Consider the following 70,976-nt stretch of genomic DNA (forward strand, 5'->3'; position numbering starts at 1 on the left):
GTCTGGGAGTGGCTGCCCAACGGACCGCCGGGGTTTGGGGGTGGGGGGAGGAGGCGGGGGGATGGGGGAGTGGAGGCAGGTGGAGCTTGAGCAGTGAAAGCTTCCCCGCAGGCAGAGAGCCTCTCGCAGGGACCTGAAGAATTTTACAGAGAAAAATAGAAATATTGAAACCCACATGTGACTCAGTCTTTCCCCGTTTTAATTACTATCGGAAACCTCAGCCCGCCCGTGGATGGGGTTTCCTAAAAAGGGCAAAGGCCGCCTGGCCGATTCACTCGCCCGCCAACCGCGAGGTTGGATGGGCAGCGGAAAATACAACCTCACCGCTAGCTTAAGGGTCTTGGTGAGCCTCATAACCACTGGTGGGCAGGCTGCCAACTCTCGCGCCAGTGCGCCACGGCACCGGGACGCTTACCCGACGTCACCGGGCACTTTATTTTCCTCCCGGTCGGGCTGGGCGCCCGCCCGCCCGCCCATGGGATGTAAAATTCCGCGCACGGGTGCGGTTTAAACATGGCGGCCGGAAATAGGACCTGATGAGGTCATGGCAGGGCGGAGATACCCCAGCGCCACCCCCTCCCCCCCACACCCACCCCCCTCCCCACCCCCCCCAACCCCTCCGCCGCGATCTATGACCTGCAACACGCTCCTGCGCCCATAACGAGCCGGAAAGCGGATGATCCCGCGCCGAAACCCACCACCGCGCCGGCCGGTGGGAATTGCGTCGTCTTTCCCACCCGCCCCATCTCACTTAATGTTCAGAGCCGGAAATCCCACCCTGGGCTTTGACGTGGTGGGGGGGGTGGGGGGGGGGGGGGGGGGGTGGGTGGGATGGGAGGGGGGGGGTGGTGTGGGGGGGCGTGGGGAAGGTTTGCCACAATGGGCAGTGGGGACATGGAAGGGCAGTGCACATTTCTATAGAGATTCATTCCCCTCACCCGTTGTTTCATGTTGTCTTTCCCGGGATTTCAGCAGCTTCTGCACCGGAGTTACGATGAAGGGCCTGTGCGGAGGTTCACCACCCCTGCCTTTCAGCCAACCCAGCGTCCAAATTGCTCGCAGCAGACAAATAGCCATGACCTACCATCTTGGTGATGTTTCAGAGATGAATATGGGCCATGACACTGGGCAAATCCCCTGCCCTTACTGAAATAAACGAACCATGAGGCCTTCGAAATCCGCTGAAGAGGGCGTACTTGGTTCCGACTCCCAGGTCAACTCTCAAACCTCGGTTTGAAATGGCGTCTGAAAGACGGCACCAACGACAGTGCAGCATTCCCTCAGCGCAGCTCTGAACTGTCAGGTCTGGATTATGTGCTTAAGTATTGGCGTAGGTGAGTGGCTGAAAGGTGAGAACGTTATCACCGAGCTAAACTGGTTCTGCACCGTACAGTAACCACTGTATTGTAACATTGCTCTCTTTGTGAAGCTTTGGCACATCCCTGAATTGTGAAAACATTTCTCCCTGCACTGCCCAGATTGATGAATTTAAAGTTAAATCTGAACAATGAATTCAACTGAGGGTCATGTGTTTTCAGTGGATACCTGCCCAACCTGTGTTTAATTCTGACAGTAGGCCATTTTCCTCTCTGTCCCCATGTACGTCAGCTTTTTGACCTCTGAGGAAGTAAAGGTGGATGTTCAGGAATGCCCTGTTTGTGTTTCAAAGGCTTTTCCTGGAGAATTCCCAACACAAGCAGCAAATTTCTATTTGAATGAAACTGGATAATTAAGATAAAAGATTAAAGAAATGCTTGGTTCAAATAGCAGATTTTAGACCATAAGACCATAAGATAGAGGAGCAGAAATTAGGCCATTCGGCCCATCGAGTCTGCTCCACCATTCAATCATGGCTGATAAGTTTCTCAACCCCATTCTCCCGCCTGTTCCCCGTAACCTTTGATCCCCTTACCAATCAAGAACCCATCTATCTCGGTCTTAAATACACTCAATGACCTGGCCTCCACAGCCTTCTGTGCAAATGAATTCCATAGATTCACTACTCTCTGGCTAAAGAAGTTTCTCCTCATCTCTGTTCTAAAAGGTCTTCCCTTTACTCTGAGGCTGTGACCTCGGGTCCTAGTCTCTCCTACTAATGGAAACATCTTCCCCACGTCCACTCTATCCAGGCCTTTCAGTATCCTGTAAGTTTCAATCAGATCCCCCCCTCATCCTTCTAAACTCCATCGAGTATAGACCCAGAGTCCTCAAACGTTTCTCATATGTTTTCATGATGTTAAGATGATTGAGAGCATTTTACAGCCAATGAAGTATTTTTTGAAGTGAGGTCACTGTTGAAATGTGGGAAACGCGGTGGGTAGTTTGCGCACAGCAAGATCCCACAAACAGCAAGGTGATAACGAGCAGATAATCTGTCCTTAGGCGCTGATTGAGGGAAACGTATTGAACCAGGACATTTAAGTAATCGACAAATATCAGAAGGACTGTGCAAAAACATTTTCGGTTCCATTTCTCAGGGACTCTGCAAGATAGCTGTCGGGGAAGATGATTATCTTTGGGAATTGGAGTTTTAAATTGTGGGGGGTGGGTTACCCTTTCAGATTGGGGAATTTAGGCAGTTGGGAGCCAGGAGCCTCCACCCACTTCAGGCACTAATTTCATTCCCTGGCAGGAGATGTCGCTTCCAACAGCACCCAGTGAGTCAAGAAGTGCCTGGGACTTCCGGAAGACTTTGTGGTGTTACCTCAACTCGCGTCTACCCGCTGCCCCTTCCAGGTTAGGGATTAAGACAATGGTTCCACCCCGCTCGCCAAACATTTTTCAAACTGCTGGACGCCAGAAGTGTTGGCAAGTTCAGCCTTGGTCAATTCCAGCTCGTGCTAAGCAGCGCTTTGATCAATTTATGCTGGGGCCAAAGGGAGAGGAAGGAAGATCGTGACCCACATCCTACTTGCTGCAGAGGAAGACAGTGGAGGTGCACGGTTTGCTGGCCTCTCTTTTCTCTGGGCCCTCTTCTCGGCCAGCTGAGCTTCTCGTTTCTGCTTGCCTCTTTCAATGCCCTTTGCATGGTACTGGCATTCCAGCTTGCCGAGAGAAGAGTTGGCACCTTTTTCCTTCTTGTTTGTTTGCTTGGTGCGATGGATTCCATCCACTTGCTGAGCAGAGACTCTATAAGCTCCAAGCACCGTTGACGTGGTGCGCCAATCTAGTCGGGGGCCGCCCAACTCGAGGTGGGGGGGAGGTGGGGGGGTGGGGGGGGGGGGGGGTGGTGGGGCACCATGGTCTCTCCCAATGTCGGAAACAGTCTGTAGCGCCTGTTCTCTATGCTAACCGCGTTGGGCTTATTGCTCATACCTGCTGTCTCCCATGTTGTGTTAACACTCTGCAGTGAAACTGGACTGAGCTCTCCAGAGCGTCAGCCTGGTGAAAATTAATGGAGACCTGGGCAATCCAAACATCTGATTCCCCTTCCTGACTTCCCCAGTTGAGTCCAAAGGAATGCAAAACACCACGTTTGGCGCCGACTAGGATGAAGGAATTGCCAGAAAGTAGACATACTGAGACATCAGTCTGCTCTTGAGATCCACTCCGGGTTTTTTGTCAGGCTTTACTCTGAGCGGTTGGGGGTGGGGGGTCAATAGCAGCCGTGAGTGGGCACGAAAATTCACGCTGAGAGCCAGCTTGCGGCTCTACTGGCTTCATCCTGCCCCCCCATGGCCACTTTCCAGGAGGCAGAATCGGACACAACAGAGCTCCCCACACACAAGCAGCAGGTCGTCGCTTAACAACGGTTGAAGGCCTATTAAGGCCGATTGTCAGACATCGACTGGAATTTTCCAGTTGGCCTCAAGAGTGCCTGAGGTGTCAGGAAACAGGCCAACTGCCTGGAGGTGGTTTCTCTGTGGCTGAACAGAGGACCAGCGCTCCAGGAAGGTCCTGAGGCCTTCCCCACCTGACTGGTCTCAGCCGTGCCCGCAGGCTGCCCTTCCCCCTCCGTGATGGATGGCACAGCTGCTGAGGGGATCTTTTTTAAAAAGTTGGAGAGAGGATGTCTCCATCTTGAGACAACTGCTTCCTCTCTCTCTCTCTCTCTCTCCCTTACCTTTAAAGGCAAGCTTTCGTTTCTTCAGCGCTAGAGGGTCCCCTATTGACCCTCCAGCTTCCAGGACCCACCCGCCATCCTTAATTGGACAGGGAGCTCTGTCCACTAATTGGCCAATTCAAGGAAAATCACTGTCAGGGTGACTGTTTCTTGCACGGTGCAGGCTTATGGCCCATTTGACGCTGACATTGGGGTCCTGAAGCCCGTAGAGATAATTCTGTCCCTGGTACCACTGTCTAATTCAGGCTTGAACAACCTTCAGTGAAGGACTGAGGGTGTGCTGTATTGTCTTTTGGATGAGACGTCAAACAAATGCCCGGTCTGTCCTCTCAAGTGGGCATAAAAGATCAGAGGGTTTTTTCAGTCATATGCAGACCCAGGGCAGAAACCTGCGCCCCTGAGGAGACCCCATCCTGCCTTTGTGTTTCTGTGGGTTCTCTATCACTCCCTTGTTCCTGTTTTAAATCAATTTCACAGGTGATTAGAAGGGGATGATTTGCAGTCGGAAAAGTCAGACCAAACATCACAACAGGATCTGATAGAGTCGCCCAATTTATCGAGATCTGAATATCATCGGTTTATGGACATGGAAGGAAAAAGCACCGTTCACAGTGGGGAGAAACCGTACACATGTTCTGTGTGTGGACAAGGCTTCAGCCAATCATCAGACCCATCAAAATATAAATGCAGTCAAAATGGGGAGAAGCGGTGGAAATGTGCAGATTGTAGGAAGGGATTCACTGATACAGTTCAGCTGGAAACTCAACGGGACAGTCACACCGGGAAGAGGCTGTTCACCTGCCCTGAGTGTGGGAAGGGATTCGTTAAAAAAAATGGGGATCAAAAGTTATGGGGAGAAGGCGGGAGAATGGGGTTGAGAAACTTATCAGCCATGATTGAATGGCGGAGCAGACTCGATGGGCCGAATGGCCTAATTTCTGCTCCTCTCTCTTATGGTCTTATGGTCTTATCCCATGGAAATATTTCCAAGAGGAGAAGGGGAACCTTCCCCGGTGTCCTGGCCAATATTTACCCGTCAGCCAGGTCATTATCTCGGAGCTGTGGGATCTTGCTGAGCACAAATTGGCTGCCGCGGTTTCCTCCATTTACAACATTGACAGCACTTCAAAAGTACTTCACCGGTTGTAAAGTGCTTTAGGACATCCTGAGGTTGCAAAAGGTGCTGTATAAAGGTCAGCCCTATCTTTATGGATTAGCTGTCAGCAGAGTCTTTCCGTAACCATGCATTTTCATCTGGCCCTGCGAACACATGAGATGTTTTTTCCCTCTGGCGGATGGTGGGGGTTGGGGTTGGGGTGGGGGAACAAGAGTGCGGATGGAGGTGGTGCATAGGGGAGGGGTCTGTCATTAAAATTAAATTTTAAGAAACGTAGAAACTGTACAGGAAGCAGTCCAGCTAAGGAAGCTATAACTGTCAGCAGCTCTTTGGTAAAGTAAGCAAGTCTTGAATATAAATAACACAGTTTGCTGACACACCGCAGAAGAAACCACCGTCAGTGCAGCAGAGAGTAAGACTCCACTCAGAAGGTAATGCACAAGAGAGTTGTGGTGCTGTCACACTAAGTGATATTAATGGTGCGCTTATAGTATTTTTGCTTCATACTTTATAATTAGAACATTGCGCACCATCAGCGACGTGTTAAAGCATTGTGCTCTGAAGCAAAATCTCATTCTGTGCTGGTCCAGTGCAAGAGATGCGTGCATCTAGGAACTGAAGCAATGTGACGCTCAGTTAAGTGTGTGTTCTACTGTTACGAGCTGTTGTGATGACAGTGATTGATTGCTGTTGATTGTGACTTTACTTGAAGTTAATGATCTGCGAAAGGATTTAATCTCGTGAGGCTCCACTGTTTGGCTGACGGTGAGCAGGGTTTGGAGAATGGGACTCCAGCCTTTGCTCTAATTCAGCACTGCTTCATATTGGCAGCAGCCCCTTCCAAATCTGCTTCCATTCATTTCCACGGGGGGTTGGTAATGCAGATGCTGGGATAGTAATGCACTGGGCTGTGTGTGTGGTGGTAAAATGACCCATGGTCCTGTATAGGAACATGGAATCATAGGGTGGGGTGTTCCAGTCCCGTGGTAGAAATTCCCGCCCCAAGTCAACGGACCTTTCGCTGGTCCGTCAAATATCCATCCTGCCCGCGATTTTGCAATGGCGGGACTGGAAAATTTAGGCCATAGAGGCATTGCAGCGCAGGAGGAGGCCTTTAGCCCATCAGGTCCATGCCAGCTCTGTGTAGAGCAGTCCAGTCAGTCTCATTCCTCCTCTCCATCCCTGTAGCATAAGCAGATTTTTTTTGTGACCAAGCCACATCACAGATGAGCAAAAGCTTTGCCAGACAGACAGTCTGAAAGGCGAACAGAGAGGTAAAGAGGTTGGGAGGTGGAGGGTATAGACAGTTGAGGGTATAGACAGTGGAGGGTATAGACCGTTGAGGGTATAGACAGTTGAGGGTATAGACAGTGGAGGGTATACACAGTGGAGGGTATAGATAGCTGCAAATGAACGGTGGAGTGATTAAAATTGGGGACACCCAGAATTGGAGGAGTGCAGAGGTCTCAGAGGGTTGTAGGGCTGGAGGAGATTACAGAGACAGGGAGAGGTGAGGCCACAGAGGGATCTGAAAACAAGGGTGGGAATTTTAATATCGAAGTGTTGCTTAACCGGGAGCGAATTGCAGTCAGAAAGCACAAGAGCGATGGAAGGCTCTGAAGCCCCTAGATGAAGAGTGCCCTAAAGTAGCCTCCTCTCCCTCATCATTTCTCTCTGAGGTCTCGACTGCTGAAGGCCTTGGTTCTAGCTTTGGTCTTCGATAAAACAGTTGGACATAGTCTTCAGGACAATTCTGCCCTTTAAGTGGCCTCTTACCTCTCTCTCTAATGCACAGAGTGGCTGGCAAGACTTTTGACCCTTGCACTTTCAACCTCCTGCTTAATAATAAGGACCCTGCTAGGAGGGAATAGTAGCATCGTGATAATATTACTGGACTGGTAGTCCAGAGATGTAAGTTCAAATCTCACCATGGTAACCAGAGGAATTTAAATTTCATTGATAAATCTGGAATAAAAAGCTAGTCCCAATAACTACCGGATTATGTAGATTGTATTTAAGGAGAAGCTTGACAAGCGTACGAGGGAGAAGCAAGTAGAATAGGAGTGATAGATTTAGATGAGGGAACATGAGAGGGGCCTTGAGTGGAGCATCGGTACCAGTATGGGCTGAATGGCCTGTATCTGTGCCCCATTTACTGTGTTATTGTTTTGCTTCCATGTAGCAGCCCGACATTATAACATTCTCCGGTTATAGGTCAGAACCTTCATACAACAGCCCTTCACGAGAAGACTCATTCTATTTTTTTTGGTTCCTGTTTTTGGAGGTCCCTTCTGCTGTTGGTGCCTGACTAAATGAGCAAAAATTATTGGTGCCACTTCTGAAAATTCGTTGTTCTACAGATTAGAATTGATTTCCTAGAAGCTGAACTGCTAAACAAAGTGAATGCCTTGTGGAAAATGACGATTCTGAGCCTGGGTGTGGAGCCTCTCTGAATGAAGAAAGCCTGGTGGCTGAGTGCTGGAGGAAATAAGATTCAGGCCAGCTGTGTCCTGCCTCGCTCGGTTCCCATGGCTCTCCACCCCCCCACCCGCCCCCACAAGTTGCACAGTGTGCATGGCAACTGCTAATCTTCAGTCCTTTCTGCTGTGCTCATTGCTCATCCCCAAGTGGCTGCTCACCTTGTCAGGCCTGATCTCTTCCCGTCCAAACTACAAGTCGCAGTAACTAGCCCAAGCTTGTAACGGAGCCCCATTCCTCGTCCGTGCCTTTTGTTGTTCTTTGCAAAGAAGGGATTGTGAACAATCATCTTCTTTGGGGTAGGGTGAGATGGGGGGAGGGGTGCTGTGGCAGCTTCAAACGCTCTGTGTCTCAGGACGGAGGGTGTGATGGGGGAATACGGCAACTGAGGAGGTAGGTGTATGGGAAGGAGTTCGGAGGGGGGAAGGAGTTCAGGTGGAGGAAGGAGTTCGGAGGGGGTCAGGACTTTGGGAGCAGGAAGGAGCTTGAAGAAGGGAAGGAGTCCAGGGGAAGGAGGGAGTAAGGGGGGGGGGGGGGGGGGGGGGGGGGAGAGAAAGGTGTAAGGGGGGAGGAAAGAGTAAGGGGGGTAATTCCAGGAGAACGTGCAAGGGAGAAGTCTGTGGAGCTGATGACTGGCTCCTGGGGAACAAAATGATGTTGGGCGTGGTAGGCGGGAATGGTAAGAATGAGAGACGGCAGAGTGAGCTGGTAGGTAGCAGTAGAAGGGACAGTGAGGGTGGTTGGTGGGGACTCGGAGGCTGACACGGACCCTAGAGGTGGGAAGGAGGAAGTTGAGGAGGACAATGTGGATGGGGGTGGGATTCTCGGGAAGATAGGGAATGTGCATGTTCACCTGGACATCCCCTCCCCCTTACTCCTTCCTCCACCCTTACTCCCATGCTAACAGCCCTTTGAGAGAAAAAAAGTCTCCTCATCCCCCTCTTAAACGGTAGACTTCTTATTCTTAAACTGTGTCCCCTAGTTCTAGTCCTCCTGGTATCTACCTTATCCAGTCCCCTCAGGATCTTACATGTTTCAATAAGATCACCTTTCATTCTTCCAAGCTCCCATGGATATAGGCCCAACCTGCTCAACTATTCCTCATAAGATAGGTCCCTCATCCCAGGAATGAGCCAAGTATATAAGGTACAGTCTGATTAGAGCACTGAATTGTTTTATCATGGTGTTCTTTATCTTGTAAATTACTGTTCTGACCATATGGTTCAATATTGTGTTGGCTTCATTGATCGCTGGACTATATTAATTGGGCAATCTAGTAAGTCTAGTAAGTCTAGTGGTCTAGTAAGACTGCTAGGCCCTTTTAACCTTGCTCGACATTCATTGAGTACACATTTTGAACATTTTCCCTTCCCATGTCCAGTACTTATGGCTGCATTAATGTCTTTGGCATCTTGGGCAGCACTCATGTTTCTGTGTTAGACAGTTGTGGGTTCAAGTCCCACTCCAGAGCTGAAAAACCAAACTAATACTCCAGTGTAGCCTGAGGGAGTGCTGCACTATTGGAGATGTGTTTTTTTTTGGATAAGACGTTAAACTGAGGCTCTGTCCACCCTTTCAGGTGTATGTAAAAGATCCCATCGTAGAGACTAAAGAGTGTGAGTTACATCATGTCCTGTGATTTACCACAATGTAATCTGATTTGCAGCTCGCATTGCGAATTGCACCATGTCCTGTTATTTACCACATGTAATCCCCTTGCGCCCTGCCCAGTTTTCGCCTGTCATCCAGCAACCCTTAATTGGATAATCTGGTCATTATCATATTGCTGTAAGGAGATGGGCTGCTGCATTTGTTACATTCAAGAAGGAAAGGTTTGCATTTATTTAGCGTCTTTGATGAGCTCAGGGCGTCCCAAAGCACTTTACAACCAATGAGGTAATCTGGAAGTGTAGTTGCTATTGGAATGTTACTGTTGAACCTGCTGTGTATCATTAGCATCTTCCTGATTACTTGTTTCTAACCACTCCATAAAATTGGTTGACGCTGAACTGGAGTTATACTCCACAAAGTGTTAAAGCTCCATCAGAATCAAACTCCCAGATTTAATCTGCCACCTCGAGTTGCTACAGAGTGGAAGACATGAGATAAAAGCATCATTATAACTGTGCTCTTCACCATAGCATCAAGAGAGAGCAAATGCTGTTGTGAGTTCAATTTACTTAAATATTACTTTGCATGTGTCTTTTTCTCTCTCTCTGTTTCCATGGAGACAGAGAGAGAGAGAGAGACACACACACAAACATACACACATTGGAAAATTTAAGTCTCATCTTAACATTTGTGAATTTGTTTATGCTTTTAATAATAAAGCCTTTTGAACTAGTTGCCATGTTAAACATATACTGGAACTTTCCACAAGACTCCAACTTTCCATTCTGAAAAAAAAAATCAGGATTTCAAAACAACACAACTGGAATTTGCTGCATAAAGTAAAGATTGTTGATCCGAAGGCATTGCCCAAACCACCAAGTTACATAACCAACTTTGCTTTTAGTTACATAACCAAAAGAAGTTTCCTTTTCAAACTTGAATTCAGGAGAAAAAGACAATTCCAAAGATCGGCAAACTGAGTGTGTGTTGAAAAGAGATTAGGACAGGGGGCATTTCAACTTTGTTAAGGTAGGGAATCATTCATTCTGACTAGGCGAGATTTTTTTTTTGTGGGGAGCAGGTCAGATCAGGGAACCTCAAAAAAAAAACCAACTGGGAAGTTCCAAGTGTCTGGGAACGCGTACTTCATAATCCAGTACATTCCTAGTTCTCATGCTACAGAAATACACATGTGGTGAAAATATGGTAGTACAAAAAAAATCCCCAAGGTACTTGATTGAAAGCATAGAGGACGAAGGGTGGCTCAGGGCAGAGGCTGAGGGGGTTAATGAGTGAGGACGTCTCAGCAAATATGTCAGGCGGGAGCAGTGAAGAGCGAAGGCTTTGAAGGGTAGACGGGAGATGCGGAACCAAGTGTGGCAAACAAAGGGGGAGGAGCCAGAGGGGCGGAGGTGGAGACTGAGTTGCAATTTGGTGAAAGGCACCACACACTGCCAGGTGATGGTTTGGGTGGGATCGTGGAAATTTTAGCCAACGATGAGCCTACGGTAAAAGGTAACAGTAATGGCCAGCCAGCGTGAAACGCGTACTGAAATGCTCAGCGCTGCTGGGGTGGGGGCGATTATGTTACCATGGGCGCTGCGAGAGAGCTTCCTGAAGGCAGACCGCTGCCTCAGGGAGCTGCAGACTTCAAATGACAAAAATAAAGGTTTAACAAGCTGCCAAAAAATGTCCAAGCACCATGATCAAGCAGCTGAAAATATACCCCGTAAAAATGCTGTCCACAGATATTTATTGTAATTTTATTTCATAATGGAGATTTCATCCTGCCCTTGGGTGAGGGTTGATGAAAAGTGGAAAAGTGCAAAAGTCTGCCAATCATAAGGTTGGACGGGCCACGAAAAATCGGAGACAGTTTCACCGTTAATGGGCCTAATTGCTGGCGGGCTTCCAACTTTTGTGCGTGCCCACTGATCAAAATATTGTGCAAGTGCCCATGACGTTGGGATGCTCGGCCAACGTCATCTCGTGTGATTTTACGTCTGATCAGGTCGGGCGCGTGCCCACCTGTGGGATGTAAACTTCTGCCCAAAGTGTCCACAGAAGAAATTGCTCCCCATCTCAGTCCTAAAAGACCTCTCTCGTACTCTGAGACTGTGACCCCTGGTTCTAGATCGCCCTGCCACCCCACCCCCACCCCCCATCCAGCCAGAGGAAACATCCTTCCTGCATCTACCATGTTGAGTCCTGTGAGAGTTTTGTATGCTTCAATGAGATCACCGCTCATTCTTCTAAACTCTAAAGAATACAGGCCCAGTCTCCTCAATCTCTCCTCAAAGGACAATCCCAACATCCCAGGAAGGCGAACCTTCAGTGCGCTCCCTCTTTGGTAAGTATATCCTTCCTTAGGTAAGGAGACCAAAACTTCAATACTCCAGATCCGGACTCACCAAGGCTTTGTAAAATTGCAGCAAGACATCTTTACTCTTGTACTCAAATCCCCCTGCAATATAGGGCAACATGCCATTTGCCTTCCTAATTGCTTGCTACACCTGCATGCTAGGTGACTCATGAACAAGGACACCCAGGTCCCTTTGGACAGCAACATTTCCCAACCTCTCGCTGTTTGAAAAATACTCAGCATTTCAGTTTTTCCTACCAGACTAGATAACACCACAAGTTTTCACATTATATCCCGTCTGCCATGTCCTTGCCCATTCATTTAACTTGTCTAAATTTCCTTGAAACCATTTTGCATCCTTCTCACAACTCACATTTCCATCTAGTTTTGCAACATCAGCAAACTTGGAAATATTACATTTGGTCCCCACATCCAAATCATTGATATAGATTGTGAATAGCTTGGGGCCCAAGCACTAATCCTTATGGTATCCACTAGTCACAACCTGCCAACCTGAGAATGACCCGTTTATTCCTGCTCTCTGTTTACTGTCTGTAAAGGAGAATCGTCTTTACCCAGGGAGTGGGGAGAATATGAAATGCATGTGAGGCCAATAGACCAATTGGGCAGAATTGTTTCTGTGCTGTGGACTGAATGTAACTCAATCAGTTGTTTCCCTTGCTGAGCAGGAGATGTATATATGTTCCAGGGAGAACGTTTGGTGCTGTGATGGTTTAAAAAAATCAAATTGGGGATTGAAGATGTTGAGGATAGGCGCTGATAGAAATGATTGAATGCTACACAGAATAAGATGGTTCCTTGGCAGGCAAATCAATATGTAAGAGAAGCAACTAGCTCAGGGATGTACAATTTTAAAAATCGGTTTTCATTTAAAAAGCATATTTCATGACAACAGGATGTCACAAAACGTAGCAGCTAATTTGTGTACAGCAAGGTACCAAAAACATCAACACAATGGCCAGATCATGTGTTTTTGCAGTGTTGATTTAGAAACAAATAATGACCAGGCCACCTTGCTCTTCATTGAAATAATGCCCGAGAATCTTTTACATCAACCAAAAAGAAAGGGCATTGGTTTAAATTCTCATCCAAAAGACAGCACCTCCAATAGTGCAGCATTCCTTCAATACTGCATTGGAGTGTCAGCCGAGCTGCTCCAGTCTTCAGACTGAGATTTGAACTGACAACCTTCTGACTCAGATATGTATGTGCTCCGACTAAGCCACAACTGATACCGCATGTAGGTTTAATATATTTATAATATATATATAATATATATACAGGATGTAAGGTGAGGTAGGCACTCTGCAGCAGAATAAATGGACTGGGTAGAGCCTATTATTAAGTGAACTCAAACATAAATTGAAATGATAGTACAGAGAAAGCCTGATTCGTATGTATCAGGTTACACATGTAGGTCGATGGCACCCAGCCCATCTCATCATCTTTTCTTTAAATATTGAAAAGCCATTATCTTTAATCTCGGCCAAAAGCTTCAGTCTCCAGCCATTGACTGCATACCCATGCCTGACCATTGTCTCAGTCCACAACCTCAGCATCCTATTCGAACTTAGGCTGAGCTTCCCGCCCCATATCTTCCCTAACAGCAAGACCACCTTGTTTCACCTCCATTGTATTGGCTGTCACCGACCCTGCCTCAGCTCATCTGCTGCTGCTGAAACACTCATCCATTCCATTGTAATCTCTGGACTCAACTATTCCAGTGCTCTCCTGGCCAAGCTCTAGTCCATACTCAATAAAACTTGAGGTCGTTGATCACTCTGCTGCCTGTATCCAAACCTGTACCAAGCTCCATTCACCCATCACTCCTGTGCTCACTGATTTACATTGGCTCCCATTTTGTCAATCCTTGATTTTAAAATTTGCATCCTTGTTTTCAAATTCTGCCTAACCTTTTCTGTCCACCCTATTTGTGAAATCTCCTTTAGGCTGTATACCCCTCTGAAATATCTGCGCTCCTCCAATTTTGGCCTCTTGCACACTTCCGATTTTAATTACTCCACCATTGGTGACCAAACCTTCAGCTGCCTAGGCCTTAAATTCCCTCCCTAAACCTCACCTTTCTCTCTCATCCTTTAAGACACTCCTTAAAACCTACATCTTTGGCTAAACTCTTGGTCACCCATCCTAGTATCTCCACCCCTGTCTCGCTGTCAATTTTTGCCTGGTTAATTATCTCATAATTCCTGAAGGTTTCTTGCTCTGGGTCCCTCTGCCAATCTGCAATTTTACTCCCATGGAGGTTGTTTAAAGGGCTCCCTCTGCTCTTTTTTGAAATCTTGACGTTGGATCTTTTACATCCACCTTAGGGGGAAGGCGGCTAAATATCTCGCCCGAAATGTGGCTCCTCCAACAATGCAGCATTCCCTCAGTAATGCATTGGAGGGTCAGCCTCAACTTTTGTGCTCAAGTCTCTTTGCTGCCCCAAGATTTTTAACTTTGTGAAAAGAGCTGTCATTTTTGACAGTCTATTATGGGAAACATGGTTCTATTTAATGACGCACGATGGAAACAAGCTGGTGGATGTAGCACATCTGTGGGACAAAATCAAAATTAACAACTGGAGCAAAAGAGCTGAGAGGTAGAATGCATTCTTTATTTCAAGGGCTCTTTTTTCCCATTCCTGTTGTATTCTTTGCCTTTAAATTTTTGGCATCGTGTGCAATTATTGTTCCTTATCCTTTACTCATTTACTCATTGTTACAATATCATGAGTCTAAACACACCAACAATCACAAAATCATCCACCAGTCAGCTGTCCAGTGAACTTAAAATAGCAGCTGAATGTTTCTTCCTGCACCTCAGTTACAAATAAAAACAATAATGCTGACGGTGCTTGGGAAGGAAGCAACCTTCAATGAAGGAAAACAATCAAACCGAGAACAGGAGCATGAGAGAGCGTGCATCAACAAAGCTGCATTTTGTTCTGTTTAACTCCCGGACAAGGGCAGCAGGTGTATAGGAACACCACAAGCTCCAACATCCGTCCAAGTCACATGCTGGCCTGACTTGGATATTTTTTTACCATTCCTTCATTATCAAAATCCTCATAGGCCCTACCTCGCAGCAACTTAACTTCACTCCACAGGTTGCAATGGTCCAAGAAGGTGGTTCTTCGCTACCTTCTCAAGAGCAATTACGGACGGGCCATAAATGCCTGCTTTGCCATTGATGTCCACATCCCGAGAATGAATTGATTATTTAAAGTCCTATGACCACAGCAGTCAAAGTGAGTCCGATAGACAAGAGCTATTCGAAGGAGTTTGAAGACGGGTTGGGAGTGGGTGGGGGCGAGTACATTCGATGAGGATGCACTGGAAGTAATGCTTCAGTTTATCCCCTTCTGTGCGAGCAACAGAAGGCAGGCCCCTCATAGAGGAAAATTGCGTGTGGTAAGTGTGTCTTCCAGCTCCATCTTTTCTGTGGTTCAGCCTACAGAGAGTCCCTTCGCAGAAACTGCGAAGAATAAAAATATGCAAAATTCCAATTTCTTTTCTCCTTTCCTGCAGGTGTTGTTTTGTTCTTTATACAGTTATCAAAGATATCAAGAAATATAGGGATAGTGCAGGAAAATGACATTGAGGTAGATGATCAGCTATTATCTAGTTGAATGGTGGAGTAGGCTTGAGGGGCTGAATGGCCTACCCTTGTTCCTATTTTTTATGTTCTTCCTATTCTTGCCATTCTGGCCTTTCACATCCCATGAAAAAATGAAAAAATTCTGGGTAACTTCCAAGAGATCTGACTTCATGTAGTGACTGCCGCAGGTTATTTAACACAGAGGGGATCATGCAGACAGACAGGCACACAAATATTATCCATTAAGATTCATAAATGCGAACCCTGACTCCCTTTTTTGTCTTCTTGACCCAAGGAGGTCTATCGTTTCCCCTCAGCTGTGGCTCAGCGGGTAGCCTTTTCATTTCAGAGTCCAGGAGGTTGTGAGTTCAAGTTCCACTCTATAGACTTGTGCACAAAATCCAGGCGATGCTCCTCAGTGCAGTACAGAGGAAGTGCTACACTGCCAGAGGTGCTGTCTTTCAGATGAGACATTAAACTGAGGCCTTGTCTTCCCTCTCAAATAGATCTAACTGATCCAAGAGGGGCAGGGGAGTTCTCCCTGGTGTCCTGGCCAATAGTTTACTCTCAATCATCACCAGTAAACAGATTACCTGTCATTGTCACATTGCTATTCGCTATGCGCACATTGGCTGGTCATGTTTCCTACATTACAACAGTCAGTATACTTCTGCTTTACTGCTTTAAAGTGCTTTGAGAGTCCTGGCAGATAACGCTATATAAATGCAAGTTCTGCCTTTCTCGGAGCGAATGGTTAACTCAGCACAAACTGGGGTCAAAACTAGGAGATTCTGGTCTGTACAGTGTGCCACACTGGGAGAGGTTTATTCCCTCGCTGTAGAAAAAAAAAAGCATTGCATGTCAGCGTTTGATCCTGAGATTGGGAAGAAAATAAATATTTTTTGACCTCTTCAAAAATATTAAAGGTTAATGCATGGCCAGAGCAAACGATTGTGTTTTTTCTGCTGCAAATTCACTGACGACAATTGTTATTTTTTTCTTTCAGTGAGGTTTTTTTTCGGACACTTCTATGACGATGAGCAGCATTAATTTGGAGGGGACATCCAACAACTCAAGTTTTTATGATGACGATTATAACTATACTGATTTTGACCTCACTCCCTATCTTCCCTGTGGGAAGGATGAAGTCAAAGCCTTTAAGAAGATCTTCCTCCCGGTGCTGTACACCACGGTTTTTGTTTTTGGAATGCTAGGCAACAGCTTCCTGATCCTTATGATACTCAAATATCTCAAATTGAAAACAATGACTGACATCTACCTGCTGAATTTGGCCATCTCCGACATTCTGTTTGCCGCCTCCCTTCCCTTCTGGGCCACCTACGTGACCTCAGAGTGGATCTTTGGAAATGCCATGTGCAAAATAATAAGCGCCGTCTACAGTGTGAATTTCTACAGCGGTATCTTCTTCATAGCCTGCATGAGTTTGGACATGTACCTCCAAATTGTCCACACTGTCACCATGAAGAACCATAGGACAATTTACAAAAGCATTGTCATTAGTGCTGCTGTTTGGGTCCTGGCAATAATCGTTTCAATCCCTGAATTCATATTCAGTGAATCCAGAAAAATCAATGAGAAGTATACCTGCCTCAGCCACTATGGCGACGGCCAACTGGTGATCTGGAAGACAACAATACAACTCCAGGTCAATGTCATCGCGTTTATCATTCCATTTTTGGCCATGATCATCTTCTATGCTCGGATCGCCTCTGTCCTGCTCAAATCCAAATCCTTTGGCAAGGACAAAGCCTTAAAACTGGTCATCATATTGGTCACCGTGTTCTTTGTCCTGTGGTTCCCCTACAACATTGTCCTTTTCTTGCATTTGCTAGAAGACCTTGGCGTGATTAACAGCTGCGAAGTGAGCAAGAGGCTGGATTATGCTTTGCAGGTAACCGAGTCCATCGCGTTCACCCACTGCTGTTTCAATCCGTTCCTCTACGCTTTTGTCAATGAGAGATTTCGGAGACATCTGAAGAACATTTTGGTGAAGATAATCCAGAAGGTTGGCTGCAAAAAGGAGCTGGGGGTCATGGCCCCCACGGCAGAGCGCAGTGAAACCAGCAAGCAGCAATACCTCATGTATTCCGACGTGGAAATGACTGTGGTGCAGTAGTGGGATCATAAAGGGGTGTTGGAAAATTAGATCGATTAGAACTCTGTTTTCATGCTCCAACTCATGTTGCATTGGATCGCCTCAAAGGTATTATAACTTGTCAGTATGTACAGAACACTTGTGAACTGTTAGCCTGACACTGTGAAACACATTGCATTTAAGTGACCTGAATTCCTAGAAATTCTACCAACCACTGAATTACCTATATCATATGGGCCACCACAATATGCACCAGTTTCCATATATGTGTCCTCCAATCTAACCTACTTCATTCTTTCCCAGTTCTTGCCTCGTTGAGCAGAGATAGAGTTAACCTAAAGGAAGAGAATCCTGCACCACCTTCAAATATACAGGGATAGACCAGATTTAGACAAGCTATATAATTTTTGGTAACATTAAGGACTATTGAAGCTATGCTTGGTGAATAATGAAAGATGCAAGTTAGTTCAATACTTTATGATTTGCCTATTTCAATTCTCACTATTAAAATCCTGCCCTCTAGGCAGATCCAATAATCCTTTTCTTCAGTAATGTGGCTAACAACTTGTGTGATTGCTCTCTCCCACTGAATGGCATTATAATTCATATTAATTTCTTTGCATGTTCTCTAACCATGCATGTGAGAATTTGTAAGGCAAGTTGTTTACTGTCTATGACCTTTCGGTTTGTTGCAAATAAGTTTATCTTCTAACAAGCTGCTTAGTCAATAAATAGAGAGAGGCTGTCTTAATTTAATCACTTTGAATGCAACTGAGTTTTCTTTCAAGTCACACATTCAAGGAAACCCGTGCCTAAAGGAAGTAAAAAGAGGGCAGAAACACTACAGAGGAAGGGAACTATGACGCAGAGGCACAATGCAGAATATTCTAAGAATTAGAATTAGAGAGTTTCTCAGTGGAGAGTTAAACTTGCTTAATCCACTTGACCCTCTCCATGGCATAGGCACACTTACTGGGGATTTTAATGCGTTAACCGGTTGGCTGAAACAACATCAATTTGAATCCATATAGCACCTTTACTGCAGTAAGATGCCCCAAAGCACTTCTTAGGAACTTAATTAGACTGGCCAAAAATGGAGACATTAGGACAGGTGACCAAATGCTTGGTCAATAAGGTAGGTTTTAAGCCACGTCTTAAAGCAGGAGAGAGCTGGAGAGGCAACAAGGTTTGGCGGAGGGATTCCAGAGATTAGACAATCGAAAGCACAGCCACCAATGGTGGGGTGAAGGAAGTAGGGCAGGCACATGAGACCAGAGTTGGAGAGAAACATTGTTCTTGGAAGGTTGCAGGAGGTTGAAGGAGAGGGGTGATTCTTTCACTCTATAGAATGGATATTATTTGCAGGGAATTGATTATCTTGATCTTCACAACATTGCTACATTACTATCACAAAGTTCAAGGATAAAGTCATCTAAATTACTGCCGATTGCTTTATCAAGCTTCTATCAGTGGCCAATCTTCAGCCATGCCCATCTCCTGCTATCTCTTTTCCCTGGCCTTTCTTCAATTCCCTTTCTATTCTTCATTTTCAAATACTTTCCCCTTCAAATGACATAAGAGTCTGCCTCAACAAATGTCTCACATTCTACTAACCCTCTCTGAGAAAAATAATCTCTGGGGTCGCAACATTCAAAAATATTAAAATGCTCTAGACTTTTAGTGTTAATCACTCATGTAACATTAGACTCTAGACAATATCCCTTCTCTGCTAAGTTGTATGTGCAGAGAATCATGGTTTCCTGCGGTTGGGTAACATTTGTCAACTGTTCTCGCTTTTACAATGTTCCGTGATGCACAGGGGAGCTCCATGTCAGTAAGGTGAACTTATTAACCATTATCCCTCCTGGAGTTTTCTGCCAGCCTCTTTTATAATATTGCTTTTGTGAATCATTATAAAGCTGCGCGTTATGCAAAGTTAATAAGCGTATACTCAAGCATTAGCAAGAAAGAGAATCTTTTATCTCAAAACAACGACCTGTGTCATAGCCAATTTGACCTTTCAGTGCTTCGGACTGTATCTTAAACATATACAACAAATACACATATACATGAGAATGTACACCTCAATGTTCAGAGGACTTTCATACACAATATATATTAGAATGTACCTCTTTGAGAGCTCAATAAATCTCTAAAATATATATAAATGCAACATACTTGTTAAGTTCGTTATTCTTAGTTTAGAACTACAAAAATCAGACAGAACCTGGTACTACATTCTATGCCCTGTGACCAATGATCTGTCTACGTCCTGTTAGCTGACTTTATGCCTTGGTATTGTCATAACTGACCATGAATTCAGTCCAATGAGACTTGTGGGACGCCAGTACGTGGGCGAGTTGACTTTTATCACTTAGAATGAAAAAGTGGTTTAAACCTGTGCTCTGGAGGAGCCCTCCAGCTTCTCCCAGCTCTATATTTAGGTGAGTGGCTGTAAAGTTCAGTTGCATAGCGCCCATGATTTTGGTGCTACAGGTGGATCCACAATGGTATCTGCATCGTGTGCCCTGCGCACTTCTGGGGTGGCATTTTATGCCGAAGGGATTTTGCGGTCCCGCTGAAGCCAGTGGACTTTTTGAATGGCTTGCCGCATTTTATGGCCCTCACCCCTGCTGCGATGGGGCTGTAAAATTCCGTCCCAGGTGCTTTCTGCATTGGGTGCCATTTTGGCACAGTGTGTGCCTGGATTATGCAGAGTAGGCAGATTGTGACACCAGTAAGCATGTAAGATGCTGCTTTGACGCCCGAGGCGCTACTTTCCATATGACCACTGCAGCTAATGCCGTCTCTTAACCTCGTACAGCAGATCATGTGTTTAGCAGCAACCAGGGATGTGAAACAGACCCGGAGTCACATGTAGGCCAGACCGGGTAAGGATGGCAGATTTCCTTCCCAAAAAGATATTAGTGAACCGGATGGGTCCCGACCAGTGGGATCATCAGTGATTTTTGGGTTAGTTGCTGATTGATTTCTACTGGCTGTTGCTGAGTCAGTAGAAGTGTTTGATGGTTTATACTGCTAGTTATAGGGGAGGTCTTGTGTCAGTGGGTAACATTCCCACCTCTGAGCCAGAAACTCTAGCTGGGCAAGGTGGTGATGTACTGGAGATATCATTGGCCTAATAGCCCAGGGACCCAGGCTAATGCTCTGCGGACATGGGTTCAAATATCGTCATGGCAGCTGGTGGAATTTGAGTCAATTAATTAAATCTGGAATATAAAGCTAGTCTCAGTAGGAGACCATGATAACTATTGTTGTAAAGACCCATCTGGTTCACTAATATCTTTTTGGGAAGGAAATCTGCCATCCTTACCTGGTATGGCCTGCATGTGACACCAGGTCTGTTTCACATCCCTGGTTGTGGGCAGCATGCATGTAACGAAGGCCATGCTAATACACAAAATGTCACAGAACAGACCAGTGACAAGCAATGTTTCTGCTCTCTGGGCCATTCTGAAGGAGCCCACACAGAGCAAGTGTCACAAGACATAGTAGCCTGCTACACCCTGTACAAGCTCATAATTGTGAGGGCACAGCCCCCTCCACCGGGCATACTGCACAATGCTGGGCAGGAAGAGGAGTGGAGGAAGTGAGGAGGAGGAAGAGGAGGAGGAGGAACCAGCACAGCTCCTCTCTGCTCAGGCTGTCCATTGGACTCATTTGACAGTGTTACCAATAAATGCTACCCCGATTCATCTTTCACCAACAGTCCCATGCCTCATCTTCCCTCTATCACTGACCAGCACAATGCCCTTTTGACCACAGTACTGAAGGAAAAGCAACCACAAAATAAACATTCTAAACCAACTTTAAAAATCGAACCATTCAATATTCCAAAGTCAAAAAATTCACCATTTTTTTTCCCCTTAATGCCTGTCTTCTGTGTGTCTTTCCTGTCCAAGTGCTCCTACAAGGTGCTATTCCAATGGTTCCAACATGCCTGCTTTCCACTGGCAGCTGATATTCAGTGGGGGAGGCTGCTGATGGGCTTGGAGGATGGCCTCAAGCAGCTGTGACCCTAGAAGGCCTAGCTTCGGATTCCACCACCTCAGCATGGGCAGCAGAAACCTGGGTGGGCTGACAGAGAACAGCAAGGGCACGGGGCAGAGTGGCAGTGGTGGCAGCACGAATGCTGTCACCCTGAGCAAGGAGAGCAGGTCCGTGCTCCCTAGAAACCACTGCCACTCTAACAGGATGAGCCACCCTTGGCAATGTGTTGTAGGATAGATTATTGGACTGTTCCTTGCATATTTGTGTTCTCAGAAAGCTGACTGCACATGACTTCAATCTGAGCCTCCAGTGCAGCAGCCATTAGACTGCACCATTAATACTGATTATGATTTATATTTAATTACAATCTGATTTTTCAGTACCACCACTGCCACTCTGCCAGCGCCCTTGCTGTTCTCTGTCAGCCAACCCAGACTTCTGCTGCCCATGCTGAGGTGGTGGAGTACAATGCCAGGCCTTCTAGGGTCACAGTGATTGAATCAATTGAACCTTTCTTTTTATTATGGAAGCTATTGCAATTCTACCCAATGTTCCTGTGAAGCCTGCCTTGGTAAAGTTCAACTTTCAGGCATTTAATGATTTTATTTGAACAATTCCAACTTTATTGCATTATATATTTTTGGTAGATCCAACTATTTGCATGAGGGTTTCTTCCATACTGTTGGTTGCCGTTACCATGGCATGATGTCACACCATAAATGTGCTGATGGAGTTGACCATCTCTTCTGCACTGTAAAGAATGGGGACCAAGTTCTGCACAAGGCTCTGTGCAATGTTAGTGATGGACTGCTCCATGATCCTTGATAGTGGCTGCAAGCTTTCTCAGTGTTCATATCCCTCAGTCTTCTTCTTTAGGCCGCATCAAAGTCCTCGCCTGAGTCTTCTGGTACCTGCACTATTGTTGCCCCCTGCCCTGGCTGCAGGCCATTCATGCCCAGTGATCCCACCTCTGAACTATCCTCAAATACACAGGGTGTCAGTGTCCGAGCTGGTAGCTGCAAGGAGGTGATTGAGTGATGAGGTTTCTTCTCATCACTGTTTTTTACCTCTTTCACCTCCTTCTCTTCCACCACCCCCTGGCTAGGTTGTAGTTCTTGGAAGGAGAAAGGCACAAGGATAGGGTTGTGGAGGAAAATAAGAGATATCTTGTGAATCAGCATGTTAATCAGAAGAGGTTGTGGGATGAGAGAGAAAGGGGGTGCGAAAAGGAGGATTGGATATCATACCATCATCTTCAGTGGTTTCAAACCCATGTTAGCCAGTCTCAGTCATTCTCACTCCAATGATGGTGACTACTGTCTCCTCCATAAGGAAATGCAGCCTGTCCCTCTCCAGTTAGTTCCTGTTGGCTCCAGTTGTTGTTACCTAGTCTTGCAAGGGAGAGAGAAGCATGTCAGCGAGTGTAGTGCAATGAGTTTGAGTGATGTGGTTATCATGGTTGAATAGCTGGCAGAGTGTGAAAATGTGAGCTGTTGGCTCGAGGCTTACAGCAGTGCTAAAGCGTGAAGGTGAGGGGCAGTTCTGAATGTTAGTTATGAGTCCTGATGGATCGAGGTTGCTGTTAGGTGAGTGATGGGGATGTGGTGAATTGAGCAGTGTCTGAGGCTAATGGTACAGTTGGTGGAATATGACATTTGAAGATGCATTCACTGACCTTGACCATTGAACTCCTTGTGGCACAGCAGCCAGGTGCTTGACCCCTGGCATTGACCATCTGCTCCTATAGCTTTCACAATGTTTGTGTGCCATCTGCATCAAAAGCAACAGGTGCAATTTAATCACCCATCGCGATCCTGGGCTCAATGTCACCTCCTCCCCGGCCAACGCCCCCATCCCACCACCACCATCCGCCCCGGGATGGGTTGTGGGGACGGAAGGATGGGAATCAGGGAGCTATTTTGGGATGGCAACAACACACAAGAAACTTCACAGGCAACCTGCTTGATTGGCACCCCATACACCACCTTCAACATTCGCCTCCTCCACCACTGACCCACAGTGGCAGCAATGTGTACCATCTAGACGAAACTCACCAAGGTTCCTTCCACAGCACCTCCCAAACCCACAACTGCTACCACCAGAAGGCCAAGGGCAGCAGATACATGGGAACACCATCATATGGAAGTTCCCCTCCGAGCCACTCACCATCCTGACTTGGGAACACCGTGGCTGGGTCAAAATCCTGGAACTCCCTCCCTAACAGCACTGTGGGTGTACCTACACCACATGGACTGCAGCGGTTTAAGAAGGCAGCTCACCACCACCTTCTCAAGGGCAATTAGGGATGGGCAATAAATGCTGGCCTAGCCGGCAATGCCCACAATCCTGTAAAAGGAATAAAAAACTAAGCATAGGGTCGAAAGCTTGTTTCTGGCCTGGACTTAAAGCAAAAAACTGCTGAATTAATATAGCAGAGGGAGGAATTCTCTAACGTTCAGAGTCCGTACCAGAAATAAAGTATCCTTAATGTAAGCAGATTAACATTGCACATTTTATTCCGGCTTTCAGCCTCCAAACTCTCCTTCTCTCTTTTCCTGTTGTAAAAGGTATCCGGGCTCCCTGTTGTGTCTGCCTGAGATGGGGGGGTAGAGTCAGTGATAGGCATGCTTTAGCGATTATTCATTGTCATGTGAAGCAATGTGAACATGTGGCCAGATCTGTAACCTGACAGCAGGATATTTGCTTTACTTCTGACTAAACTTTGCTGCTTTTTTAAAGGGAGCAAAATTTGCTTATTATTTCCCTGCCGTCCAGCAGCTCTATTTTGTGTTTCCATGAAAAAGGTCAACGTTTGTGAGCAAGCAAGTATACTCCCATAATCATGGGGCCCGAGCCATGGGTTTGCATGAAAAACTGGTTTGAACTTTGGGCTCCTGGATTCAACAGTTGCTGTATCAACGAAGAACTTCAGATTATATTCCTGGTCAGTGTCAATCTCCACTCCTTCGCAAACTTGTTTATTTGAAACAAAAACAGAAATACCTGGAAAAACTCAGCAGGTCTGGCAGCATTGCTGGAGAAGAGCGAAGCTGACGTTTCGAGTCCTCATGACCGTTTGTTGTTTACTTAGATTTAGCGACCTTTTGAATGTTTCTCTCTTTCTGTCATTCTCACAATTCTGGACATCCTCAGAGACCCCCAGCCCTCCCCAGTCACTGTTACTTTGTCTAATTAGTTTTAATCACATCTTTCTGATATTCATTAGGCTGGATTTTACGACCCATCCCCACCCCACCCCCTCCTTCCCTCCCCCAATCATCCTTGCCAGGTATGTTATCGCCGGGGTAGAGGGGGAGGGGTGGCCAGAACCAGCCTTCAGCTTATTATTGCCCACTTAAGGGCTTCAATCTGCCTCTACAGCCATAATACGCTGGACAGTAGCTGGCGGGAGAGACTGAATAGGTCACTTTTTCACCCAAGTTGGTGAAAAGTCAGGAAGGAAGGGGAGCACATCCTTCATGTGCTCATCGGGGGCACCCCCCACTACGATTGTAACCCCCCCACTCATTGTGTCTCTCTGCCTGGCCTCCAATTCCTGCTCCCTCACCCTTCATCCACCTTTCGAGGGTGCTCAATCCCTGCCCAGCCTAAAAATCCATGCATTACCTGGGTCTGGTCTCCATCCTCGATCTCCGTGGGTCTCCTTGCAGTGCCAGCAGTGCCCACTAATGAGTACTGGCGCTGCTGGGACTTCAAGACCCTGTTAGACAATCAGATTGGTTGACCGAGGGGTGGAGGTCCCAGTCTCCGTTTGTTAAGTTCGCCCGCAGTATATTATTAGTTTGGGGTTTGGAACTTTTCTTCTTGTGAGGGGCTGGGGATTGGTGTTGCTAGCAGTCTGCCCCATGTAAAATCCAGCCCATAGAGTTGATAGAAGTACTCTGGCTCACTATTTAACCCAATGCGGACCTCCAATATCTGAGATGCTGCCTGGGGGGAACAGATCCTGTGATGGTGCATCTTCCCCAGAGGTTGCCCTCAACTGAGTTTGTTTTGGGTTTTGAAATGTAATCAGTCAGATGTCACATCTGGCTTTCCAGGAGGCTGTCACTATGGAGGCAGACGTCTTAACAAGCAGCTCAATAAAGATCTTTCACTGAGACAGAAGCTGAGAAGCTCTGCTGTCCTTAAATTTGAAACGTGGGGCGGAATCGTCTCAGGTTTGCAATAAGTGCGGTAGCGAGCAGGTGAAACGACATTTTACCTGCCGGCCGTGATGGCAGGCTTTCACGCCATATCATCACAAATCCACCCCGTTACTTATATATTCCTGGGAAACACGCCATTTCCATGGTGGGCAGGATCTCATTCGCCTGCCATGCCATCACCTCGCTGCTTCACCACGCTAGGCACCACATAAATAAGGCCCCGAGCTAGCGTACTTTTTAAGAGGGAGTAACTAGCTTAGTCGAGAGGGACGTCATGGCAGGAGATTTCAGACCCGTGATATGCTCCTCCTGCAGGACGTGGGAAATGAGGGACGCTTCTATCTTCCTTGTTGACCATGTGTGCGGAAGGTGTGTCCAAATGCAGCTTCTATCTAACCGGATTTCAGAGCTGGAGCTGCGGGTGGACTCATTGTGGAGCATCCGCGATGCTGAGCAAGTCATGGATAGCACGTTTAGCGAGGTGGTCACACCGCAGGTGAAGATTGCACAGGCAGAAAGGGAATGGGTGAGCATCACGAACAGTAAAAGACTCAGGAAGGTAGTGCAGGAGTCCCCTGTGGTCATCCCCCTCTCCAACAGATATACCGCTTTGGATACTGGTGGGGGGAGATGGCCTCTCAGGGGAAAGCAGCAACAGTCAAGTTCATGGCACTGTGGGTGGCTCTGCTGTTCAGAGGGGCGGGAGGAAAACAAGTGGCAGGGCTATAGTGATAGGGGATTCAATAGTTAGGGGCACAGACAGACGCTTCTGTGGCCGCAAACGTGAATCAAGGATGGTAGTTCGTCTCTGGTGCCAGTGTCCGAGATGTCACAGAGCAGCTGCAGGACATTCTGGGGAAGGGAAGGTGAGCAGCCAGTGGTTATGGTACACATTGGTACCAACGACATAGCTAAACTAAGGGATGAGGACCTGCAAGCTCAGTACAGGGAGTTAGGAGATAAATTAAAATGCAGGACCTCAAATGTAGTAATCTCAGGATTACTCCCAGTACCATGTGCTAGCGAGAGCAGGAATAAGAGGATAGACCAAATGAACACGTGACTGGAGAAATGGTGAAGGCGGGAGGGATTCAGATTCTTAAGGCACTGGGACGGGTTCTGGGGAAGGTGGGACTTGTACAAACCGGACGGGCTGCACCCAGGCAGAGCTGGGACCAGTGTCTTTGTGGGGTCTTTTGCTAGTTCTGTTGGGGAGTATTTAAACTAGTGTGGCAGGGGGATGGATCCCAGGAGTAGAATCAGATAGGTCAGAGTCAGATCAGAAAAATGGAGGTAGAACATTAGCTAGGGATGTTGTGATAGACATGGAGTTACAGGAGAAGCAAAGTTTTAAAAGTGTCCAGCAAGGGAAATTGACGGGGTTAAACTGTTTATACGTCAATGCAAGGAGTATGACAAACAAGGTAGATGAGTTAAAGGCACAGGTGGACACATGGCAGCAGGATGTCATTGCTATAATGGCGATCTGGCTAAAGGAGGGACAAAAGTGGCAGCTAAATATCCCTGGTTATAGAGTCTTCAGACACGATAGAGTAGGAGATAAAAAAGGAGGGGGGGTGGTAGCACTAATGGTTAAAGAATCAATTCCAGTTGTGAAAAGGGATGATATACTAAATGGGTCAACAAACGAGGCCTTATGGGTTGAGCATAGAAATAAAAAAAGGGCAGTCACACTGGGAGTATACTACAGACCCCCAAATAGTGAAAGGGGGATAGAAAAACAAATATGTAGGCAAATTTCTGCTTGTAAGAACAAGAGGGGAATAATAGTAGGAGACTTCAACTATCCTAATATCAACTGGAATTCAAACAATACAAGGGGCACTGAGGGAGAAAAATTCATGCAGTTTGTCCAGGAAAATTTTTCCAACCAATTAGTGACAAACCCAACGAGAGGAGATGCAATTCTAGACCTAGTCTTGGGGAACCAAGAAGGGCAAATGGGTGAAGTGACCGTTGATGACCATATTGGGGACAGTGATCACAATTCAGTTAGATTTAGCATTACCATGGAAAAGGACAAAGATAAGGCAGGAGTAAAAGTCTTGAACTGGGAGAAGGCAAATTTTGCAGAAATGAGAAGGGACTTGGCTGCGGTGGACTGAATAACACTGCTGGAGGATAAAACAATGGAAAACCAGTGGGAAGCACTAAAAAGTGAGATCCTAATTGTACAAAGTAGACAGGTCCCCTACAAAAATAAGAATGGTACTGCCAAATCTAGATTTCCCTAGTTGTCGAGGGGAATACAGGGGAAGATCAAACAGAAAAAGAAAGCGTACAATAGGCACAAAGAACTAAGCACTGCAGACAGCCTAGACAAATATAGGAAGTGCAGGGACAAAGCAAAAAAGGAAATAAGAAATTCAAAGAGAGGGCATGAAAAAAGATTAGCAAGTAAAGTTAAAGATAACCCAAAGATGTTTTGCCAATACATTAATGCTAAAAGGTTCATTAAGGAAAAAGTGGGACCTATCAGAGATGAAGATGGAAACTTATGTGTAGATGCAGAGGCTGTGGGAATGGTTTTGAATGAATATTTTGTCTCCGTGTTTACAAAGAAAAGGGAGGATGCAGATATAGTAGTCCAGGAGGAACACTGTGAGATATTGGACGGGATAGTCATAAAGAGAGAGGGAGTACTCGAAGGGTTGAAATCCTTGAAAGTTGATAAGTCACCAGGGCCAGGTGAATTGTTTCCAAGGCTGCTGAAGGAAGTCAGGGAGGAGATAGCAGATGCTCTGAGGATGATTTTCCAATCTTCACTAGATACAGGGGAGGTGCTGGAGGACTGGAGAAATGCAAACGTAGTTCCATTGTTTAAAAAGGGATAAAACAATTATAGGCCAGTTAGTCTTATATCGGTGGTGAGCAAATTAGTAGAGTCAATCCTGAGAGATAGGACTAACTGTCATGTAGAAAGGCATGGACTAGTCAGGGATGGTCAGCATGGATTTGTTAAAGGAAGGTCTTGCCTCACAAATTTGATTGAATTCTTTGAGGAAGTGACAAGAAGGGTTGATGAAGGTAGTGCAGTGGATGTTGTGTTCATGGATTTTAGCAAGGCATTTGACAAGGTCCCACATGGCAGATTGGTCAGGAAATTAAAAGCCCATGGGATTCAGGGTAATGTGGTAAACTGGATAAAAGGATGGCAGGAAACAAAGGGTAATGGTTGATGGATGCCCTTACGAATGGAAAGTTGTCTCAAGTGGTGTTCCACAGGACTCGGTTTTGGGACCTTTGCTGTTTGTGTTATATATTAACGATTTGGACGTGAATTTGGGGGGCACAATTGGGAAATTTGCAGATGACACAAAGATTGGCCGAGTAGTGGATAGTGTAGAGGATAGCCATAATCTCCAGAATGATATAGATGGGTTAGTGGAGTGGTCGGTAAATTGGCAGATGGATTTTAACATAGAGAAGTGTGAGGTCATAAGACCATAAGACATTAAGATGTAGGAGCAGGTGTGGGCCATTTGGCCCATCAACTCTGCTCTGCCATTCAATGATGTCATGGTTGATCTGATAATCCTCAATTCCACTTTCCTGCCTTTTCCTATAACTCTTGAATCCCAGCCTCTACAGCCCTCTGCGGTAAAGAATTCCACAGATTGACTACCCTCTGAGAGAAGAAATTCCTCCTCATCTCTGTCTTAAATGGGTGACCCCTTACTCTGAGATTATGCCCTCTGGTCCTAGACTCTCCCACAAGGGGAAACAACCTCTCAGCATCTACCCTGTCAAGCCCCCTAAGAATCTTTTATGTTTCAATAAGGTCGCCTCTCATTCTTCTAAACACCAATGAATACAGGCCTGACGTACTCAACCTCTCCTCATAAGAAAATTCCTCCATACCTGGGATCAACCTAGTGAACCTTCTCTGGACTGCCTCCAATGCCAGTATATCTTTCCTTAGATAAGAGGACCAAAACTGTTCACAGTATTCTAGGTGTGGTCTAACTTGTGCCTTGTATAGTTTTAGCAAGGCTTCCTTATTTTTATACTCCATTCCCTTTGAAATAAAGGCCAAGATTCCAATTGCCTTCTCTAGTACTTGCTGAACTTGTATGCTAGCTTTTTGTGATTCATGCAAGAGGACCCCCAAATTCCTCTGTGCTGCAGCTTTTTGCAGTATTTCTCCATTTAAAAAATATTCAGCTCCTCTATTCTTCTTGTCAAAGTGCACTTCACATTTTCCCACATTATATTCCATCTGCCAAGTTTTTGCCCACTCACTTAACCTGTCTATATCCCTCTGTAGACTCTTTGTGTCACCCTCACCACTTGCCTTCCCACCTATTTTTGTGTCATCTGCAAACTTGGTGATGTTACATTCACTTCCCTCATCCAAGTCATTAAGAAATAATGTAAATAATTGAAGCTCTGGTGGCACTCCACTAGTTACAGGTTGCCATCCTGAAAATGCCCCCCTTATCCCAACTCTTTGTCTTCTATTAATTAGCCAATCCTCTATCCATACTAATATACTACCCCAACACCATGGGCTCTTATCTATTTAAGTAGCCTTATGTACGGTACTTTATCGAACGCTTTTTGGAAATCCAAATATATAACATCTACTGGTTCCCCTTTATCTATCCTGTTTGTTACCTCCTCAAAGAATTCTAATAAGTTTGTCAGGCATGATTTCCCCTTCATGAAGCCATGTTGACTCTGCTTGATTACATTATGTATTTCTAAATGCTCCGCTATTAAATCCTTTATAATAGACTCTAACAATTTCCCATCCACAATGTCAAAGTGCACGCATACTATTAAGAGACCTGCATGATTTAAAGACTATGGCTGAATTTTCCCATCCTTCCCACCGTGGGTTTCATGGCGGGTGGGAGTGGAGAATCCAGCGGCAGGCACAAAGGTGGCAACCCGCTGGCAAAAAAGTAGTTTGTGATTCTGCCAATGGCGTTAATGGTGGGTTGGTTATCCCATTGCCTAGCGGCGTAAATTCCATTTGCATTCATTACCACCTGATGAATGCTCATTAAAACAGCTGCTCGCCAGAATCTCATGATGCCTTCCAATCTTGCATCGTTGGTGAAATTATGTCGGTCTGAAACATGTTTGAAAAGGAATGGTGTGCACACAGCGAAACACAGTTCGCTCGTGACTTCGAGGCAATTGCAACATGTATAGCCCACCTGTCATAGCACTGTGCTGGTCTTGTAGCAATGAACACCACATGGCTGGGGTTGTAGGATTGGTCTGCTCCTGCTCTTTGCCTACGTTGTTTGGAAGGACACCACTGGGCTGCGGTACTCATGCAGGCCTCCACTTTCAGACATTGGTCAGTAGTGCGGCCGGAGTTGGGGAATGCAGGGGGCATCTTCTCATGGTGGCTGAGACTGTTGTCCACAAGGACACCACTGTGCAGTGGTAGTCAGGCAGAACTCCACTTTTAGAAACAAGCATTTGGACCAGGGGTGGGGTGTGAGTTGAGGATGGGGATGACGAATGCAAGGGGGGGGGCAATGGGAAAGCAAGGCTGTGCAAGCTCTGTGAGGGTGGAAAGGGGGCAAGATGGAAGACAGAGGGTCAAGGAGGGCAAGCAGAGGGCGGGGGGGCGGGGGTGGTAGGGAATAATGGAAGGCAGAAGTAGGTCGAGGGGTGGGAAGCTGGAGCCTGACCAGGGTACATGAAACACTGGCATTCAAGGGTTCAAAGGGATTACACCTGTTTCACTGGAAGGGGATGCACACAGATTCTGGAATAGAAAGGGTGGGGGCGGCTGTTAGCGTGAACCAAGAGGAATAGGTCGCACAGAGACTCAGAAGGTTGGGGGAAGGTTTGGGAGGGGATACTGTAGCCCTCAGTCTTCATGGCAATGGGGAATTCTGTGAAAGTGCAAATCCTTGTCTTGGGCTTGCAGACAGGAGTCACAGAGTGTAGACACTCCTGTGGCGATGTGAAAACGAGTCAGAGGGTACAGGCAGTACAGGAGCTATGTGAAAATGAGTCAGAGAGTACAGGCAGTCCAGGGGTTATGTGAAAATGAGTCAGAGGGTATAGGCAGTCCAGGGGTTATGTAGAAAGGGGTCAAAGAGTACAGGCTGTCCAGGAACTATGTGAAAATGAGACAGAGTACACGCAGACTAGGTGGTATGTGGAAAGCAGTCAGAGAGTACAGGCAGTCCAGGAGCTATGCGAAAATGAGTCAGTGGGTGCAATCTGTGCTGGGGGTAGGTGGAAAGGGGTCAGGGAGAACAGGCAGTCCAGTAGCTATGTAAAAATGAGACAGAGAGTACAGGCAGTCCAGGGTCTATGTGGAAATCAGTCAGAGAGTATAGGCAGTCCAGGGGCTATGTGGAAAGGAGTTAGAGAGTACAGGCTGTCAAGGAGCTATGTTTAAATGTGTCAGAGAGCACAAGCAGTCCAAGGAATATGTGAAAATGGTCAGAGGGTACAGGCAGTTCAGGGGTTAGGTGGTATGGAGTAAGAGAATGCAGGCTGTCGAGGGGCCAAGTGAAAACGAGTTAGAGATTACAGGCATTCCAGGGGATATGTGAAAATGAGTCAGAGCATACAGGCAGTCCAGGGGCTATGTGAAAGCATGTCAGAAAGTACAGGTAGTCCAGGGGCTATGTGAAAATAAGCCAAAGAGAACAGGCAGTCCAGGCGTTATGTGCAAAGCAGTCAGAGAGTACAGGCAGTCCAGGAGCTATGCGAAAATTAGTCATTGGGTGCAATCTGTGCTGGGGGTAGGTGGAAAGGGGTCAGGTAGAACAGGCAGTCCAGTAGCTATGTAAAAATGAGACAGAGAGTACAGGCAGTCCAGGGTCCATGTGGAATGCAGTCAGGGAGTACAGGCAGTCCAGGGGCCATGTGGAAAACTGTCAGAATGTACAGGCAGTCCAGGAGCTATATGAAAATGAGTCAGTGGGTGCAAGCTGTCCAGAGGGGTGGGCGTAAAGTGGTCAGAGAGAACAGGTAGTCTACGGGCTATGTGAAAATGAGTCAGAGAGTACAGGCCGTCCAGGGTATAGGTGGAAAGGAGTCAGAGGGTACAGGAAGTCCAGGAGCTATGTGAAAATGAGTCAGAGAGCACAGGCAGTCCAGGACCTATCTGAAAACAAGTCACAAAGTACAGGCAGCCAAGGGGCGAGGTGAAAATGAGTCAGAGAGTACAGGTAGAACAGGGGCAATTTGAAAATTAGTCAGAGAGTACAGGCAGTTCAGGTGTTATACAGAAAGGAATCAGAGCTTATAGGCAGTCCAGGGGCTATGTGGAAAGGAGTCAGAGAGTGCACACTTTCTTGGGGCTTTGTGAAAACGGGTTAGAGAGTACATGCAGTCCAGCGGTTATGTGGAAAGCAATAAGAGAGTACAGGCAATCCTGGGGCTGTTTGTAAAGGAGTCAGAGATTAGATGCAGCCCAGGAACTATGTGATAAACCAGTCAGAGAGTACAGGCAGTCCAGGGGGTATTTGGAAAGCAGTCAGAGAGTACAGGCAGTCCAGCAGCTATGCGGAAATGAGTCAGTTGGTGCCATCTGTGCTGGGGGTAGGTGGAAAAGGGTCAGGGAGAACAGGCAGTCCAGTAGCTATGTAAAAATGAGACAGAGAGACAGGCAGTCCAGGGGCTATGTGGAAATCAGTCAGAGAGTACAGACAGTCCAGGGGCTATGTGGAAAGGGGTCAGAGAGTACAGGCAGTGCATTGGCTATGTGGAAAGGAGTCAGAGAGTACAGGCTGTCAAGGAGCTATGTTTAAATGTGTCAGAGAGCACAGGGCGGTCCAGGGACTATGTGAAAATTGTCAGAGAGTACAGGCAGTTCAGGGGTTAGGTGGTATGGAGTAAGAGAATGCAGGCTGTCGAGGGGCCAAGTGAAAATGAGTTAGAGACTACAGGCATTCCAGGAGCTTTGTTAAAATGAGTCAGAGAGTACAGGCAGTCCAGGGGCTCTGTGGAAAGGGGTCATAGATTACAGGCACTCCAAGGGGTATGCGAAAATGAGTCAGAGAGTATAGGCCGTCCAGGGGCTATGTGAAAACGAGTCAGAGCATACAGGCAGTCCAGGGGCTATGTGAAAGCATGTCAGAAAGTACAGGCAGTCCATGGGCTATGTGAAAACAGGTCAAAGTGTACAGGTAGGCCAGGGGTTATGTGAAAAGGAGTCAGAGAGTAGAGGCAGTCCAACAGCTAGGTGAAAACAAGTCTGAGAGTACAGGCAGCAGAGGGGTTATGTGAAAATGGGTCAGAGAGTACAGACAGTCCAGAGGCTATGTGGAAAGGAGTCAGAGAGTACAAGCAGTCCAGGGGCGATGTGAAAATGATTCAGAGAGTACAGGCTGTCAAGGAGCTATGTGAGAACAAATCAGAGATTACAGGCAGTGCATTGGCTATACGAATGCGGGTCAGATAGTACAGGCAGGCCAGGGGCTTTGTGAAAATGAGTCAGAGAGTACAAGTCATCCAGGCCCGATGTGAAAACATGTCAGAGAGCACAGGCAGTTGAGGGGCTATGTGGAAAGGACTCAGAGAGAACAGGCATTCCAGGAGCTATGTTTAAATGTGTCAGAGAGCACAGGCAGTCCAGGGACTATGTGAAAATGGTCAGAGAGTACAGGCAGTTCGGGGTTAGGTGGTATGGAGTAAGAGAATGCAGGCTGTCGAGGGGCCAAGTGAAAATGAGTTAGAGACTACAGGCATTCCAGGAGCTATGTTAAAATGAGTCAGAGAGTACAGGCAGTCCAGGGGCTCTGTGGAAAGGGGTCATAGATTACAGGCACTCCATGGGGTAAGCAAAAATGAGTCAGAGAGTATAGGCAGTTCAGGGGCTAAGTGAAAATGAGTCAGAGAATACAGATAGTCCAGGGGCTATGTGAAAATGAGTCAAAGAGAACTGGCAGGCCAGGGGCTATGTGGAAAGGAGTCAGAGAGTAGAGGCAGTCCAACGGCCAGGTGAAAATAAATCCAAGCGTACAGGCAGCAGAGGGCTTATGTGAAAACTGGTCAGAGAGTACAGGCAGTCCATGTGCTATGTGGAAAGGAGTCAGAGGGTACAAGAAGTCCAGGGGCTATGTGAAAATGAGTCAGAGAGCACAGGCAGTCCAAGGGCTGGGTGAAAATGAGTCCGAGAGTACAGACAGTACAGGGGCGATATGAAAATGAATCAGAGAGTACAGGCAGTCCAGGGGTCATGTGGAAAGCAGTCAGGGAGTACAGGCAGGACAGGGGCCATGTGGAAAACAGTCAGAGAGTACAGGCAGTCCAGCGGCCATGTGGAAAGCTGTCAGAATGTACAGGCAGTCCAGTAGCTATGTGAAAATGAGTCAGTGGGTGCAAGTTGTCCAGGGGGGTGGGCGTAAAGTGGTCAGAGAGAATGGGTAGTCTATGGGCTATGTGAAAATGAGTCAGAGAGTACAGGCAGTCCAGGACCTTGCTGAAAACAAGTCAGAAAGTACAGGCAGCCCATGGACTACGTGAAAATGGGTCAGAGCATACAGGCAGGACAGACGCTATATGAAATCGAGTCAGAGAGTACATGCAGAACAGGGGCAAGTGAAAATTAGTCAGAGACTACAGGCTATCCAGGTGCTATGCAGAAAGGAATCAGAGAGTACAGGCAGTCCAGGGGCCATGTGGAAACAAGTCAGTGAGTACAGGCAGAACAGGGGCTATTTGAAAATGAGTCAGAGAATATAGGCAGTCTAGGGGTTATGCAGATAGGAATCAGGGAGTACAGGTAGTCCCGGGGCTATGTGGAAACAAAGCAGGGAGTACAGGCAGTTCAGGGGCAATGTGGAAAGCAGACAGTGATTACAGGCAGTCCAAGGGCCAAGTTGAAAGCAGTCAAAGAGTAAAGGCAGTCCAGGAGTTATGCGAAAATGAGTCAGTGGGTGCAAGCTGTCCAGGGGGATGGGCGTAAAGGGGTCAGAGAGAATAGGGAGTCTATGGGCTATGTGAAAATGAGTCAGAGAGTACAGGCAGTCCAGGAGCTATACGGGAACAAGTCAGAAATTACAGGCAGTGCATTGGCTATACGGATACGAGTCAGACAGTACAGGCAGTCCAGGGGCTTTGAGAAAATGAGTCAGAGAGTACAGGCAGCCCAGGTGCTAGGTGCAAAGGGGTCAGAGAGTACAGATTGTCCAGGGTTATGTGAAAACATGTCAGAGAGCACAGGCAGTTCAGGGGCTATGTGGAAAGGACTCAGAGAGTACAGGCAGTCCAGGGGTTATGTATAAATGTGTCAGAGAGTACAGGCAAACCAGGGGCCTTGTGAAAACAGTCAGAGAATACAGGCGGTGCAGTGGTTAGGTAGAATGAAGTAAGAGAGTTCAGGCTGTCGAGGGGCTATATGAAAATGGGTCAGAGAATACGGGCATTCCAGGAGCTATGTTAAAATGAGTCAGAGAGTACAGGCAGTCCAGGAGCTATACGGGAACAAGTCAGAAATTACAGGCAGTGCATTGGCTATACGGATACGAGTCAGACAGTACAGGCAGTCCAGGGGCTATGTGGAAAGGACTCAGAGAGCAGAGGCAGTGCAGGGGTATCTGGAAAAGAGTCTGAGAGTACACGCAGTCCAGGGTCTATGTGGGAAGGAGTCAGGGAGTGCAGGCTATCCTGGGACTTTGCAAAAATGTGTTTGAGAGTAAATGAAGTCTAGGGGCTTTGTGAAAACGAGTCAGAGAGTACAGGTCGTCCAAGGCCGATGTGAAAGCAAGTCAGAGAGTACAAGCAGTACTGGGGCTATGTGGAAAGGAGTCAGAGTGTACAGGCAGTCCAGGAGCTATGTGAAAACGGGCCAGAGACTACAGGTCGTCCAACTGGCTATGTGAAAGCAAGTCAGAGAGTACAGGCAGTACTGGGGCTATGTGGAAAGGAGTCAGAGTGTAATGACAGTCCAGGGGCTATGTGAAAATGAGTCAGAGAGTATGTGCAGTCCAGTGGCTGTGTGGAAACAAATCAGAGAGTACAGGCAGTCCAGGGTATATGGGAGGGATTCAGAGAGTACAGGCAGTCCAGGGCCTATGTGAAAATGACATAGATAATACAAGCAATCCAGGGCTATCTGGAAAAGAGTCAGAGAGTACAGGCAGTCCAGGGGCTATGTGGAAAGGAGTCAGAGAATGCACACTTTCCTGGGGCTTTGTGAAGACGGGTTAGAGAGTAAATGCAGTCCAGCGGTTATGTGGAAAGCAATCAGAGAGTACAGGCAATCCTGGGGCTGTTTGTAAAGGAGTCAGAGACTAGATGCAGCCCAGGGACTATGTGATAAACCAGTCAGAGAGTACTGGCAGTCCAGGGGATATGTGGAAAGCTGTCAGAGAGTACAGGCAGTCCAGCAGCTATGCGAAAATGAGTCAGTTGGTGCAATCTGTTCTGGGGGTAGGTGGAAAGGGGTCAGGGAGAAAAGGCAGTCCAGTAGCTATGTAAAATTGAGACAGAGAGTACAAACAGTGCAGGGGCTATGTGGAAATCAGTCAGAGAGTACAGACAGTCCAGGGGCTATGTGGAAAGGAGTCAGAGGGTACAGGCTGTCAAGGAGCTATGTTTAAATGTGTCAGAGAGCACAGGCGGTCCAGGGACTATGTGAAAATGGTCAGAGAGTACAGGCAGTTCAGGGGTTAGGTGGTATGGAGTAAGAGAATGCAGGCTGCCGAGGGGCCAAGTGAAAATGAGTTAGAGACTACAGGCATTCCAGGAGCTATGTTAAAATGAGTCAGAGAGTACAGGCAGTCCAGGGGCTCTGTGGAAAAGGGTTATAGATTACAGGCACTCCAAGGGGTATGCGAAAATGAGTCAGAGAGTATAGGCGGTCCAGGGGCTATGTGAAAATGAGTCAGAGAATACAGATAGTCCAGGGGCTATGTGAAAATGAGTCAAAGAGAACTGGCAGGCCACGGGCTATGTGGAAAGGAGTCAGAGAGTAGAGACAGTCCAACGGCCAGGTGAAAATAAATCCAAGCGTACAGGCAGCAGAGGGCTTATGTGAAAACTGGTCAGAGAGTACAGGCAGTCCATGTGCTATGTGGAAAGGAGTCAGAGGGTACAAGAAGTCCAGGGGCTATGTGAAAATGAGTCAGAGAGCACAGGCAGTCCAAGGGCTGGGTGAAAATGAGTCCGAGAGTACAGACAGTACAGGGGCGATATGAAAATGAATCAGAGAGTACAGGCAGAACAGGGGCAATGTGAAAATTAGTCAGAGAGTACAGGCAGTCCAGGGGTCATGTGGAAAGCAGTCAGGGAGTACAGGCAGGACAGGGGCCATGTGGAAAACAGTCAGAGAGTACAGGCAGTCCAGCGGCCATGTGGAAAGCTGTCAGAATGTACAGGCAGTCCAGTAGCTATGTGAAAATGAGTCAGTGGGTGCAAGTTGTCCAGGGGGGTGGGTGTAAAGTGGTCAGAGAGAATGGGTAGTCTATGGGCTATGTGAAAATGAGTCAGAGAGTACAGGCAGTCCAGGACCTTGCTGAAAACAAGTCAGAAAGTACAGGCAGCCCATGGACTACGTGAAAATGGGTCAGAGCGTACAGACGCTATGTGAAATCGAGTCAGAGAGTGCATGCAGAACAGGGGCATTGTGAAAATTAGTCAGAGAGTACAGGCTATCCAGGTGCTATGCAGAAAGGAATCAGAGAGTACAGGCAGTCCAGGGGCCATGTGGAAACAATTCAGTGAGTATAGGCAGAACAGGGGCTATTTGAAAACGAGTCAGAGAGTATAGGCGGTCTATGGGTTATGCAGATAGGAATCAGGGAGTACAGGTAGTCCAGGGGCTATGTGGAAACAAAGCAGGGAGTACAGGCAGTTCAGGGGCAATGTGGAAAGCAGACAGTGATTACAGGCAGTCCAAGGGCCAAGTTGAAAGCAGTCAAAGAGTAAAGGCAGTCCAGGAGTTATGCGAAAATGAGTCAGTGGGTGCAAGCTGTCCAGGGGGATGGGCGTAAAGGGGTCAGAGAGAATAGGGAATTTATGGGCTATGTGAAAATGAGTCAGAGAGTACAGGCAGTCCAGGAGCTATACGGGAACAAGTCAGAAATTACAGGCAGTGCATTGGCTATATGGATACGAGTCAGACAGCACAGGCAGTCCAGGGGCTATGTGGAAAGGACTCAGAGAGCAGAGGCAGTCCAGGGGTATCTGGAAAAGAGTCTGAGAGTACACGCAGTCCAGGGTCTATGTGGGAAGGAGTCAGGGAGTGCAGGCTATGCTGGGATTTTGCAAAAATGTGTTTGAGAGTAAATGAAGTCCAGGGGCTTTGTGAAAACGAGTCACAGAGTACAGGTCGTCCAAGGCCGATGTGAAAGCAAGTCAGAGAGTACAAGCAGTACTGGGGCTATGTGGAAAGGAGTCAGAGTGTACAGGCAGTCCAGGAGCTATGTGAAAACGGGCCAGAGACTACAGGTCGTCCAATTGGCTATGTGAAAGCAAGTCAGAGAGTACAGGCAGTACTGGGGCTATGTGAAAACGGGGCAGAGTGTAATGACAGTCCAGGGGCTATGTGAAAATGAGTCAGAGAGTATGTGCAGTCCAGTGGCTGTGTGGAAACAAGTCAGAGAGTACAGGCAGTCCAGGGTATATGGGAGGAATTCAGAGAGTACAGGCAGTCCAGGGCCTATGTGAAAATGACATAGATAATACAGGCAATCCAGGGATATCTGGAAAAGAGTCAGAGAGTACAGGCAGTCCAGGGGCTATGTGGAAAGGAGTCAGAGAATGCACACTTTCCTGGGGCTTTGTGAAAACGGGTTAGAGAGTAAATGCAGTCCAGCGGTTATGTGGAAAGCAATCAGAGAGTACAGGCAATCCTGGGGCTGTTTGTAACGGAGTCAGAGATTAGATGCAGCCCAGGGACTATGTGATAAACCAGTCAGAGAGTACAGGCAGTCCAGGGGGTAGGTGGAATGGGGTCAGGGAGTACAGGCAGTCCAGTAGTTATGTAAAAATGAGACAGAGAGTACAGGCAGTCCAGGGGCTATGTGGAAATCAGTCAGAGAGTACAGGCAGTCCAGGGGCTATGTGGAAAGGAGTCAGAAAGTACAGGCAGTCCAGTGGCTATGTGGAAAGGAGTCAGAGAGTACAAGCATTCCAGGGGCGATGTGAAAATGAGTCAGAGAGTACAGGCTGTCAAGGAGCTATGTGGAAATCAGTCAGAGATTACAGGCAGTGCATTGGCTATACGAATACGGGTCAGATAGTACAGGCAGTCCAGGGGCTTTGTGAAAATGAGTCAGAGAGTACAAGTCATCCAGGCCCGATGTGAAAACATGTCAGAGAGCACAGGCAGTTGAGGGGCAATGTGGAAAGGACTCAGAGAGAACAGGCAGTCCATGAGCTATGTTTAAATGTGTCAGAGAGCACGGGCAGTCCAGGGACTATGTGAAAATGGTCAGGGAGTACAGGCAGTTCAGGGATTAGGAGTAAGAGAGTGCAGGCTGTCGAGGGGCCAAGCAAAAATGAGTTAAAGAATACAGGCATTCCAGGAGCTATGTCAAAACGAGTCAGAGAATACAGGCAGTCCAGGGGCTCTGTGGAAATCAGTCAGAGAGTACAGACAGTCCAGGGGCTATGTGGAAAGGAGTCAGAGAGTACAGGCTGTCAAGGAGCTATGTTTAAATGTGTCAGAGAGCACAGGCAGTCCAGGGACTATATGAAAATGGTCAGAGAGTACAGGCAGTTCGGGGTTAGGTGGTATGGAGTAAGAGAATGCAGGTGGTCGAGGGGCCAAGTGAAAATGAGTTAGAGATTACAGGCATTCCAGGAGCTATGTTAAAATGAGTCAGAGAGTACAGGCAGTCCAGGGGCTCTGTGGAAAAGGGTCATAGATTACAGGCACTCCAAGGGGTATACAAAAATGAGTCAGAGGGTATAGGCAGTCCAGGGGCTATATGAATACGAAGTCAGAGCATACAGTCAGTCCAGGGGCTATGTGAAAGCATGTCAGAAAGTACAGGCGGTGCATTGGCTATACGAATACGGGTCAGATAGTACAGGCAGTCCAGGGGCTCTGTGGAAAAGGCTCATAGATTTCAGGCACTCCGAGGGGTATGCAAAAATGAGTCAGAGAGTATAGGCAGTCCAGGGGCTATGTGAAAATGAGTCAAAGAGAACCGGCAGGCCACGGGCTATGTGAAAAGGAGTCAGAGAGTAGAGGCAGTCCAACGGCTAGATGAAAACAAGTCGAGAGTACAGGCAGCAGAGGGGTTATGTGAAAATGGGTCAGAGAGTACAGATAGTCCAGAGGCTATGTGGAAAGAAGTCGGAGAGTACAAGCATTCCAGGGGCGATGTGAAAATGATTCAGAGAGTACAGGCTGTCAAGGAGCTATGTGAGAACAAATCAGAGATTACAGGCAGTGCATTGGCTATACGAATATGGGTCAGATAGTACAGGCAGTCCAGGGGCTTTGTGAAAATGAGTCAGAGAGTACAAGTCATCCAGGCCCGATGTGAAAACATGTCAGAGAGCACAGGCAGTTGAGGGGCTATGTGGAAAGGACTCAGAGAGAACAGGCAGTCCAGGAGCTATGTTTAAATGTGTCAGAGAGCACGGGCAGTCCAGGGACTATGTGAAAATGGTCAGAGAGTACAGTCAGTTCAGGGATTAGGTGGTATGGAGTAAGAAAATGCAGGTTGTCGAGGGGCCAAGTGAAAATGAGTTAGAGAATACAGGCATTCCAAGAGCAATGTCAAAATGAGTCAGAGAGTACAGGCAGTCCAGGGGCTCTGTGGAAAGGGGTCATAGATTACAGGCACTCCATGGGGTAAGCAAAAATGAGTCAGAGAGTATAGGCAGTTCAGGGGCTAAGTGAAAATGAGTCAGAGAATACAGATAGTCCAGGGGCTATGTGAAAATGAGTCAAAGAGAACTGGCAGGCCAGGGGCTATGTGGAAAGGAGTCAGAGAGTAGAGGCAGTCCAACGGCCAGGTGAAAATAAATCCAAACGTATAGGCAGCAGAGGGCTTATGTGAAAACTGGTCAGAGAGTACAGGCAGTCCATGTGCTATGTGGAAAGGAGTCAGAGGGTACAAGAAGTCCAGGGGCTACGTGAAAATGAGTCAGAGTGCACAGGCAGTCCAGGACCTATCTGAAAACAAGTCAGAAAGTACAGGCAGCCCAAGGGCTAGGTGAAAATGAGTCCGAGAGTACAGACAGTACAGGGGCGATATGAAAATTAATCAGAGAGTACAGGCAGAACAGGGGCAATGTGAAAATTAGTCAGAATGTACAGGCAGTCCAGGGGCTATGTGGAAAGGACTCAGAGAGCAGAGGCAGTCCAGGGGTATCTGGAAAAGAGTCTGAAAGTACACACAGTTCAGGGTCTATGTGGGAAGGAGTCAGGGAGTGCAGGCTACCCTGGGGCTTTGCAAAAATGTGCTAGAGAGTAAATGAAGTCCAGGGGCTTTGTGAAAACATGTCATAGAGTACAGGTCGTCCAAGGCCGATGTGAAAGCAAGTCAGAGAGTACAGGCAGTACTGGGGCTATGTGAAAATGGGGCAGAGGGTACAGAGAGTCCAGGGGCTTGGTGCAAACATATCAGAGAGTAAAAGGCAGTCCATAGGCGATGTGAAACGGAGTCAGAGAGTACAGGCAGTCCAGGAGCTATGTGAAAATGAGTCAGAGACTACAGGTCATCCAACTGGCTATGTGAAAGCAAGTCAGAGAGGACAGGCAGTACTGGGGCTATGTGGAAAGGAGTCAGAGTGTAATGACAGTCCAAGGGCTATGTGAAAATGAGTCAGAGAGTATATGCAGTCCAGTGGCTGTGTGGAAACAAATCAGAGAGTACAGGCAGTCCAGGGTATATGGGAGGGATTCAGAGAGTACAGGCAGTCCAGGGCCTATGTGAAAATGACATAGATAATACAGGCAGTCCAGGGGTACCTGGAAAAGAGTCAGAGAGTACAGGCAGTCCAGGGGCTATGTGGAAAGGAGTCAGAGAGTGCACACTTTCCTGGGGCTTTGTGAAAACGGGTTAGAGAGTACAAGCAGTCCAGCGGTCATGTGGAAAGCAATCAGAGAGTACAGGCAATCCTGTTGCTGTTTGTAAAGGAGTCAGAGACTAGATGCAGCCCAGGGACTATGTGATAAACCAGTCAGAGAGTACAGGCAGTGCAGCGCCAATGTGGAATGATGTCAGAGAGTACAGGTAGTCCAGGGACTTTGTGAAAACAAGTCATGGAGTACAGGCATTCTTGCAGCTATGTGGAAAGCAGTCAGAGAGGACAGGCAATCCAGGGGCTGTTTTGAAAGCAATAACAGTTTACAGGCAGTCCAGGGGAATATGGGATTGATTCAGAGAGCACAGGTAGTCCAGGGCCTATGTAAAAATGACACAGGTAGTACAGGCAGTCCAGGGGTATATGGGAGAGATTCAGAGAGTACAGGCGGTCCAGGGCCTATGTGAAAATGACACAGATAATACAGGCAGTCCAGGGGTATCTGGAAAATTGTCAGAGAGTACAGGCAGACCAGGGGCTGTATTGAAAGGAGTCAGAGAGTACAAGCAGTCCAGGGGTTATGTGAAAACGATTCAGTCGAGGAGCTGTGCGAAAACAAGTCAGAGGTTACGAGCAGTCCATTGACTATACCAATATGGGTCAGACAGTACAAGCAGTCCAGAGGCTTTGTGAAAATAAGTCAAAGAGTACAGGCAGTCCTGGGGTTATGTAGAAAGGAGTCAGAGAGTACAGGCAGTCCTGGGGTTAAGTGGAAAGGATTCAGAGAGTACAGGCAGTCCTGGGGTTATGTGAAAATGGGTCAGAGGGTACAGACCGTCCAGGAGCGATGTGAAAACCAGTTAGAGAGTACAGACAGTCCATGGGCTACGTGAATATGAGTCAGAGTACAGGCAGTCCAGGAGCTATTTGAAAACAAGCTACAGAGTTCAGGCTGTCGAGGGGCTATGTGAAACGAGTCAAAGAGTACTTGTAGTCCAGGGGCTCTGTGAAAATGAATCAGAGATTACAGGCATTCCAGGAGCAATGTTAAAACAAGTCAGAGAGTACAAGCAGTCCAGGGGCTCTGTGCAAAGGGGTAAAAATTAGAGGCACTCCAAGGGGTATTTGAAAACAAGTCAGAGAGTATGGGCAGTCCTGGGGCTATGTGGACAGGAGCCAGAGAGTACAGGCAGTCCAGGGGCTATGTGGAAAGGAGTCAGAGAATACAAGCCCTCCAGGGACAATGTAAAAACGAGTCAGAGAGTACAGGCAGTCCAGCAGTTACGTGAAAACATGTCGGAGAGTACCGGCAGTCCAGAGGCTGTGGAGAGGATTCAGAGAGCACAGGCAGTCCAGGGGCTATGTGAAAGCAAGTCAGAGAGTACAGACAGTCCAGGGGCTGTGTGGAAACCAGTCAGAGACTACAGGCAGTCCAGGGCCTATGTGAAAATGACATAGATAATACAGGCAGTCCAGGGGTATCTGGAAAAGAGTTAGAGAGTACACGCAGTCCAGGGGCTATGTTAAAAGGACCCAGAGAGTGCAGGCTTTCCTGGGGCTTTGCAAAAAAGGGGTCAGAGAGTACAGGCAGTCCAGGGGCTATGTGGAAATGAGCCAGGGAGTACAAGCACTCCAGGGAAGATGTAAAAATGAGTGAGAGAGTACAGGCAGTCCAGGGGCTATGTGGAAATGAGTCAGAGAGTACAGGCAGTCCAGGGGTTATTTGAAAGCACGTCAGTCCAGGAACTATATGAGAACAAGTCAGAGATTCCAGGCAGTCTATTGGCTATACGAATACGGGTCAGAGAGTATAAGCAGTCCAGGGGCTTTGTGAAAATCAGTCAAAGAGGACAATCAGTCCTGGAGCTTTGTGGAAAGGAATAAGAGAGAAAAGGTATTCCTGCAGGAACGTGGAAAGCAGTCAGAGAATACAGGCAATCCAGGGGCTGTTTTGAAAGGAGCCAGAGAGTACAGGCAGTCCAGGGGCTATGTGGAAAAGAGTCAGAGAGTGCAAGCCCTCCAGGGACAATGTAAAAACGAGTCAGAGAGTACAGGCAGTCCAGCAGTTACGTGAAAACATGTCGGAGAGTACTGGCAGTCCAGCGGCTCTTTGGAGAGGATTCAGAGAGTACAGGCAGTCCAGGGGCTATGTGAATGCAAGTCACAGAGTACAGGCAGTCCAGGGGCTGTGTGGAAACCAGTCAGAGACTACAGGTAGTCCAGGGCCTACGTGAAAATGACACAGGAAATACAGGCAGTCCAGGGGTGTCTGGAAAAGAGTCAGAGAGTACAGGCAGTCCAGGGGCTATGTGGAAACCAGTCAGAGAGTACAGGCAGTCCAGGGGCTATGTGGAAACCAGTCAGAGAGTACAGGAAGTCCTGGGGCTATGTGGAAAGGAGTCAGAGAGTGCAAGCCCTCCAGCCTGAACTCTGTAGCTTGTTTTCAAATAGCTCCTGGACTGCCTATACTCTGACTCATTTTCACGTAGTCCATGGACTGTTTGGACTCTCTAACTTGTTTTCACATAACCCCAGGACTGCCTGTACTCTCTGACTCCTTTCCACATAACCCCAGGACTGTAAAAATGAATCAGAGAGCACAGGCAGTCCAGCAGTTATGTGAAAACATGTCGGAGAGTACTGGCAGTCCAGCGGCTATGTGCAGAGGATTCAGAGAGCACAGGCAGTCCAGGGGCTATGTGAAAATGAGTCAGAGTGTACAGGTAATCCAGGGGTTGTGTGGAAACCAGTCAGAGACTACAGGCAGTCCAGGGCCTATGTGAAAAGACACAGGTAATGCAGGCAGTCCAGGGGTATCTGGAAAAGAGTCAGAGATTACAGGCAATCCAGGGGCTATGTGGAAAGGAGACAGGGAGAACAGGAAGTCCAGGGGCTATATGAAAGCGAGTCAGTGAGTAGAGATAGATCACAGGCTAGGTGGGAATGAGTAAGATAGTACAGGCAGTCCAGTGGCAAGGTGGAAAGGAGTTAGAGAGTAGAGGCAGTGCAGGGGCTATGCGAAAACGAATCAGAGAGTACAGGTCTTCCAATGCCTATGTGCAAACGAGTGAGAGAGTACAGGCAGTCCAGGGGCTGTGTGGAAACCAGTCAGAGAGCACAGGCAGTCCAGTGCCTATGTGAAAATGACACAGATAATACAGGCAGTCCAGGGGTATCTGGAAAAGACTCAGAGAGTACACGCAGTCCAGGGGCTATGTGGAAAGGAGTCAGAGAGTGCAGGCTTTCCTTGGGACCATGTGGAAAGGAGCCAGGGAATACAGGCAGTCCTTGGGGCTATGTGGAAAGAAGCCAGAGAGTACAGGCCGTCCAAAGGCTATGCAAAAACAAGACGGAGAGTACAGGCAGTCCTGGGTCTATATGAAAATGAGTCAGAGAGTACAGACAGTCCAGTGGCAATGTGAAAATAAGTCAGAGAGTACAGGTCGCCCAGGACCTATGTGAAAACAAGTGAGAGAATACAGGCAGTCCAGGGGCTATGTGAAAACGGGTCAGAGAGTACAGGCAGTCCAGCCGCATTGTGGAAAGGAGTCTGAGAGTACAGGCAATCCAGGGGCTATGTGAAAATGAGCCAGAGAGTACAGGCAGTCCAGGAGCTATGTGAAAACGAGTCAGAAAGTACAGGTCTTCCAGGGCCTATGTGCAAATGAGTGAGAGAGTACAGGCAGTCCAGGGGCAATGTGAATACAAGCTACAGAGTTCCAGCTGTCGAGGAGCTATGTGAAAATGAGTCAAAGAGTACTCGTAGTCCAGGGGCTATGTCAAAGCAAGTCAGAGAGTACAAGCAGTCCTGGGGCTATGTGGTAATGGGTGAGAGAGTACAGGCAGTCCAGCCCCAATGTGGAATGGTGTCAGAGAGTACAGGCAGTCCAGGGGCTATGTGAAAACAAGTCAGGGAGTACAGGCAGTCCTGGAATTATGTGGAAAGGAGTAAGAGAGAAAAGGTATTCCTGTAGCTATGTGGAAAGCAGTCAGGGAGTACAGCAATCTAGGTGCTGTTTTGAAAGGAGTCAGAGTGTACAGGCAGTCCAGGGGTTATGTGATAACGAGTCAGTCCAGGAGGTATGTGAGAACAAGTCAGAGATTACAGGCAGTCCATTGGCTATACATATATGGGTCAGACAGTACACGCAGTCCAGGGACTAAGTGGAAAGGAGTTAGAGAGTGCAGGCTTTCCTGGGGCTTTGCAAAAATTAGTCAGAGAGTACAGGCAGTCCTTGGGGCTATGTGGAAAGGAGCCAGGGAATACAGGCAGTCCAGGGGCTATGAGGAAAGGAGCCAGAGAGTACAAACACTCTAGGGACGATGTAAAAATGAGTCAGGGAGTACAGGCAGTATGAGGGGCTGTCTCACAGTCACTGTCCTTGGGCTTGGCTGTCTCTCTCCGGGGCTGCAGATGGAATGGTGATAGTAAATGGAGGCATCCGAAGCCTGTAGATTGGAAACATGTCATAAAGGTAGGGAGTGGGGCGAGGGAGGTACGTGAAGCTCTCTCGTTGGGGGTGAGGCGGTGTTCACCTTAGTAGGCGACCATGCACAGAACTTCTAGATGGGGTGGGTAGAGGCCACAAGGGTCATGGGCGCATCGCAAGTGACGGGCCTGGGGTTGGCAGGGAGTGGTGTAGGAATGTCCATCACAACAACTATGGGATCCAGTATTATTGGGGGAGGCTGGAGAACAACAGAAGAACAACAGCAGGGAGTTCTACCTTCATATCGTGAGGTTCCAGGTATATATATCTGGCAGACGGAGAGTGAGAGGGAGTATCGAATTGCATTTTGAAGTAATAGTGGGGAGCCACCATCTTGCTATACCACAGACATGGCGCTGCCTCAAATCGGAAGTACCAGCGAATCTGGTCGAGAGGGCTCTGAGGCAGTGTGGGAGGAGCGCACTGCTGGGTTAAGAGGCACTCTAACTTGTTTGTGCCGCAAAAGTGAACGTGAGTCTGCTCAGTGAGAAAGGAGGAAGGCCTCCTTGGGAAGAAAGCCACTGAAAGCCAATGGCTTCATTTGCGCTGTTAAAGGGCTACTCAGAACTCAATGGCTCCACATCACAGTTGCTGCACCTCAGGATTAACACACAGGAATTTGGAATTTGTGAATGCAGGCAATAGTGAAGGAGGCATGGCTGCATTATATAAGGCATTCCATCACATGTTCACCAAAATTGGCATTCATAACAGGCCAAATGGCATCCACCCATTGGCCATGAGTAACTGATTTGGTCATTACTATGCCACATCAGAAATTGGAGCAGGGAGCTAGGTTGGGTCACTCATCTCACTTACACCTTATTGTTCCACGCAGGGCTCCAGATGTCACATATCTGGGATGCCATCTTGCTCACCTCGGTGTGTGTGCTAGTGTCTGAGGGACAAGGCTGCGTCAGCCACCATGCAAGTAGGATATATAGGATATATATAAAATCCATCGCATTTCTTTAGCTCTGAAGAAGAGTCATACGGATTTGAAACATTAACTCTGCTTCTCTCCCCACAGATGCTGCCAGACCTGCTGAGTTTTTCCAGCATTTTCTTTTTTTATTTCAGATTTCCAGCATCCGCAGTATTTTGCTTTTATTTACATCATGATGTCAGGTTTGCTCTGGATGAAGATAGCTAGGCTGGGAGATTCACCAGCTTCGCCCCCATCTCAGGCTTCTTAAGACTGCAGGGTGCAATAGACTGCATGCACGGGCTCCATGGCAGCAGTCCCTAATGTTTGTAAAGCACAAGAGCTATCGTTCTATCAATGTACAACTGGTGTGTGATCACCGGAAGCACAAACTGCACGTTTGTGCAAGGTTCCTTGGGAGTTGCCTTGACTCTCACATCCTGAGTCACTCCTAGGTGCCTGAGATTTTTGAGGGGCAATTACATCTACAGGGATGGCTGCTTGGGGATAAGGGGTACCCACTGGAATGCTGGCTGATGACACCAGTGCGTCACCCTCAGAGTTGTTCCGAAGAGAGGTACAACGCTGCTCACAGCTCCACACGCTCCCTATGAGGCAGACCACAGGGCTTCTGAAGATGCGCTTCAGATGCTTGGAATGCTCACGTGGCTCACTGCAATACACTCCCAATGGGAATTTCGCATCATCACAGTGTGTTATGCCCTTCACAATCTGGCAATACAAAGAGGTGAACCTCTGCCAGAGGATGAACTGGGGGAGGATGAGAGCTCACCAGAGGATGAAGATCCAGAGGCCCAGGAACCTCAGGGGCTGCTGAGGGTCAGTATGAATAGAATGATGCCACAGAGGAAGGAAGGCGTGGGAGATGTGCCAGTGATACCGTGCCAGTGATACTTTAATTGTTGACAGGTTCCAGCAAGTTAAGGAAGGGCCAATGACCACATCTCTGGCCCTCAATGCCATTCCCCTTCACCTCAGGGGATGTCCAACCACTCACAATGAGAATGGGTCCTGCATTCACACTTGCACATCCTGGCTCGTTAATCACCAGGCCATGATCTTTGCTTAGGTCTGTGGGGCCCTATGAGTGAGCTCACTCTGGGAACTGACAGTTCACCGAGGAACAAGAGTGATGGGAGAGAAGACTTGAAGCCTTTGCCACCATCTAATGATGCAAACACTGCTGCCACTGAGATGCGGACATGCCTAGGGATCTCCTCCTCCTGTACATGTCTTGTCTTCTACCACTGAGGAGACACAAATGCCGCTAGAATATCAATGCTGAAGAGCTGCCCTCGCTCAATGGTGTTCCCTGAGGAAGAAGGGTTGGAAACGCTTATATCACACACTTCCAATAAAGATTTAAACACATCTCCCTGCCATCACTCAAGGGTGTGGGTACTAGTTCAGCTGAGGTTGACATCACAGGAATGTGAATCTCACAGTGGGACACTGTCACTTAGTGGAAGGTTAAACCTTGAAATAAGAGGACTCCAAAGCACAAAAACGCAACACCTTCAGTTGATAGTAACATTCACATAACCATCAAATGCATTCACGGAAGTACAATTTCTTTACAGTGGTAGCACACCCATGACCCAAAAGTGACATCAAAATTTCTTAACTTTCCTAACCACTACCGCTGCGCCTGGGTGCAGTCCCGACATCGGCAGCAGAGATAGAGGCCGCCTGCTGACTGCTACATCCTGATGTCTGCAATGACCTTGGTGGACATCCCCTAATTGTTCGTAAAATAATGCATGGCACAGATGCAAGGTGGGAGTTTATCTTTAAAAAAGAGGCAGGGGAACTAAGTAAGAACAAATATCTGTACCAAACCAGGCTGGAATTTACAGCCTTTGGTAAACACTCCCGCAAGAGTGCACTTTTCTATACAAATCAGTTAAAATATTCAGCACATATTAACCTTTCATGACTAAAATATTAATGTTTGTTGAATAATTATGTCAAAAGTTTTGTGTTTCATGCAAGCTGCCTGCCATGAGGGTCAAGGTCTGCTTTTGTCCAATGAACTCTGTGAATCAACGACATGTGAATCTATTGGAACCGTGTCTAACTGGGGCCAGCATACCACAGCTTCTGTTTGCTCTTTCAAAGTTAAAACCTTGAGACAGGTGCTGAAGGCCACACAACGCCCCCAAGTATATGATTAACATATTAATCAATGACATGGAGCTCAGTGTTAAACCATAGGCTTCGTTAACATATCACTGAATATATCCATTTGAGTTGCCTCGAAAGTTGTGGCAATTGATTTGTAACAAAGTAGGGTTGGGGAGGTTAGAAATATTAAAGAACTTTTTGTTCATGAATTGTTCCCCGGATGATCTGAAAATATAAAAGTGGCAGAATGGCGTCCTAACTCGCACCAAATCTCATTCGCCCAGCATCGCTCAGTTTGCTAATCTACAAGCTCCATGTCCTGCAATGACTTGCTTTTAAAATTCTTATCATCATGTTCCAATCTCTCTATGGCCTTGCCCCTCCCTTATCTCTGTAACCTTCTGGAGACCTACAACTCTCTGAGAGCTCTGTGTTCCTGCAGTTCTGGCCTTTTGTGCATTTCCCCACTTCTTTTGCCCCCATCATTGATGGCTGTGCCTTCAGTCACCTACATCCTCAGTTCTGGAACTCCTGTTCCAATCCCTTCACCTCTCCGCCTCCTCCTCCTTCTTTAGGCCACTGCTTGAAAGCCACCTCTTTGACTAAGCTTTGATCACCTCCCTTAGGTGCCTCCTTCTTAGGCTCAGTGTCAAATTTTGTTTGATCACGTTTCTGTAAAGCACCTTGTGTCATTTTACTACGCCAAAGGTGCTATACAAATGCAAGAAGTTATTACTGGGAAGGGTGTGGATCATGGCTGGAATTAAAAACGTATAAATTATACCTGCCATATTAATAGAGGGCAACATTTTTGTTACTTAACATTTTGATACAAAGTTTAAGATATTATTTTGTTCTATTTGACAGGGGCTGGGAGATTGTGTTGAGTCTCATGATCCTTCATTAGGAAAGGCAAAGGCACCTGGAAAACAGGCACTAAGGGAATGCACGAGGTGATTAATTTATTTTTCTATGCATTGTGGCAAGATTTAGTTTATAATTTAGCTTTGGAATGTGTATTTTGTCTTTGTTTATACTATGAAAAAGAGGTTAGTGATGGGGGAAGGTAAGGAGTCTGGGACTGTTGGTGAAATGGGGAATTGGAGTTGAGCTTACTGGCATTGCACTCAGCTGAGTTCTTCATGGCTAGCAGAAAGGGATGTCTCAGTTGTCGCCTCCCTTCCACTTCCTCCTCCTCCTCCTCCTCATGCTTTCTGATTCTCATTTTCTTGCCTGATGGTTGGTGAGAAGAGGCTGTGCCCTCCTGTTGGTAAGGCTATGCAGCATGTGTGACACCATGCTGAGAGTCCTTCTCCTCCTCTGTCTTCCAGCAGCTTGTCCTGCTCTGAGTCATCTCTGCTCATTCTCCTAGTCACACTAATCCTAAGAGGGAGGCTTATTGTGCCACCTGCATCCAGAAGCGACTATTGAAACTTTTAGCAATATAGAAAAGCACTCAAACCATGTAAAATTGCAGCAAAAGCCAGAAGGCAAATCAATCAGCAATTAATAGGTAGGTAAATTGGGGGAGGGGGTAGTGGAGTGGCAATGTCACTAGACTAGTAATCCAAAGACCCAGACTATTGCTCTGGGGAGATGAGTTAAAATCTACCATGATGGAATTTAAATTCAATTAATAAACTTGGAATTGAAAGCTACTCTTAGTAATGGTGACCATGACAACTATCTTTGATTGTTGTAAAATCCCATCTGGTTCACTAATGCCCTTTAAGGAAGGAAATCGGCCATCCTAAATGTGACTCCAGACTCTTAACTGCCCCCTGAAATGGTCTAGCAAGCCACTCAGTTCAAGAGCAAATAGGGATGTGAAACAAATGCTGGTCTTGCCAGTGGCACCCACATCCCATGAAAGAATAAATTTTAAAAGTTGATGATCCTTTTAAATAGCACTGGCGGGGGTGGGACGATAATTCCCCTGCTGAATGTGTGTTCGGGTGTGGGAGGTTAGGAGAGGACATTAATTGGAGTGTTCAGCTCTAAAGGGGCACTGCTGGCAGCAAGTCATCGTTGAACGTTGATTGACTTCATGATCTGCCTGCATGGATATGATGGATGTTTGCTGTAGGCGTGTTAAACTATTTACTAGTATGGCATCTGGCGCACTTTGCATCAGAAGTCACAAACACCATTTTGGAAACTTACAGGGGATGCTGAGCCCAATTACACTCCCCAACTGACCAATTAAATCACAGTGCGACCTTATCAGGCAGGTAGGTTCCCATACAACTGTGAACAAAGAAATTAATAACAAAAGGTTGACACAAAAGTATGACAAAAAAAATTACAACAGAAATTGAAGGATAAACCCAAAAACTACAGGCCAGTCAGTTCAATCTAGATTGACAGCCACTTGGAAAACTTGTGGATTAGTTTAGGAAAGCCAGCACGGTTCGTTGAGGCAAATTGTGTGTATCTAACTTGATTTGAGTTTTTTGAAAAGCATTAGATTGATGAGGCTGATGTGGTGTATATGAACATCCAAAAGGCATTTGACAAAGTTCCATATAATAGGTATGCCAGCAAAGTTGAAGCCTATGGAATAAATGGACAGTGGCAATGTGGATTTGAATTTGGCTGACAGGAAACCAGAGAATATCGGTGAGTAGTGAGGTTTTCAGGGGTCAGTACTAGGACCACTGCCTTTCTTGATATATATTAATGACTAGACATGGGTGCACAGGGCACAATGTCAAGATTTGCAGATGGCCCAAAACTTGGAATTATTGTGAATTGTAAGTAGGATGATGATAAATTTAAAGATGGCAGAGACAGGCTGATGCAATGGGCTAACACAGGACAGATGTGGTTTAACACAGAGAAGTGTGAAGTGATCCATTTTGGGGGTAACAAAGAGGACAGGCAATATAAAATAAAGGGTGCCATTCGAAAGGGGGTGCAGGAATAGAGGGACTAAGGGGTATAAGTACACAAATTGTTGAAGGTGGCAGGACAGGTTGAACAAGTGGTTAAAAAGGCATTCAGACATACAGGATCCTAGGCTTTATAAATAGAGGCATAGGGTGCAAAAGCAAGGAAATTATGACGAGCCTTTAAAAAGCATCATCTTCAGCTGGAGTACTGTGTCCAGTCCTGGGCACTGCACTTTAGGAAGGCATGAAGGCTTTGGAGAGAAAGCAGATTCACGAGAATTGTTCCAGGGATAAGAGATTTTAGTTACGTGGGTGGATATGCTGGGGTTGTTCCCCTTAGAAGAGGTTGAGTGGAGAACTCATTGAGGTCTTCAAAATCATGAGGGCTCTAGACAGAATAGATAGCAACAAACTGTTCCCATTGACGAAAGTATGAAAGATCCAGCGGACACCGATATAAGTTGGATGACAAAGGAACCAAAGACGAGATAAAGAAAAATTGTTTTCTCAGTGAGTTTTTAGGATCACGAATGCACTCTCTCAGAGGTGGTGAAGGCAGATTCAATCCCGGCTTTCAAAAGGAAATTACATACAGTCAACTCCTATCGTTCGCGGGTTGCAAAATCTCATGAAGGGTGAAATCACGAGCGGTGAACTTGCGCATGCGCAGAAACAGCACATGTGCAGTGCACACTTTCCAAGTGGGAAAGGTGAGAGTTTAACATTCTAAATCACCGATGAGTGAAATTTTGAGGCTGTGAACTGCGATTTGATGTACATATGCATTCGTGCGGGTAAAGGAATTCGTAATAGAGGGGGTTGCAAATGATGGGAGTTGACTGAAATTATCTGAATGGAAAACATTTGCAGGGTTACAGCTATGGCAAATGTGGCGAAGTGGAACTAGCAGAGTTGCTCTTGCAGAGCATGAGCAGGCATGACAGAGCAACTCAGCTGGTTCCACTCCCCTCTTTTTCATTGTGACCCTGCAAATCCTTTCTCTTCAGTTAACTATTGACCATGTCTGTGCTGTAAGCATTCTGTGATCCTTTGAGTCTATTCAGGAAATTCAGAGAGACGGTGTTTTGGACCTAACTCTTACATATTACTGAAGAAATGTTTTGGGGATAAAAATCTTCAGGTGTATTTTCTTCATTTGTTTTTGCAGCATTACTAACCCAATTTTCTGATTTTATTCATACTGGATGGGTAGGAGCAACAGCAATGTCAAAACTAACTCTCTCATCAGTCTTAGTAAAGACACCTTTAGGATTGAAATCACACAACGCAACATTCATTCATGGGATATGGGCATCGCTAGCCAGACCAACATTTATTACCCATCCCTAATTGCCCTTGAGAAGGTGGTGGTGAACTGCCTCCTTGAACTGCTGCAGTCCAACATGAAAAACATTCCAAGCAAACAACTTAACTAACGTCTTAAACCTATTATATTCTAAAGTTTTAGCTTGACTTTACATTGGCTAAGTTCTTGACTTAACTCTTTAAACAGATTCATGAAGGTAGAAACAATATGTCTGATAGTTCACTTCATTTATCATTGACTAAACATTAATCTTAAACACCCTATTGTCTAAAGAATTACAAAATAATTACAGCACAAGAGGCCATTTGGTCCAATTTTATGCTCCAGAAGAGTATTCTCCCACTCTTTCCTTCTAACCCTATCAATATATTCATTCATGAGTTCTCTGCATGAAGGCAGGTCCTTGGCTCATTGACTACTGATAATTTATGCTGAGCCCTTTCTTTGGCAGTTTCTCTAAGTGGTTTTAAGTTCCTCCCTCCCTTTCACCTCTTGATTTACAAGTATTTCTGGGATGAAATTTGTTTCTTCTACAGAGAAGATAGGCACCAAATATCTGTTCAATGCTTCCTTCATTTTCTTATTACCCATTATTTGTTCCACAGACTCACTCTAAAAGACCAATGCTCACTTTAGTTACTCATTTCCTTTTTAAAATGCTTGCAGAAACTCCTACCAACTGTTTTTCTATTTCTAGCTAGCTTTGTCTCATATTCTAATTTCTCTGCCCTTTTGTTTTAGTTATTCTTTGGTGGTTTTTAGATTATGTCCAATCTTCTTACCTACTGCTAATCTCTGCAGAATTGCACACTTTTTCTTTAAATTTGATACTATCTTTAACTTCCTTAGCTAGCCACGGATGGTGGGTCCTTTTCCTAGAGTCAGTCTTTCTCACTGGAACGTTCTTTGCTGAGCATTGTGAAATGTCTCCTTCAATGTCTACCAATGCATCTCTACTGTCTTAACCTTTAACCTAATTTCCCAGTTCACATTAGCCAGCTTTATCTTCATACCTTTGAAATTGCCTTTATTTAAGTTTAAAACACTAGTCTTTGACCCACTCTTCTCGCCCTCAAACTAAATGCAAAATTCAATCATGTTAAGATTACTGCTGCCGAGGGGATCCTTAAGTGTGAGATCATTAATTAATCCTGTCTCATTGCATGTTACCGGGTCTACATCTTGTACAAGATGCACTGCAGAAACTTGCCAAGGCTCCTTAGGCAGTTTCTTCCAAACCCACGACCGCCACCATCTAGAAGGACAAGGACTGCAGATACATGGGAACACTGCCACCCGGAAGTTCCTCTCCAAGCCACTCACCATCCTCACTTGGAAATATATCGCTGTTGCTTCTCGGTCGCTGGGTCAAAATCCTGGCAATCCCTCCCTAGCAGCACTGTGGGTGTACCTATACCACAGTGTACCTATACCTATACATACTGCAGCGGTTCAAGGAGGCTCACCACCACCTTCTCAAGGGAAATTAGGGATGAGCAATAAATGTTGGCATAGCCAGCGATGCCCACATCCTGTAAATGAATTTTAAAAAAATAGCCTGCTCATGGTAGGCACCGCAATGTGCTGGCCTAAGAAATTGTCCCAAAAACACTCTATGAACTCATCTTCTAGGCTAGCTTTCCCAATTTTATTTGTCCAAATCTATATATATTTTAAAATTACCTATGGTTATTACTATCTTACAAGCCCCCATTGTTTCTTTCTTTACATTCTATCCTATTGTGTGGTTAATGCTAGGGGACTTATAAATTATTCCCACTATTTCTTAACTTTACCCAGACTGATTCTACATCTTTACCTTTAGAACTAAGGGCATCTCTCACTATCATACTAATGTCGTCCTTTAATAACAGAGCTACCCCACCACTTTTTCCTAGCGTCCTGTCCTTCCAAAATGTCAAGTACTCATGAATATTCAGGTCCCAGACTTGGTCACCTTGCTGCCACAGTACTGCAATGGCTATCAGGTCATACATATTCATTTCTATTTGAGCTGTCAATTCATCTCTTTCTCTATTTGAGTTGTCACCTGTATCATTACATTTAATGATTTTAGTATCTGTACCCTCAAATTTCTCTACCCCAATTAGGTACTTATTTCAGAGTAGAATGTCTAAAAAAATCATGTCTGTAGATTTAAAAAGGTCTTGTAAGGACTGAGGATACAATCCTGTTCATGGCACCGGGACATGAAGGCAGCCACTGTCTCTTGTTTTCTAAGTAAGTAAAATCTAAATCGCTTCTTTCCACCTTTTTCTTAACAGTCTATTTCCTGCTGGATCCAACGCTATCTGATGTTTTACAACCATCACATTTTCAAACCAATTGCCAAACAGAGATGATAGGCCCCATGTCCTTACATGGCTATCAGGTCATACATATTCATTTCTATTTGAGCTGTCAATTCATCTCTTTCTCTATTTGAGTTGTCACCTGTATCATTACATTTAATGATTTTAGTATCTGTACCCTCAAATTTCTCTACCCCAATTAGGTACTTATTTCAGAGTAGAATGTCTAAAAAAATCATGTCTGTAGATTTAAAAAGATCTTGTAAGGACTGAGGATACAATCCTGTCCATGGCACTGGGACACGAAGGCAGCCACTGTCTCTTGTTTTCTAAGTAAGTAAAATCTAAATCGCTTCTTTCCACCATTTTCTTAACAGTCTATTTCCTGCTGGATCCAACGCTATCTGATGTTTTACAACCATCACATTTTCAAACCAATTGCCAAACAGAGATGATAGGCCCCATGCCCTTACTTGCTAAACAGTTATGTCCTATTATTTTTTTCCCCAAGCCATCATTTAAACATTCAATTCATGCTCTCAACGCAGCACATTGCTTTTTATATTCCTGTCAGCAATCTGCTTTCTGTACACTATCCATGCTGTGATGAAAAGCTTGTGATGAAAAGCTTTTGTTTCAAAATAAATTATTCTTAAAGCTTAATATTTCTCCAGTTAGCTTATTTATTTATGCTTGCATGGCTTTACAGAATAATGCTATTGGTTCACCAATATTAATAGGTATCAGATTACATATCCTTCATATTAATAGTAATTTGGTAGTACAGAACTTGAGTATTGCTGAAAAAAGAGACATGTTAAAGATTTTCATCTTGCACTCATCAGGACGCTTCACAAGAAAACAACAATTTATACTTTATGTGAAGAGAGTGCTGATTGATTGGCAAGTGGACTCTGATGGGAATTCATATTAACCACCAATATTGCTTGGTTAGGCGTCCACGATTATAACTACCAACACTATTAAGGATCAGGTTACATATGTCCTCCATATCAGCCTCATAGCTGAGCACTAGCTCTCTGTAGCATGTTTTCTCAATGTTTGGCAATATGCCCAGATGTTCAGTCGAGAACTTCCAAACAAATATGTTACACAGGACTAAACTAATGGCAGCAAAGCCATAACATATACTTCATTGTAGATATTCAGCCTTGGAAGCTCTTTGTTGTAATAGAAATTAATAAATGGTTGTGAATTCTTGTGTGAAAGCAAGAGTTATTTTCTCACCATCTGTGGAAACTATCTGATCTGAATAACTGTCTTCAAAAGGCGCCAGACCAATTCACTGATTTAAAAATAAGACTTATACCTTTAAAACAGCTCAATAAATTTAAATAACTATTTGTTAAATACAAAAAATTTCAAATGAGAACAAATAATACAACAATTTTTGTTTATAAACACCTTTAAATGTAGCAAAAGATCTTAAAGTGCTTCACGGGGGCAAAATGAGTCATGTAAGGAGATATCAAGGCTGGCAAAGGTTTTAAGGGCCATCTTAAAGGAAGAAAGGAAGGTTGGAGCGCAGGAGAGGTATAGAGGGGAAAGTCCAGGCTTTATGGTCTTGGCAGCTAAAGACACAGCCACCAAGCATGGACCATTTAAAACAGGGGATGTGGAAAAGGTCAGTACTGGAGGAGTGCAGATTGACTCAGAGGGTTGTAAAGCTGCAGGAACTCACAGAGGTAGGGAGGGTGAGATGCCATGGATGGATCTGAAAGAAAATTGAATGTTCTTTATTTTAAACAACATGACTCTTCATCAGAACTCTGCTCTGCTTGAGTTTGATTCATCGTGTGGTGACTCCACCGTTCTAGAATTCTCTTACAAATCTATGGTTATACTTAAAATTGGTGCTTCCTTAAGGCTAGAATAAAAGACAAAAACAAAAAACTGCGGATGCTGGAAATCCAAAACAAAAACAGAATTACCTGGACAAACTCAGCAGGTCTGGCAGCATCGGCGGAGAAGAAGAGTTGACGTTTCGAGTCCTCAAGACCCTTCAACAGAACTGTTGAAGGGTCATGAGGACTCGAAACATCAACTCTTTTCTTCTCCACCAATGCTGCCAGATCTGCTGAGTTTGTCCAGGTAATTCTGTTTTTGTTCTAGAATAAAAGATCATGGCTTCTTTTAAAAGGAGAAATAGTGATTTATTATTTCTGCTGGCCAAAATTAGTACTGATGGAGCCGATTCCAAGCAAAACAATAACTCTCCCCTGCATCTTCAGCTATATTATAACAGTGACTACATTTCAAAAGTACTCCATTGGCAATGAAGTGTTCTGGGAAGCCTTAAAAACACAGCTTTTCAATGCTATCTCAGTACCACATATGATGGTGAGCTATCACTGAGGGAGTACTGCACTGTGGCGGAGGTGCTGTCTTTCGGAAGAGAGGTTAAACCAAACTGGGGCCTCCAGCTCCTGCCCATGAACTCTGGGCTCACACATCAATAGGTGACCCAGGTGGCTGCAAATTAAATAGGGAAGTAGGGGAATGGAGGGGAGAGAAGGGCAAGGGTGGCAGAGTGTCTGTGGTAGTTGGGGGGGGGGGGAGGGGGGATTGGTGGTGGGGTGTAAGCGTCCGATCAGAAGATATGGGACAACAAAGGGCGGAGGCAGGCACGTGACACTCGCCTGCCCCTGTGGATCCCACGGCAACTGGCTTTCTGCGACTTCAACGGGTGGGAAGCCAGAGCCTGCATCGCTGTGGCGCCTTTCGCGGCCTCAGGGCATCCCAAAGGGGTTTACAGCCAACGCAGGACTTTTTGCCAGCCTCCTGGTTGTGGTCGCGGGTCCCTGCAGGGACATTGGCACACAGCAAGATCCCGCAAAACAGCCAGGGAATAAATGGGCCGGCTGGTCTGGGGGGCATTTGAAGACAATTGCTAACAGGGTGGGGGGGGGGTTGATGGGGGATGGGGATGGGGGTGGGGTGGTGGTGGTGGTGGTAAACACGTGAACCTTTGCAACATTGGCACACAGCAAGATCCCGCAAAACAGCCAGGTAATAAATGGGCCAGCTGGCCTGGGGGGGTGGTGGGGGCATTTGAAGACAATTGCTGACGTGTGTGTGTGTGTGTGTGTGTGTGTGTGTGGGGGGGGGGGGGGGGGGGGGTACTTGATGGGGGATGGGGATGTTGGTGGGGGTGGTGGTAAACACGGTGAAGCTTTGAGAACCAGGGCACGAGGCGTTAGCACCTCATGCGGTACCTGAAGCGGACGCTTCGGGTGGGCTGCATGGTGCCGAAGCCCCAGCGGCTGCAGTCGACGGGGGGGACGCCTTCCTCGGGATTGAGCAGCTCGAAGTCGAAGTAGCTGATCATGAGGAAGACGAACTGCTTCAGCTCGTTGACGGCGAAGAAGCGGCCGGGGCACATGCTGACCCCGGCCCCCCAGGGCATGTTGTAGTACTTGAGCCTCTTGCCGCCCTTGTAGAAGTCGGTCTTCCTGACGCTGGCGCCGTCGCCGCCCGGCCGCAGGAAGCGGTCGTAGCGGAAGGTGTGGGGCTGCGGGTGGATCTCCGGGTCCATCTGCGCCGACAGGTAAGGGAAGAGGGCCAGGCGGTCGCCCCGCCTCAGCGCGTAGTGGCGGCCGTCGGCCAGCCGCAGGCTGCCGTCCCGCTGCACCGCCCGGATCAGCACGGGGGCGGCGGTCAGCCGCAGGCTCTCGTCCACCGCGCTGTCCAGCACCGGCGTCCTCAGCAGCATGTCGCGGGTCAGCTGGACGGGCGGGCCGCCCGCCCGCGCCGCCTGGCCCGTCTCGCGCAGGACGCCGTCCACCTCCGCCCTCACCGCCCGCAGCGCCTCGGGCGAGCCGAGCAGGTGGGCCAGCAGCCAGAAGGCGGACGGGCCGGTGTTGCCCTGCGAGGCCCAGAGCAGCAGGAACATGTAGCGGCTCTGCATGGCGGCCCCCACCCCTTGCTCGGCCATCTGCCGCCGGCGCTCGGCCACCCAGCCGCTGACGTTCTCCCGGGCGCCGGTCCGGCCGACGGCCAGCAGGTCCCACCACAGCCGCTTGAGCCGCTCGGCCTCCAGCCTCTGCCGGGGCGGGAGGACGGCGTAGGCCAGGCGCGGGAAGAGGCGGTCGTAGCGCCTGAAGTGGCCGAAGAGGCGCTCCGAGTGCTGGCGGTCGCGCTGGCGGGCGGCCTCCGGGTCCGCCCCGGCGGCCGGCTCGGTGCCGAACAGGGTCAGGTAGCCGGCCCGGAAGACGATGTTGTAGCAGAAGTGGAAGAGCTCGCCCTCCTCCCACCGGCCCGCCTCGGCCGCGCCGTGGAGCATCAGCTTCTGCAGGTTCCCCATCATGGACTGGGTCAGCTCCACCAGCCCGTCGCCCATCAGGTGCTTGCTGCTGGCCGCCACCAGCAGCTGGTGGTCCTCCTCCCTCGCCCGGTAGCCGAACACCCGGGCCACCAGCTCGACCGCGAACTTCTCGAAGTCCAGCATGGCCTTGGACTCCTTCACCACCGCCCCGTAGGACAGGGGGTCCATCAGGAAGGTGACGTAGTGGCCCCCCAGCTGCACGGTGAAGACGTCCCCGTGCTTCCCCCGCATCCGCCGCAGGAACTCCGCCGTGTTCCTGCGGAAGGGCAGGACGTGCCCCAGCCAGGGCAGGCCGCCGCGGTCCAGCGGGGGCTCGCCGGGGCGCCGCCGCCGCAAGGCGCCCAGCCAGTGCAGCAGGCCGAGCAGGAGGGCGGCCAGCGTCAGCAGGACAGGCAGCAGCAGGTAAGCCATGGTCGCTCCGCTCGCACTCCCGGCTCTTGCCACCACCCCCCCCCGCCGCCCTCGCCCCGGCTTCTTGGCCAGTCCAAATGACCGGAACACCGCCGATTAATTCCACCTCCTTCCCAGTTTCCCCCTATAAGGCACCATGTGTGGCTGTGGGAGGAGTTATTAAAACTTGCCAATATATATATACATATATATATATATAAAACCACCCCCCCTCCACACACACACACACACACACACACTTGTCCTGGGACAAAGTCACAGTGGCACTCCTGTGGGAAAGAGCTGATCCCCTTTGAAGAATGATCATTTCCCACGCTTTGGTGGCACGCTCACCCACTTTGGGAGCAGTGCCGCTTGTTTTCTGTTTCAAGGACCGTTGTGAGAGCGCCTTGGGGGCTGGGTTGATTTTACGGGACATTTTGCCTTGTCCCCAACCCCCACCCCCACCCCCGCTTTGCCTCGGGTGCCCAGATGCCCGTCCACCCCCCCCCCCCCCCCGGCCCGGTTTTGCCGGGACGGTCCTGGGTTTTTCACGAAATGCCCCGACGGTTTTCCGCAAACTGTTCCAATGTGCCAGTTCTCAGCTCTCCCTTTACATGCCTCACATCAAAGGTTTCTTGTCAGCGCTGCAGCTTTCCTTTCGCACGGATTTCAGCGCCGCTTCGCTTCACCTCACCTCCCGAGTTCCCTCCCCTTTACCCCACCCATCAAACTCCCTTTACGGTTGGCAAAACCCTCTGGTGCTCCGCTGTGCTCTGGGAATCTGAATGCTCCCCACTCTTAAGCTGTAATTGAGTGATTCAGAGGCTCAAGTTAATACTCTGGGTTCAAACCCATTTAGTTCACTAATGCCCTTTGGGGAAGAAAAATCTGCCGTCCTTACCTGGTCTGGCCCACATGTGACTCCAGACTCAGACCCATACAATATTGGCTGACTCTCAACTGCCCTCTGAAATGGCCTAGCAAGCCACCCAGTTCAAGGGCAATTAAGGGAGGGGCAATAAATGCTGGCCTTGCCAGTGACACCCACGTCCCGTGAATAAATAATTAAAGTGCCTCTGGGCGATGGTAGAACATTGACAGCAGTGCCCGCCAACCACAAGCTGCACTCGAAGGGGTAGTCCTGCTGTGGCGTCGATACTGGCACCAAGCCTAAAACAAAGCTCCGCTGACCTCCTGATAGAAAACACAATTCCTTTTCACCGAGCGCTCTCACTCGCTGTGAGCAGAAAATAGTATCAGAAATGAAATACTAAAGCAATATGGAACAGCTTGAATAGTTTAGGGTAATTTAAGGAGTGGGGTGTAAGCCCCACTCACTCGACATTGGCAGGACTCAGTGACAAGTCTTGGTGGAGCGCCAGTTGTTATGTCCTAGGGCAGGATGTTTCGTCCCGCGGGTAGGCACGTGCCTGACCTGAACAGGAGTATAATCGTGCATGATGACGTTTCCAACAGAAGGCTGTAGAGGCTGGGTTGTTAAGTATATCCAAGGCTGAGATAGACAGATTTTTAATCAGTGAGGGAATCAAAGGTGTGAGGAAAAGGCAGGAAAGTGGAGCTGAGGATTATCAGATCAGCCATGATCCCACTGAATGGCGGAGCAGACTCGATGGGCCGAATGGCTACTTCTGCTCCTATATCTATGGTCAGTTTTGGAGATGGTTTGCTGCTGGTTGCTTATTGGTACCTGGCAGCTACAACTCTGTCCGGGGCTTCATTCTTAGCATTTCAAGGCCTCATTTCAGGACTCAACTACCTCAATATGTCCGAGGTGCAATGCCGAAGGAGGCTCGGCCTCTCAAGGGAGACCGTGACCTCCGTTTGTCAGATGATTGGGCCCGAGATCAGTTCCAACTGTGTGGGTGGACACCCCATGCCAGTGGATCTGAAGGTCACAGTGCCTTCAACTTATATGCCTCCGTCTCTTTCCAGGGCTCAGTGGGGGATCTTTGTGGAGCCTCCCAATCAGCTGTCCAGAGTAGCGTCAAGCTGGTGACAGAAGCTCTGTTCAGGCGGGTACTCCCTTTATTCCTTACCGTATGGGCAAGGCCAGCAAGCTGAATGAGCCAGAGGCTTTGCAGTATTGCTGGGTACCCCCCCACCCCCCCCACTCCCCTCTGTCCAGGGTGCCATCGACTGCACACATGGCCATCAAGCCGCCTGTCGGTCAGCTGGATGCCTTCATCAACAGGAAGGGCTCCCACTCCATGAACGTGCAGATAGTGTGTGACCATAGGATGCAGGATTCTGCAAGACTGAGCAAGGTACCCAGGCAGCTGCCATGATGCCTACATCCTGAGATACTCCCAGGTGCTGAGGTTCTTCCGACTGGATGGATGGCTGCCTTGTGACAAGGGCTACCTGTTGAAGAGGTGGCTCATGACGCCTCTCTGCCACCCAAGAACATGGGTAGAACAGTGTTACAACATGAGTCATGCCTCCACAAGGGATAGAGAGGGACCATAGGTCTTCTGAAGATGTGCTTCCGATGCCTGGAACGTTCAGGGGGAGCACTACAGTACCTCCCAGAGCGGGTGTCACTGATCGTGGTCGCAGGCTGCGTTCTCCACAATCTGTCACTGGCAATGGGGGACGCAATGTAGGAAGTGGATCTTGATGCAGCTGCAGAGGCCATAGATGATGAGTCCGTTAGTGAGTCTGAAGATGAGCACCGTGAGGAGAACACTGAGGGTGTGGAGGCAGACCTCGGTAACCTCCAGGGAGGCAGGGATACCAGGGGTGCCTTGATCCATCACTCCTTCACCTAGGCTACCAAAGATCAGCTTCAAACACATGCCAGGGCTGCCACCTCCATCCTGGATGTCTGAAAGGACCCTTTCATTTGAACACAAAGAACACTCGGTGCCTGTACAATAAAGTTTGGAGCCACTTACGTCCAGGATTACATACTGGCGTACCCTGCATCAATAAAATAAGAAGGTGAAACATACACAGGCTATGACAACAGAAACAAAATTTATCTCACTTTGACAACTCCAAACAATTTATATAAACTTCTCTGGTCTTCATTCCCAGACCGGTATATATAAAGTAAACATAAATGAACATAAAATCACCCGTGACCTGTCCCTCTTGTGCTCATGCTGCCTTTAACTTATTTTCTCGATTGCTGCGTCTTGGTGCTCGCCCTTCACTGGCATCGGCATTGGAGGCAGTCAGGCAGCCGGCTGACTGTGCTGCCCTGTTGACCTTGATGACCTTGGTGGTCATCCTGTGGCTAGTGGAGCCTGTGCTAGCTTGACCTGGGAGGGAGCGGCCAGTGCCACGCTTGACATCTCCCCAGTCGTTGCAGCCTCATCAGATGCCTTGGTCACTTGCGGAGTGGCAGAGCTGTCATCCAGAGCACCCTGAGAGGAACCCGCAGAGATGACAGGCAGCTCATGTGCCAATGTGAGGTCGCTGTGGACCTTCCTGCAGTGATGGACAGGCACCTAGCTGGGATACCGGGTGCCTCATCCATCTCCCACACTGACACTGACCACCTGAGGTCACTGCCTGTGTGAGGACTTGCAGGTCCGAGCGCAACCCCAGGAACCCCTGATTCTGTCCCCGGAGCTGCCTCTCCATGATATTCGCCAATCTCTCAATGGAGGAGGCAGTGCGCTCGCTCTTGACGGTCAACTCAGTGCTCACGCGCTGCATGGTCTCAGAGATCGTGGCAAGCATACTCTCATGGATCTCTGCCAGGTCCTCCCGCACATCTTGCTGGAAATCCAGCATCTGCCGCCTAATGGATGACTCCAGAGGCCCATCATCAGCCTTCGACTGAGCGTCGTCCTGGTCCCCAGCAGTCCTCTCTGCCTTCACCTGCACCTCAAATGACTGTGAAGTGCCCTCACCGAGATACTAGCTGTTGTTCTAATGCCCACCAAGGTGCTGGTATCTGCACTGATGCCTGCTCAGAGAGTGGGTGTGATGCAGGTGAAAATGATGCCTGGTGGTCCTACGGTGCCAGGTGTGGTCTTTTAGCGCCTGTAGACTGGACGCCTGCTGGCGAACCTAAAAGGGAGAAGAAGCACATGTCATTAGTTACTGTCACTGTGCATGCCAGGTACGCTGGTGAGACAATGGAGATCTGCATCATGGTACCATCGTCTTTCAGTGATCAATGGGGACTCCAGGTTCGAGGTTCCTATCAATGAGGAGACTAAACTAGAATGGAAGCACAATCCGAAAGCCTCCCCTCTGTGCACCGTGTTCCTACATTCGTCTGGCACCCCCAGCTTTCCACACCTAGTTGCACGGGGAGCGTGCCAGCTCTCCAGCTGCAGGGCGTCCTGCTCGGACCTGGTCAGCAGCAGCAGGTTGGGCGGGCCTCCATCTGTACGTAACCTCTTGGCTTGGTTATGGCTTGCCTTCTGAAAGGACAGAGGAGCACTTGAGGTCAGTAAAGAGTCAAACATATTGCTGTGGGTCTGGAGTCATATGTAGACCAGACGGGCGGGGGTGGGGGGGGGTGGTGGGGGTGCGGGGTTGTGGGCGGGGGGGAGATGGTGGCATCGTGGTAATGTGGACTAGTAATCCAGTAGCCCAGGCTAATGCTCTGGGTCACAGGTTCAAATCTCACCATGTCAACCGGTGGAATTTAAATTCAACTAATAAACGTGGAATTGAAAACTAGTAACAGTGACAGTGAAACTATGATCAATTGCCATCAATAACCATCTGGTTCACTAATGTTCCTTTGGGCAGGAAATCTGTTGTCCTTACATGGTCTGGCCTACATGTGACTCCAGATCCACAGTTATGTGGTTGACTCTGAAATGGGCTAGCAAGCCACTCTGTTCAAGGACAATTAGGGATAAGCAATAAATGCTGGCCTTGCCAGTGACACCCACATCCCATGAAAGAGTAAAGAAAAGAAAGGTTAGAATGGCAGATTTCCTTCCCCAAAGGGCATTAGTGAACTAGATGGGATTTTAATGAAAATTGATGATCGTTCCTACTACAATTCCAAAGAAGATAACATTGGATTCAAAACGTGTGGAATTTTACAGCCCCTCCTCTCGGTGGGGTGTTCCCTTCCCGCCGATGTCAATGGAGTTTTGAACGTCTCATCGCATTTTACAGCCCTGTCACTGCCATGAAGGGACCTTGGTGTACATGTCCATAGGTCCCTGAAGGCAGCAGCATAGGTAGATAAGGTGGTTGAGAAGGCATATGGGATATTTGCCTTTATTAGCCGAGGCATAGAATATAGGAGCAGGGAGGTTATGTGAGAGCTATATAAAACGCTATTTAGGCCTCAGCTGGAGTACTGTGTGGAGTTCTGGCCACCACACTATTAGGAAGGATGTGATTGCACTGGAGAGGGTGCAGAGGAGATTCACCAGGATGTTGCCTGGGCTGGAGTGTTTCAGCTATGAAGAGAGATGGGATAGGCTAGGGTTGTGTTCCTTAGAGCAGAGAAGGCTGAGGGTAGACCTGATGGAGGTATACAAAATTATGAGGGGCATAATTGGGGTAGATAGGAAGAAACTTTTCCCCTTAGCAGAGGTGTCAATAACCAGGGGGCATAGATTTAAGGTGAGGGGCAGGAGGTTTAGAGGAGATTTGAGGAAACTTTTTTTCACCCAGAGGGTGGTTGGAATCTGGAACTCACTGCCTGAGGGGGTGGTGGAGGCAGAAACCCTCATAACATTTAAGATGTATTTAGATGAGCAATTGAAACACCATAGCCAGCATGGACACGAGCCAAAAGGCCTGTTTCTGTGCTGTATAACTCTATGACACTATTTGAAGGTGCACCCATTAGCTCTATTTCTCTCTCCACAGTTGCTGCCGGACCTGAGTTTTTGCAGCACTTTCAGTTTTTGTTTCAAATCTCCAGCATCTGTTATATTTTGCTTTTAGTTAATTGAAGAAGAGCCTGGGTAAAAGAGACCCAGACTTTGTCTCTGTCCAATGGAAAACGTAAAAAAAAAACAGACAAAAGACAAAGAGAAAAACAGAGCTGAGGAGCCCGAAGAGCAATAGCTGCAAGAAGAAAATTCCGCGGTCCCCATTCAGTACATAGCTAGAGTTAGAATGTAAATGTGAAGAGTGTCCTGCAGTCAGCATCACAGTGAAACAGCCTGGAAAGAGTGTCCTGCAGTCAGCTTCACGGTGAAGCAGTCTGGGAAGAGTGTCCTGCAGTTAGCATCACGGTGAATCAGCCTGGAAAGAGAGTCCTGCAGTCAGCATTGTGGTGAAACAGTGTGGGAAGAGTGTCCTGCAGTCAGCATCGCGGTGACTCAAACTGGGAAGAGTGTCCTGCAGTCGGCATCGAGGTGAAGCAGTCTGGGAAGAGTGTCCTGCAGTCGAAATCGCGGTGAAGCAGTCTGGGAAGAGTGTTCTGCAGTTATCATAGTGTTGAAGCAGTCTGGGAAGAGTGTCCTGCAGTCAGCATCGCAGTGAAGCAGTCTGGGAGGAGTGTCCTGCAGTCAGCATCGCGGTGAAGCAGTCTGGGAAGAGTGTCCTGCAGTCAGCATCACGGTGAAACAGCCTGGGAAGAGTGTCCTGCAGTGAGCATAGCGTTGAAGCAGCCTGGGAAGAGTGTCCTGCAACCAACATCGCGGTGAAGCAGTCTGGGAAGAGCGTCCTGCTGTCAGCATCGCGGTGAAACAGTTTGCGAAGTGTGTCCTGCAGTCAGCATCGCGTTGAAGCCGCCTGCAAAGAGTGTCCTGCAGTCAGCATCGTGGTGAAGCAGTCTGGGAAGAGTGTCCTGCAGTCAGCATCATGGTGACTTAATCTGGGAAGAGTGTCCTGCAGTTGGCATCAAGGTGAAGCAGTCTGTGAAGAGTGTCCTGCAGTCAGCATCGAGGCGAAGCAGCCTGGGAAGACAGTCCTGCAGTCAGCATAGCATTGAAGCAGTCTGGGAAGAGTGTCCTGCAGTCAGCATAATGTTGAAGCAGTCTGGGAAGATTGTCCTGCAGTTAGCATAGTGTTGAAGCAGACTGGAAAGAGTGTCCTGCAGTCAGCATAATGTTGAAGCAGCCTGGGAAGAGTGTCCTGCAGTCAGCTTCACACTGAAGCAGTCTGGGAAGAGTGTCCTGCTGTCAGCATCACTGTGAAGCAGTCTGGTAAGAGTGTCCTGCAGTCAGCATGACAGTGAAGCAGCCTGGGAAGAGTTTCCTGCAGCCAGCACCACAGTGAAGCAACCGGTGAAGAGTGTCCTGCAGTCAGCTTCACAGTGAAGCAGCCTGGGAAGAGTGTCCTGCAGTCAGAAGTGCAGTGAAGCAGTCTGGGAAGAGTGTCCTGCAGTTACCATAGTATTGAAGCAGCCTGGGAAGAGTGTCATACAGTCACCATAGTTGTGAAGCAGCCTGGGAAGGGTGTACTGCAGCCAACATCACGGTGAAGCAGTCCGGGAAAAGTGTCCTGCAGTCAGTATCGCCGTGAAGCAGTCTGGGAAGAGTGTCCCGGAGTCAGCATCGTGAGGATGAAGTCTGGGAATAGTGTCCTGTTGTCAGCATCGTGGTGAAGCGATCTGGGAAGAGTGACCGGCAGCCAACATCGCGGTGAAGCAATCCGGGAAGGGTGTCCTGCAGTCAGCATCACGGTGAAACAGTCTGGGAAGAGTGTCCTGCAGTCAGCAAAGCGTTTAAGCAGTCTGGGAATAGTGTCCTTCAGTCAGCTTAGTGTTTAAGCAGCCTGGGAAGGGTGTCCTGCAGTCAGCATCGTGGCAAAGCAGTCTGGGAAGAGTGTCCTGCAGTCAGCATCATGGTGAAGCAGTCTGGGAAGAGTGTCCTGCAGTCAGCTTCACAGTGAAGCAGACTGGAAAGAGTGTCCTGCAGTCACCATAGTGTTGAAGCAGCCTGGGAAGGGTGTCCTGCAGCCAACATCGCGGTGAAGCAGTCCGGGAAAAGTGTCCTGCAGTCAGTATCGCGGTGAAGCAGTCCGGGAAGTGTCCCGGAGTCAGCATCGTGGTGTTGCAGTCTGGGGAGAGTGTCCTGCTGTCAGCATTGCGGTGAAGCGATCTGGGAAGAGTGACCGGCAGCCAACATCGCGGTGAAGCAGTCCAGGAAGGGTGTCCTGATGTCAGCATCGCGGTGAAGCAGTCGAGGAAGGGTCCTGCAGTCAGCATCACGTTGAAACAGCCTGGGAAGAATGTCCTGCAGTCAGCTTAGTGTTTAAGCAGTCTGGGAAGAGTATCCTGCAGTCAGCATCATGGTGAAGCAGTGTGGGAAGAGTGTCCTGTAGTCAGCATCGCGGTGAAGCAGTCTGGGAAGGGTGTCCTTGCAGTCAGCATCGCGGCAAAGCAGTCTGGGAAGAGTGTTCTGCAGTCAGCAAAGCATTGAAGCTGTCTGGGAATAGTGTCCTTCAGTCAGCTTAGTGTTTAAGCAGTCTGGGAAGGGTGTCCTGCAGTCAGCATCGCGGTGAAGCAGTCTGGGAAGAGTGTTCTGCAGTCAACATAGAGTTGAAGCAGTCTGGGAATAGTGTCCTTCAGTCAGCTTAGTGTTTAAGCAGTCTGGGAAGGGTCTCCTGCAGTCAGCATCGCGGTGAAGCAGTCTGGGAAGAGTGTCCTGCTGTCAGCATCGCGGTGAAGCAGCCTGGGAATAGTGTCCTTCTGTCAGCTTAGTGTTTAAGCAGTCTGGGAAGGGTATCATGCGGTCCGCATCGCGGTGACGCAGTCTGGGAAGAGTGTTCTGCAGTGATCATAGTGTTGAAGCAGTCCGGGAAGAGTGTTCTGCAGTCAGCATCGCGGTGAAGCAGTCTGGGAAGAGTGTTCTGCAGTCATCATAGTGTTGAAGCAGTCTGGGAAGAGTGTCCTGCAGTCAGCATCACGGTGAAACAGTCTGGGATGAATGTCCTGCAGTTAGCATAGTGTTGAAGCAGACTGGAAAGAGTGTCCTGAAGTAAGCGTAATGTTGAAGCAGCCTGGGAAGAGTGTCCTGCAGTCAGCTTCACAGTGAAGCAGTCTGGGAAGAGTGTCCTGCAGTCAGCATCACGGTGAAGCAGTTTGGGAAGAGTGTTCTGTCGTGATCATAGTGTTGAAGCAGTCTGGGAAGAGTGTCCTGCAGTCAGCATCATGGTGAAGCAGTGTGGGAAGAGTGTCCTGTAGTCAGCATCGCGGTGAAGCAGTCTGGGAAGGGTGTCCCGCAGTCAGCATCGCGGCAAAGCAGTCTGGGAAGTGTTCTGCAGTCAGCAAAGCATTGAAGCTGTCTGGGAATAGTGTCCTTCAGTCAGCTTAGTGTTTAAGCAGTCTGGGAAGGGTGTCCTGCAGTCAGCATCGCGGTGAAGCAGTCTGGGAAGAGTGTTCTGCAGTCAACATAGCATTGAAGCAGTCTGGGAATAGTGTCCTTCAGTCAGCTTAGTGTTTAAGCAGTCTGGGAAGGGTCTCCTGCAGTCAGCATCGCGGTGAAGCAGTCTGGGAAGAGTGTCCTGCTGTCAGCATCGCGGTGAAGCAGCCTGGGAAAAGTGTCCTTCTGTCAGCTTAGTGTTTAAGCAGTCTGGGAAGGGTATCATGCGGTCCGCATCGCGGTGATGCAGTCTGGGAAGAGTGTTCTTCAGTGATCATAGTGTTGAAGCAGTCTGGGAAGAGTGATCTGCAGTCAGCATCGCGGTGAAGCAGTCTGGGAAGAGTGTTCTGCAGTCATCATAGTGTTGAAGCAGTCTGGGAAGAGTGTCCTGCAGTCAGCATC

General features: G+C 47.8%; 2 protein-coding genes across 4 annotated transcripts; one reads left to right on the forward strand and one right to left on the reverse strand.

The window, feature by feature from the left end:
- Positions 1 to 5,443: 5,443 nt before the first annotated feature.
- LOC121276399 (atypical chemokine receptor 2-like) lies at positions 5,444 to 19,541 on the forward strand. Of its 3 annotated transcripts, none has more exons than XM_041184748.1 (2): positions 5,444 to 5,611; positions 16,259 to 19,541. In XM_041184748.1, exon 2 carries the CDS (start codon positions 16,283 to 16,285, stop codon positions 17,387 to 17,389), a length of 1,107 nt encoding a protein of 368 aa, XP_041040682.1. In that variant the 5' UTR covers positions 5,444 to 5,611; positions 16,259 to 16,282; the 3' UTR covers positions 17,390 to 19,541. The 3 variants fall into 3 exon arrangements, with proteins under 3 accessions (XP_041040682.1, XP_041040683.1, XP_041040684.1); XM_041184749.1 differs by lacking the exon at positions 5,444 to 5,611 and adding an exon at positions 5,751 to 5,815; XM_041184750.1 differs by lacking the exon at positions 5,444 to 5,611 and adding an exon at positions 5,762 to 5,820.
- A 40,158-nt stretch (positions 19,542 to 59,699) lies between these two features.
- LOC121276114 (5-beta-cholestane-3-alpha,7-alpha-diol 12-alpha-hydroxylase) lies at positions 59,700 to 61,434 on the reverse strand. The gene has a single exon (XM_041184093.1). It carries the CDS (start codon positions 61,327 to 61,329, stop codon positions 59,791 to 59,793), a length of 1,539 nt encoding a protein of 512 aa, XP_041040027.1. The 5' UTR covers positions 61,330 to 61,434; the 3' UTR covers positions 59,700 to 59,790.
- Between the last annotated feature and the right edge of the window lie 9,542 nt (positions 61,435 to 70,976).

Source organism: Carcharodon carcharias, chromosome 3 (genome assembly GCF_017639515.1).
Source record: "Carcharodon carcharias isolate sCarCar2 chromosome 3, sCarCar2.pri, whole genome shotgun sequence".
Classification (NCBI taxonomy): Eukaryota; Metazoa; Chordata; class Chondrichthyes; order Lamniformes; family Lamnidae; genus Carcharodon; species Carcharodon carcharias.

Excerpts from the sequence above, each read along its gene's own strand:
- LOC121276399 (XM_041184748.1), top strand. The coding sequence starts at position 16,283 with ATGACGATGAGCAGCATTAATTTGGAGGGGACATCCAACAACTCAAGT.
- LOC121276114 (XM_041184093.1), bottom strand. The coding sequence starts at position 61,329 with ATGGCTTACCTGCTGCTGCCTGTCCTGCTGACGCTGGCCGCCCTCCTG.